General features: G+C 38.5%; 1 protein-coding gene across 3 annotated transcripts; it reads right to left on the reverse strand.

Annotated features, from left to right (window-relative positions):
* Nucleotides 1-10,716: 10,716 nt before the first annotated feature.
* On the reverse strand, nucleotides 10,717-19,276 carry LRATD1 (LRAT domain containing 1). 3 transcript variants are annotated; one of them, XR_012041954.1, is made up of 4 exons: nucleotides 19,151-19,276; nucleotides 17,707-18,490; nucleotides 11,680-11,765; nucleotides 10,717-10,856 (listed from the first exon to the last, which is right to left on the reverse strand). XR_012041954.1 is itself a non-coding variant. In XM_072858562.1 (3 exons), the coding sequence occupies exons 2-3, from the start codon at nucleotides 18,451-18,453 to the stop codon at nucleotides 16,098-16,100; spliced, it is 891 nt and encodes a 296-aa protein (XP_072714663.1). In that variant the 5' UTR covers nucleotides 18,454-18,490; nucleotides 19,151-19,276; the 3' UTR covers nucleotides 11,772-16,097. The 3 variants fall into 3 exon arrangements, 2 of the variants coding, with proteins under 2 accessions (XP_072714663.1, XP_072714664.1); XM_072858562.1 differs by lacking the exons at nucleotides 10,717-10,856; nucleotides 11,680-11,765 and adding an exon at nucleotides 11,772-16,241; XM_072858563.1 differs by lacking the exons at nucleotides 10,717-10,856; nucleotides 11,680-11,765 and having other exon boundaries at nucleotides 16,098-18,490.
* Nucleotides 19,277-72,089: the final 52,813 nt, after the last annotated feature.

Here is a 72,089-nt window from a genome sequence, read left to right on the forward strand (position 1 = left end):
ATTTTAAACTGCTGTGGAAGAAAAAAAATCCTTATCTGGAACTAATTTGAAATTTCATCTGTATTTTGCCAAGTTCTTCAGTACAATGTTTTATAACATGATCTGACAGTTGGACTCTGAGGATAAGAAACAATTTGCTTAGAGCAACTGTGTAAGTTACCTCTCCAAACCACTTCATCTGTCCTTTTCCTACTGGCCCTAAATTTGTGTCAGATAATGCGAAAGGTCTGCCGGTATACTTTATAATCTGTAGGAGAAAAATAAAACCAGGGAAGAATCTTAGGAATTATTTTAAGAATTTAAGAATTGCTTAAGAATTTACTTTAAGCAAGCAAATTTTCTTTTAAAGCAAGGAAGATGTTAAGATGTATTAAAAAAATCATAGTGTACACAGGGAGCTTTACAATGTCTTTATATAAAACCATGAGGCAAATTAGTAAAGAATATTTGGAGCTTTGTCTCAGGTATCCAGCAGTCTCAAGAAAAGCATTACTAAAGTGGAAGGACTCAGAAGACAGTCACAAAAATGAGGCCTAGAAAAACTCATAATAAAAATATAATATGTTTCCCTTTCTTAGCATGGTGAAAAAAATAAGGATAGAAAATCATTAGTAATATATCGAAAGTAGATTGGGAACTTCTTGCTGTATCATAGAACAAGAATTTATTTTACATAAGAAATAGAGGTAGGATATCAAAACACAGAAAATGCTGAGACAAGAACTTAATTGAAAACAAAGAGGGAGCAGACATTTGTAAGTTCTCCAGACTGTTCAGAATTATAATCAATTATAACGAATGTTGTGGAAAGGATATTGTGCCTTTTTTAAAATTAGAGAAGAAGAAGATAAATATCTACATATTCTCTTACAGCCTCTGGTGTTGGTCACTGTAAAAAGATGGGTTAGTGAGTTAGAAAAACACATGGATTGATCTAATATGACAAAAATGCTTTCAAAATTAAATGTAAATAATATAAAATTTGGCTGTTAAGGTTTGAAATTGTAAACTCAATTTAGAGACTCAACAGTTCATTGATCAAAGGGAGAGGAAGCCCAGTTTAGGGGATACAGTAGGACACAGCACAAAACCCAATAATCTAGGGAACTGCCTAGTGCCTTTTTATTGATTTGCTTTGTGTACCTATGAGGGGAAACTGAAAAGATAAATTCTTGAGACTTTTATTTCCCTGCCCTGAATAGTATCTACCTTTCAGTTACATGGATACACAAAATTTAGATTAAGCCATTGGTGTCACCAAATCATGCATATTCTCTACAGTCAAGCTAAGACTCTAACTCTCAGTCCTCTGAAGTGGCTGATATAGTCATGCTCAAATTTTCAGCTGTCATTAATAACAAAATGGCGATGGGTGAGTGCACTGTTTTATTTCTGCAGCAGAGGATAGATTTTATGTCCCTTCTTATTTTATCCTAATGACCATTTCACTCACTGCTGCCTGATTCCCATCTGCTGTCAGTGTCTGAGACAGCCCATGCGAGCTGATGGCAGGCGAGGCCTCCCAGTAGAAAATTTATTTAAAATTCCTTTCTTTGGCCACTAGATGACTCTCTGATCTATTGAAATTTAGCAGGAAAAGCAGTAGACCCTGGGAACACAAAAATGGATGCCAGGGGTTTTTTTTTGGTTTTGGGTTATTTTTTCATTTTTTGTTGATATCAGTAGTTCAGTACGCTAAGACAGCATGGGACGATCTACCCACAGGTCAAGAGAAAATTCAAGCTTATGTATTTTTACAGTCAAACCCCTTTTTTGTTTGTTCATTTGTTTGTTTGTTTTTTCTCTTCAAGCGTCTCCTAAGACTCCTAAGATAAGGAATCTTACACACACACAAAAGGAGAAAATAAGCAACCTTGACAAACCTAACAGGCAAAGGTGAGACTCCAGCATTGATATCATCACATGAAAAATAGGTGATGGTAGGAAACGGTGTCTGATGGTCATTCCACTGATGTTCTTTAGTCCCAACAGCTCCATATAGTTTCAATTCAATCCTTGAGCAAATTCGGTCTCTTCATGAGAATTGGTATTGTTATTCCTCCACTTCTACCGCAAAAGCTTCAGGAAGTTGGTGTAGCGTAAAAGTTGCAGTTACTCTGCTTCCCACTTCTCTGCCTCCTGCCTCCCTCTTCCCCTCAGTAGAGACATACTATTGTTTCTAATAATAGGGACTTGAATGCAGGTGTATGGAAGCAAAAAATTTAGCTCTAATTTGGCGTACCACAACTGAGCAATGTCTTGATTAAGGTCATTTTGGATCATGAATTGTAAGGCTGACATCTGCAGCATTTTAGAGCTTGAGAAGCCTAGTAAGGTGACCAGGTAGATTATGCAGCCCTCTGAAGAAAACTAGTGGACGAGGACTTACAATAAGTCCCCAGATGGTATGGCTGCTATTTGGTCTTCAGAATCTTCAGCAGACTGCTATGCTGTGAGTAGGAGGCTATTCACTGTTATCTATTAAACTGAATGGCAATAGGCAACTCAACAAACCAAGTTTTGGTAGGAGTACTTCTATTTGTTTATGAAAAGTCCAGGAACTAGCAATCCTACACCAGATGTTTATTCTTTTTTGGATGTTTACCATCCTTCCCAATGTATATTAAAAAATCCAACATGTCCTAAAATACAAAACCATTTAACTGTGTCATTGGTTGCTGCTTATGTCTGATGGAGTAAATGGGACAAATGTGAAGATCACATGAAGTGAATACTTACCTAGCTTAGTTTTTGATAGCATGACCAGAATTACCAATGAACCAAAACCATTATTTGTCCAGCTCTAGAGATTATCATATTTTCAGAAGACATTATGAAAAGAGAATTATTTGATCAGCAGAAGTTTAGTGCGATATCTGAAAGTAGGAGAAAAAAGATTTATTTTGGTTCTCTATTCAAATGTTCTAATCTTCAAATGCAAGCAGGAAATAAAACTAATTATATCTACTCCTTACAACTAAAAAAGTGTTTTCATCACAGTGATGAGGAATTCAGAAATGTTTAAATTCTCATATGCATTTTCAAAACTTATTCTAAAATACATTCATAATGAGTGAATGAATGAATAACTAGTTCAATTTAATAAAACAAATGTTAACTATTACATCTTTCCAAGGATAGATATTATCACGTTTTATTTCAAGATGGAATTATTTAAATGTATTTGTAGATTCTTCCAGTAATGAAAAAAAATGAGTAAAGGTCAAGTCTTAGAATAAAGGCCTGGTGCCAATTATATTACTGTAAACGATATTTCAGTTTCATTCCCTGCTTTATCTCTGATCTACTTTTTATGCTTCATGAGGAATGACTTAAGCATGGACCACAGAGTGGTGCTGGAATTTCTCAGGCAGCTATTTTCATTAGATAATTTTCAGTCAAGTGTGAAATTCACCGGGGGAGCATTTAAGATTTCTGCATCTCACTTTTTAATCTGGGTATCCTTTATTAATCTGTCTTTCTAGACAGGAAATGTCATTATTTGATGGCATTTGATAAAGTGACTTATGGAGTCTGATCAATCAGAACTTGTACCATCACAGCAAACTTGAAAAAGTATAGATGAGCAGTAAAATAAGGATATAGAAGTGCTTCCTGTCATTGTCTTGCATTGTAAAATTTGTCACCTAGGACCTAAAATTCAATACCGGAAAATCAACAGGTCAAGAAGAGAATCTGCAAAAAGGTAGTTAGATTTTTTTATTACATAAATTCACCTTTGATACTAGAGAATTGTGCAACATTAGCACTTCAATGTCTTCCTCATTTTAAGTAGTTTCTTTCATATTCTGTGCCATGGCAGCTACAGACAGACTATAGCCATGGACAAATTGAGTCTAGAGAGAGCTTCAGAAGCAAGTCTGGCTCTCATTCAAAACCCTTTGAAATGGATGAAAGGGTGTCTATTGACTTTGATGGACTTTGGCTTGAACTCTTTCAGCTTCTACAGGCAGTCTTGGGTTCTGATCTGATCATGGCTCCAGATGATGTTCATGTATTTTATTCAATTGCTGCTTATTTATATGTATTGAACAGCACTTGGAATAGGTCCAGGAATACAGGACTTTTGCCTGCCACGATGATGCTTTAAGAGTGAATGCAAGAAAATAATTCCTTTTTTTTTCAACACCTCTGAATTTTCTGTGATTTCCTGCACAGTGACACAAATTTTGCATTAGGGATATCTTCCATCACTCCAGAATTAGGCCAGAGGTGACTGGATAGGTGATGTAAGATGGAATGCTCATGGACAAAAGAGGACAGGAATTACTGTCCACATCAAAATTACTTCTGTAACCATTCAGGCCTGGGTCAACAATGCACATATCAAGTTGTAGCAGAAAACAGTTCTCATTGCATTTCACTGGATTCCAAAGCTGCCTGACTGTGGGAAAAGGCAGGACTGCAAGCATTATAAGGAACTGTCAGACCAAGAGCAAGGTACCTGGGAAATAACAGCTTTTCTGTTTTAGAAAAGCCGAAGAGATGTGACTAAGTGTTTCTGTGATTTTAGAAATTGAGACTAAGTCTTTGAAAGTTTGTGGCCTTTATCTCCACTTCTGTGAGTGGAATGTGCTGATCTAGGAACATGACAAGGGGGACAAATGGTCTACCACCTGCTGTCTGAATCGAGCACTCACCCGCAGGTCACCAGTCTTGTCAAAGAGATTTGCAGTGACGGAATATGAAATGGCATTACCATCAAAACATATAAGATTCTTTTTCCTTTGAAGAAAAGCAACAGCAACCCTAACTTTGAAGTATGAAGACAGGAAGGCAATTAGTTCAAAAGTACTAGACACAAATGGGGAAATGAATTCAATGTTCTCTCTAATAGAAACTGACAGTTTCAAACCCTGAAAGATGGGCTTCTTATAACACTTTTCAATGACAAGTCCCCAGCTTAGTGAACTGATTTTAGACCACAAGAATGGAATCACTTGAATAACCATGTCCAATCCTCAAAAAAAAGCAAGTCTGTCTGTTATACATAAATAGATTTCACTAAGCACCTACTCCATTTGCCACCATACCCTCATAAGCCACAGACTATGTTCCAATATCCACATGCCACAGGAATAAAGCAGAGGAGACTGTGGGAATTGCACAAATTCTGTTCAATAAAACTTTGGAGGTGGTGTTAGAAAGTGTACTACACTATATGCTACACAAGAGCAAACTCCCTCCTCTGCTTGCAAAAGACTAAACTAGAATCTGGTTAATGGAGAAGTCCTTGGACATATGAACAAAATACAGCAATTAACCACTTGAGACATTACAGTGCTATTAAGGGTATCAAACTTGGGTCTTCTGCCTGCCTTTAGCTCTGTCTTAACTTCAGCTTTCTTCAGCCTACATTAGCTTAACCTCAGAGCCTCCACTTTAGAATTTATTTTGAGATTTCTCAGAGCTCTGTTACAATCTCTTGAATCACTTTCAACTCTTTTTTTTCCATTGTTTTGAATAAAAGCTAAGCTGAGCCGTTAATCTTAAAATACATTAACTCAATCACAAATGGTTACATTCACTTCTTAAACTTCATTCTCCTGAAATGCAGTCTGCTGTCTTGCTGCTGTACTGACTATCACTAACACTAACTAAATGAGTTTTGATGAAGACACGTGAATATATTTCTGGCTGACAAGACATCCTCTCATCCACAGAAATACAGAGCATAATAAGTGTTAAAGCTTTTACTGGTACGGTTACCCAGCTGATATCCTAGAGGATCTATTACTGTATAAGAATTCATAATTTAATAATACTTATTTTTCTCACTAACACAAAGCATCCTTTCAAATGTAATCTATATTAGTTATCCATGTCTTTTCTGCCTGTCTGCAGGTATGCTACCTAAAACTATGGTAAGACTAACATCAACAATCACCTGAGAATTTTCAGCAAATACAGAATGTATCTGTTCTTTTTTTAACAGAATCTGCTATAACTCTCATAAAACATGAATTTATAAAGATGTGCTGATAATTTATTTTTGTTCAGACAAACTTGAAGATGTCATTAACAATATTTAAAACTGAGTGGTATGGAAATCAGCTTTACATTAGAACACCTCTCACACTATTTCCCCTCATAAAAGTTAAAATCAGTTGCAGATCTCCTAAAATGAGCCATCAGATTAACATTTTCTAAGATATCAGTGGTGGGTTCTCACACTGGAAATCTATTCCTCTGGCAGGCCACCAGAATTTAAATTTGGCAGGCTGTAGTGTAGTGTAAGGTTTACTTGTTCAATCAAGCATTCAATTAACTAACATGTCAGTATGTTGGTCCTTTGTGAGACAAATAAAAGGCAGCTAAAGTGCATTGAGCCATCTGAATGGATAGTTGTGTAATTAATATTTGTTTTTAATTTATTGTAAGATGTCCAGATGCTCTGGCAATCAGTTCCTGGGAAATCCTTAAAATAATTGACTGAGTTCTGTAAACTTACTAGAGGGCAGCAGGTTTTCCTCTCTGTGTAGTTAGAATTGGGCAAATGATTCAGGAGACCTTTTCAAAAAAATTTTTTTACCTTTTTTTTGACTAATACTTTGTTTACAGTTATGACTTAATTTCTGTGTAATTGCCTATTTGTTAAATATTAGGGTTTACCAATTACCTACAGTCTACCTAAGACTGTCATTGTTTTGGGATCACACAGCATTCTCCAACTCAGTAAACCAAGTTTTATTAGTCTGAGCTTTGACAAAGCAGTGGAGCTCTTCTTGGGAGAGAAGAAAGCATGCAATTTCAGGACATTTTTTTCTCAGTTAATCTCATCTTTGTAGCTACTCCAACAGTAGGTTAATCCTAGTTGTGTAAGCACTAAGCAGAGAGAGAGAAAGGCACTTGAAGTGTGTGATTCTATTACATGTTTGTTGAGACAGGATGAGTTGTCCTCTGAAAGCATGGCTCTCTTTCTACTGCTTAGATGAGTAATTTAGACTATATGTACAACTTTTAGATGAAAAAAATAGAGGGGGAGGAAATCAGAACCTTTCAGTCTGTTTTTGTCCCACTTAACTACAGTACGTAAATTAAGAGCATTACTACTCTAGACAACTCCTATAGCCAATGGAGATATAGGCATATTCAGAGAATGATGTAGCTTGGACACCCCATTCCTATTAAGTACTGAAAAAGCCTAAGTTTATATTGATAATTGAAATCAGATGAATCAGATCTTTATGTAACACAAGGCTGCATTTTGCCAAGGTCTCAGAGTAATTGTGATGCTTCTTAGCTAACCAAAAGAGATAAGAAGCTGGGCTGATTGGTTTTATTGCACATTTTATAGTTACATTCCCTGATGACACTGACATCATGGGAATTGCAAGGACATTTCTAAACATTTCATTGGCAACCGTTTGTCAGGCTCATATAATACTACAGGCCCTAGTGGGAGGTCCATTATGTGCTCCACTGTGCCATCTCCAATACACTATTTTGTATGTCTGGTTAAGTCCTAGAATTGATTTTTTAAATCTCCACTCCCTGTTGCATTTGCATAATTCAGTTATGCATTCCCCCCACTCATACATTGGATGAAATGCCATTTGCAGAAGGATCATTCCCACTACTATCACCCCAGTTTATTTTTCCTCTGACCAAAGTTGCATTGATTTTTCTAATGCCTTCTTCCTGGCTAACGGTTAATGATCACTGTCAACGTACAGATAATAGGGATGCCAGTACCCTTGTAGAGGTTATCTGTGATCACACAGAGCCATTGTCACACACAAATAGAATCACAGAATCGGACCCTTAAAGATTATCTAGTTCCAACCCCCCTGCCATGGGCAGGAACACCTTCCACTAGACCAGGTTGCTCAAAGCCCCATGCAACCTGGCCTTGAACGCTTCCAGGGATAGGGCATCCACAACTTCTCTGGGCAACCTGTTCCAGTGCCTCACCACAAACAAAAGTAATAACAGAGATCCCACAAGCATTCATGTACATAGACACGTTTATTTGAATGATAATGGAAACCGCACCAAGAAGAGGTAGATTAGCTCATAAATCAGATTTAAGGAATACCTTTTCAACTTCTATATCTTGCATTCAAGATATAGTGGGTTCATTTTTAAGATAAACTGCTTAGCAGCTACCTTTTTTACATGTAATACACTATTGCTAACCTGTATGTTTAAAAATCCTAATATATTTAATGTTTAGTAGGATACCATATTGAATTCTACGTTTTGTAAGATTTACGTTACAGCTATGAAAGCTTTTTAAAATATGTGAGTAATATTTTCCAAGCTCCACTTAAGCTGTCTTCAATGTTCAGTTTCTGACTAGAGTCTGCTTGGGGGCTTCATTTTCAGGTGGCAGAAGTTTGACATCGTTTGGAAAAAAATAGCCGGTTTGGGAGGTCTTCAGTGAAGTACTGAGAAGATGAGGCACCACAAATGACTAGTCGTATTTGTAAAACACTGACCATTATGAACAAAACTAACACAAAACTGAGTGTTTCATGTTTTTGAGCTATTCAGTCTGAAACTAGTTCATATAAGATTTGGAATGGTTAAAGAGTATGACTTGAGTTTTCCTGCCAATATGACAATTCTATTAAACTCAGAATGGTACATTTTTCTTTTCCTTACCATTGTTTGTTTCAGTAAAGCACACCTGAATTTTGAAAAAAGGTCTATGGATCTTGCAACCGAACTGCTCCCTAAATATCGATACAAATCTTATTCCTGCTTCAAGGAAATAAGAAATATCAGACAGTCGATAGCTGAACATGAAACAAATTCTTCCCCTGACATTTTATGTTCCTGCTTTATTTCCATTCATGCTATCTTAGGACTTTATTCTTAGGAAAGTCATTAAAAGCTCAAAGGTATGTATGAGATTAAGGATTTCAGGAGAATGAAATTGAAGATAGGTTTTCAGTACTGATATCACTTGCAGTATACAATCATTTGACATTTCTGTTGCTCTTGGGGTACATTATCAGCAGACAGTGAACTCAACTTTGGGTTCCTATGGATTAAGAAAAGTTGCTAGCATGCTGTGAAATGGAAAAGCAAAAGATTATCCTCTTTATTTAGCATATGTATGCAAGTTTCTCACATGCCAAAATTTAAAGGGTATCATTTCTATAATTGGTGCTCCTAACACAGTGAAAGTTTTATCTGCATGTTTCTGAGTTTATCTGTATACAAAGCATAAATATAAAAGAACAGCCCAAGATTTCTGCTGAGCATGACTTTTTTTAGAACCTTTTTCTTCTGCCAATCTTTTCCCCCTTATTCCTTCAACTTGAAAGAGAGATAAAGAAGTAGGAAACTCTTTTACAGTCCTTAGCTAGAGCTAATGAGACCCAGGCAATATTACTGCCAGGATGAATCTGCATATTAACTGACCCTTTGTGTAGGGGTCTAGCACTTGACACTCTTTTATATTGCCATAATTAAAATGAGTCGATGGGTCAATTAAAGTGAACTTTTCAATATTAATGACCTTTGATTACACCTAACAGAAGAATCAATGGTATAAAGTCAGCACAGGCTGGAAATACTAATCCAGAAAGCGCAGATCAGATAGGCAGACGTGCCATGTAGCGAGGTTTGAATTTAAAGCTAAAGTAGGGCTGTGCCATATTAGCAAATAAACAGAGCTGTATCATATAGTTCTATGATAAACATTAACAGGTCCTTGCATTCATCTAAGGTACCTCTGTTCAATGAAGTTTTAGCTGAACATGCCATCTAAGTTTCTTAAAAGTAACTGTTGCAGATGCTCAGTCAGATGTTTTAATTACCAGCATTGTTATGGTGGTCCATGGTTTGTTATACCGGATCTACTTTCAGTAGCAATACATTTATTTATTTATTTCAATAAAATTGTTTTATTAAAGGACTTTAGCAGGGTAGGTGAGTGAATTCTTTTTCTTCCGCAGCCTCTGGAAATGACAATATTCTCTGGGCAAGGATTCAGTTCTGACAGTCTCTGTAACAGTGATTTCTAGTGATGGGCTTGTTCATGGAAAAGGGCCTTATATCACTTAGAGGTGGCTTGATAAGGAGGAAGATTTTTGGATAAGTAAAAAGATCTGTAATCTTTTATCAGGTGAGACAAAAACTTCATGGGTGAGGATGTGGAATAACTGAGCTATTCTAGTTCTTGAAAAGTTCTAATTCTTTAAATTAATTCTAGTTCTTGAAATTAAATTTCATCTGTCAAGGACTCAGAAGTATAACTCTCAGCGATCCAGTCCATGAAGCACTCACAGGTCTTGACAGAGCTGATTTTCACCCTGCATCCATTAGGTAAGATTTCTAAAAGCAGTCAGTGTTAGCCCAACTGTGGCCCAAATAACTTTCACCAAAGTTCACCAATGAGTTCAGTGGGGAAAGAGTCAAGTCAATAATAAGTACTTTTCAAAGTCCCACCCTTTAGCTTTTGAAATAAACATATCAGTTTAATGAAAGGTAAGATGAGAAAAGTCAAGAAATATCAATGCCAGCCGCCCCTTTACTTAGGAACAACTATACAATAGTTGAGCATGTCTGAACAACAGAACACAGCTAATTTCAGTGTTATGCTTCCAAAATATTACAGTGAGGGGAAAAACATTCAAATTATGAAAAAACCTTTGTGGCACTATCCATTAAAATATGCCAAAGAGAAAGATGGATGGATACTTCACTGGAGCATTCTTTTATTTATAAATATACAAGTCAGTAGCAGCATAGTTCATTCTAAAAGGGTACTTCATTATTGCAAAGTGTAGTGCTCCTTGATATTTTTCCTCCAGTAAGTAGCAATATGTCAAACCCCACATATTTAACTCACTTCTCTTGATGTCAGAAGACCATGGCATACCCTAAAGAACAAATATTTAAATAGTGTTAAAATCCTGTCAGTGAAGTCTTGGGTATCCATCTGTTGCACAGATAATATACATACTGAAATGACTGCCATTTATTACCAATGCTAACAAAATAGTCAAGACTTCTTGTGTGTGCGTATGCATAATATATACACACACGGTATGCATATGTAGATTATATACAAGCATATCTATTAGTTATATATCAATATGCATATAAATTTCTGCTTAAATATTTACAAACAATTAGTATATTTTTCAGACTCAGTTTTTATATTGCTTTCAGCTGACTGAAAGGGCATATGGAAACAATAGGAACATATGGAAAAAGAGATCTGTTTTAAGACCAGATTGTGATATGTTTACTCATGTTGAATAACATACAAGGAATATTCCTTCTGTGGCATAAAGTACTCTGCTGTGAAGAAGTGTCACAATGCAGCACTTTGTATTTACTCACACTGTTAGATATTTACCGTTTATTTACCTGCAGCAGTGATAGTGTCATGTCAGAACTAAATCTGGGGTTCAATTGTTTCATTTATTTGCAAATTCTACCCCGTGATAATTTTCTTGAATCAGGGTTACTCTTTTATTTACACAAACTGGGAACAAGCTCTTACCTCTACTGTATAGGAATTACCAAGAAAGATTATTGAGGTCTCCCATTTATAAGCGTTATGCTGCTTAGTTTATGAGCTTAAAAATATGACTTTTCAAAATAGATTGCCAATGCCACTCTGTATTCAAATAGTGTTTAAACTGTGAAAAATTATTTGCTACTTAAGGCTGATGAGACACCACATATTTTACTCACCCTATTTTGCCTAGGCAGTAGCATGGATCTCCAAAGTGTGAATGGTTTTATGTATGAGGGGTGCACGGTTACTCACCCTCATGCACCTTGGAGAAGAGAAAGAAAGAATAGAATTTCAAGCTTAGCTCTGAACATCTTCTTTGAACAGCCTAAAGTTTAACTGCAAACTCTCCCACCCTTTTCTGTTGTACCCACATTGGTTCCAAATTCCACCTGAGTTCCTGTCAAAATAGCTGGAGATGTTGGCTCTACAGCACTTCAGAGGCTCAAGCCCATAAACTGAACTCCAGTTTTCTATTTGTGCCCAACACATATACCCACACAGCCACACAAGAAAAAGTCAAAGGGATGTTTGAAAAGCATTAACCCACTTTACCTAGGAAAATGCCAATTTGCATAGATGATTACTATATGTACAAGTAAGAATATGCAATTAAGGCCCTTCTGGTAGACCACACACGAGCCTTCCATTGAATTCTATAGGAGGTTGATGCTGAGGTCTTGATCCTGGCTGGTCCTACTTCTTGATTTTAGCCCAAAGTAAACGCCACATGAAGGGGATAGATCTTTTATTTTAAAGGTCCTGATCCTGCAAACACTTGAAGAGGCAAGCAGTTTTACATACATGAATCATCTGCAGAATCAGAAATGCCCCAAAGCCCCAAAATAAAAATATGAAAAAAAAAAAAGAGAAAAAGAGTCACCATATAAAAGCATAATCTCAATCTGAATGGCCTCTGCTAATGGAAGTTCTATGATTCCTCTAGACACATCCACCTGAATAAATTTGTGGTTGATGCAAAAATATTTAAAATTAAGAAATGAAAGTGCATATTACTAGCTTCTCAACTATAAATCCTATTTGACAAATTCTAGTTTATTTCTCAAAGGTAAATATGGTTAAAGTAACTTAATTTCAATTACATGGTGGCATTTCAATATACAAAAAAATAGAACTTCACAAGGAATTTGTATTATTTACACAAGATAACACTATTTTGCAAAAGAGATAATGCAGAGTGCCACAACCACTTTAAAAAAAAAAAATACAGCACTGGTAGTTTATATCTGTATAGATTATATCTATATAATCTGGAGTAAATCTCTGATACGCCCAGTAACAGAAGATTCTTAGTTCATTGCCTTTTCCCAACCTAACATCTACACTACCCTCTTTTTGATTTACAAGCAGTTCAGTAAAGTATCTGATCCCAGCAGTCATTAATTTTCTTTACAATAAAACTGTAAAAAAAATCTGACAGATTAAACTAACATTGTGTCAGAAGACCCATGAACATGGGGCAGTTTTACATGTCAAATTTCAACTCAAAGTACAGAGAAGTATTTCATAATAATAAAGTAAGCAAATAAATTCCAGACTTGCCATGGAAACACTGACACTCATGAACTAACAGCAGCACTTGATCACACTCTAGTCATATATTATTATCCTTTAGACCCTAATTCTGCAGTGAAACTGCCCTCAGCACGGTAGCCCAATCATACCTCCTTACATATTTCTGGATTAATTCTTTGGGACCAGGACTTTCATCTTTCTCCTGGGTTATAAAGCAGAAAACACGCTGTTTGCACAGCATAAGCAGCAACACATACAACTTTTTAGTCACAGCCAGGTATAATTATGGACAGAACACTGTTAGCTACTCTAGCAGAAATCTTTCACAGAAAATAACTAAATCTTAAAACTAGCAGTAGCTATCTCAGCCCACTACTTCCTCTGTAGCTGCAGACAGAGGGTTGGGAACCAGGAGGGCTGGGGTACCTGATCCCACAAGATGCTGCGTCTCAAGTGAGATCCAGCATTCTCTCAACTCCAGCCAATGTTGGAGTTACAGATGTTCAACACATTGCATAAACAGGTCTATAAACTCTGACAGATTTTTGCACATCACTTACCTGAATATGAAAGACACTAAAATGAAATGAGGCAGGATAATTAAGACTGTGCACACTCTAGCACAGACCGAAGGCCATTTCTTGTCACACCCTGAAGGCCGTATCTTGTTATGCCCTGTTTTCAATCTGAAATCCACATATGAATCAATACCATATTGCCCTAAAAAATACACTATGAGGGTTTGGGTTTTTTTTTCATTTTATACAACCAAAATGACTTGAGAGGGGAAAAAAAATCCTAACAAATGAAAACAATGAAAAGATGGAGATGGAGACAAAATTTGACAGTCACAAAACCTATTTTGCTACCCATCCTTACAGTCCTCTACCTATACGCACAGCCAATAACCAGTAAACATTTTGGTCATGGCAGTAAAACATTTCACAAAGGCTTTCTATGTTTCAAGAGGACATGAATTGAATTTTTAATAAAATGTTAGCCTCAAAGCAATTCAAAAGATTGCATTTTGAAAAGACAAAGAAAATTGTATCCAAGCAAAAGAGATTCTATAAAACTGCTACCCAAATAGCTAACAGAAAGCTTGAAACGTGACACAAAAGAAAGATGTGCAAAGTATCCTAACATTGCAGTCATATTACAAATCAGTACTTCAAGAGCAATGAATGAGATATAAATATTTACCCTAGGTAGCTAGACTGAAGAATGTAAACAGATTCCACAGATATAATATAATTTGCCAATATCTTTACTGCTGGAAATGGAAATGTTAACTCAGGCAGGTCACTGATCCTGAAAGATGAGTATAATCAATTACATTTTTTACCTGTCAGTCATTGCCTTTCTCGCAGCTGACTGCTCCCCTGCCTTCCATTTCTTGTTTCAAGGCACTGAACAACTTTTTATATCCACTTTTCACTCGGTCTTTTTCACCGTTTCCCTACTGCCATGTCAGATTAACACTGCTTGTTTCAGAACTAGCCTGTTTTCTTCACTTATTTTCACATTATTGCCTGTTTCCACTGTCTCCCATCTCAGAAAGGTGGCCCTTCTGGTCTCTGAAATGACATCTTAAATCTCACTTCTTCTCAAGGTCCACAAATTTTAATCACCTCCTAAACAATAAAACCTGATCCAAAGCTCACTGAAGTCAGTGAGAGCCTTTCGATTAACTGCAGCGGACTATGAATCAGGACCAGATTGCTGTCAGTAACTCTGGACTGAAATCTAGCAAAAGAAAAAACCAAAAGTACCTGTATGGGTATCTTTGTTGTTAGTAACAGACTGGTACTTGAACATAGTCATGGCAATACTAAATCCTAGGTTAATATAATCTGTGAATATTTCCAACACAATTTCTTCAGACCTTATGCAAAGGACTAAGGCCTTAATTTTGTTGTTACCTTTATCTGTACGAATTTGGAGCAATGCCAAAGACTTCCAGCAGAGCTTGAATAAATAAGCATAGGCTAGCTCCTATCACTTCCTTTATGTACTACAAAATACCATTATACATCTAGCTAGGTAAAACAAGGAAAATTGTCATGTTTATGAACCAAGTTAGTAAATCATTACAAAAAAAACCAGAGTTAAAATGGCTGTTTAGATAGAGTGATGGAGTATTTGGAAAGCACAGTGGAAAGTTCAAAGCCAGTATGTTTTAAATTCTCACTAGTGAGGACGTGCAATGCTGTTCTTGCAAGGATCCTCTCTCTAATCTTATATTATGCATCTAAGAGCAATTTGAAGAAAAAGCATTCCAGAAATCAAAAATAACAATGTGACTCTATTTCATTCTTCCTGTCTTCATAAACATTCTGTTATTTATTCCCTCCTCATGTAATTTGCGCTGCCTCTTCCAACCTCAGTTCTCTAACGCGTAATTTTTATGCGGGAAATTAAAATAAATTACTTTTGCCTACCCTTCCTTCTCCTACCACTTAAGTTTTAATTTTTTGTAAGTGCCTTGGGTGTAAAGCCAGTGCCTTTCTGCAGTCCCTCAGTGCTCCCACCAAGTGATATAGGGAAATCAGTTCCAAGAGACAACTGGGGAGATCTAATGCAGTATGATAATTAAGATACACAAATACTAGAGGACTCTGTTCACGTTATGGAAAAAGCTATCATTATCAGACAGCAACTACTCCCAATAAAAAGCTAAAATATTACACATTTCTTAAAAGGTATGTTGTGATTTGAGGCTATTTCAGCAGTAATTTGACAGTAATGACAATTCACATTTTTCACATCTTTACCCTATACTGTACTAACCAAGGTACTTTAGGAGAGGGGATAAAAGTAACACTGCCTATTACCATATAACTTTGCCAAGAGTATCAGCAAACACAAAGCCAGTTAGATGACCTTCACTGAAGGGGTGCAGTTTTGGGGGGGTTTTTTTGTGTGTTTTTTTTTTTTTTAAGATACTTATGCTGACACTTATTATAATGAAGTACACTCCACCCTCACAGCTTCAGCTATGGGAGGCAAACGCTTTGTAGAAATGAAATTACTGTTGCAACAAGGTTGCTTATGACATTGTTTAATACAAAAAGGAGCCAGGACACAGTACATTGATAGGGGGTGGAGTGTATTGTATATACAGAAGAGGGGTATTACTTCTGTTCTGCCATCTGACATCAATGTGGGAAGAGGGGATGAAAACAAATGCATTTTCTTTCCAGTACTGAAACATGCAAAGACAAAATGCTTATTACAAGTTGTATGCAGCTCAGAATAATAATAAAAAATAGACAGCTCTAGAAATGCCCCAGTATACTTAATTTGTTTAGATCTTTTTTAATATGTAGTTAATACTCTGATCTTTCACTTCAAAACTTAGAATTAAGCAATGAGTGAATAGGATCTGAAATACAGACAATGCATTGCTCACATCACATTAAAAGGCATCTTTTAAATGCAGCTGTGGATTTCTAAACTTAGACTGAACAGGACTTTTAGTTGCTTGGAATTTGAAATGCAAGATGAACTTGGCCACATTACATATTTTTTCTTTAAGTGGAATTGTAAATATAGAATAAATTGCTGTTTCAAAGAAGCAACATGCAGAATTCAAACCTATTTGTTTCTTACAGGATTCTGTTGACCTGTGCATGAAGAGGTACTGAAGCAGTGGTGCAGTGAGAATCACTACAGCGATACAAATCCACAGCTCAAGCATGAGATCCTAGAAGCTGGATCTCTGAGGAGCAACACTGAGTGTACGGTTCTCCAAAATACACCACTTCCTTTAACCAATTAATTACTTTCAGGAAAACAGCTGCTCACCAACTTTTTTCCAAAAGAAAAAAAAAGGCAGGGAGGGTGGGAGGAGGGAAGAGGTGGAAAGAGCTTGTGCATTATGATGACATTTAGCAGAGAGCTGCAAACATAAAGGAAAGTAGACAAATATTTTAAACGTGATAGATTTCAACCAGAAATGTGAAAGCATTTTCCCCTGTTAATATCTTGCCAGAGTTGGCTGGGACAAAATTTGGGTTGCAGCTATAGGCTGAAGCAACACTGTTGAGAAACAAAACAAACAGGCATTTACCCTCCCCCCTAACCCCCCTTCCCCTCCCAGTTAGCAAACTATGACTGATGCTTTTGGTTGGCTGCAAGGCAAATATTAGCTAGAAACTCATTTAGCTAGATCCACATCCATGGCCCCAGATGTTTAAAACTTATCATGGATTAAAGCCATGAAATAAAAATTAAAAAAATTTCAATTTGAAATTTTATTGGCGTGTTGCTAGAATGGTCAACATCGATCGACAGGAGAGACTTTGTCCGCATACTCTGAGAACAGCCTTCCTGCACCTCCCCCCTCTTTTCTTCCTCTCTCGCTCTTTCAGCATTAATGCTAGTAAAAGCCAAACAAAATACTGGCTATGGGTGTAAAGAATGCTGGTTTTTTGGAATGTTGCCATGGATCCTGCTTCCAGTCGTGTCCCACGGAAAGAGGGTGCAGCCTCCTGTCTCTGTGGCAGGCTGATCTCCCCGGGCAGGGCAGAAGGAAGACAGCCATGTACCCCTGCTACTCCCTATTCTTTCCCATCCACTATAGCCAGGTCTTTGATCACCCTCAGTTTGCCACTGGCATCGATCCTGCGCTTCTCCCGTATTAGATCCTCCAGGCTGTGGAACCTCACCGTGTGCACCTTGTTCTCCGCCAAGTGGATCTTGAGATAGTACTGCTGCTGGTGCTGGGTGCCGGCAGCAGCCTGCAGCTCCCCCCCGGCTTTGAACTCCCTTTTCCCGAAGCGGCACCAGGCGGCGAAGCTCTCGGAGTTAGTCCAGCAGATCTCGTCGCTTTTTAAGCCCAGGTGCCCGCAGGCGTTTTGCACCACCAGCTCAGCCACCAGCGGGCGAAAGCGGTACCAGCTATTCACCACCCGGCCCACGTTGCCCGCGGCCGCCTCGTACAAGCTGTCCTGCCGGATCTGGCCCTGGTGCAGGTGGATGATCTGCCCGCTGCCCACGTACACTGCCCAGTGCGGCGGCGGGTGCTCCGACGGCCCCAGGTAGAGCAGCTCCAGCAGGTCCCCCGGCTTGCAGAGGGCAGGCAGGGCTGACACCGAGTAGACGCTGAGGTCCCCAGCCTGGGGGCCGCTGCTGACCTTGGAGAAGATGCATTCCTGGCCGCGGAAAGCGGAGAACTGGGTCTCGTTCAGCACCAGCTGGTGGTGGAGGTGGTGGGTGGGCGTCTCCTGGCCAGGGCTGCCGGAGCCCTTCACGCTGTACTTGTCTGGCTGGCCTCGCTCGTCCAGGTCCTCCTCCTCATCCGAAAAGAAGTAAGCCACCCCGACGCGCAGCTCGTCTTTCTCGATCCCCGAGGGGTCCCCGGTCGGCAGCTCGCTGTAATTCAGGTGGGTGATGCGATCCAGTTGATTTCCCATCAATGACAGGGCGAGGCGAGGGCAGGAATCGCCGGATCTGAAGGAAGGGTGGGGTGGGCAGGGACAGAGAGAACAAGAGAAGGGAAGGAGAGTGCAAACGGAGGGAAGGAAAGAAAGAAAGAACAAAATCAAGGCACATACAAAAGATTTCAGCGATTCCGCCCTAAACCTCCATCCCTCCCCCACTCCTTCCCTCCCCTCCGTGCAAGGGAGAAACTCCCAGCGCGGATCCTTCCCCCTGCCCTCGGGGTGCAGGACAGGGCAGAGCAGAGCCCCGTCTCCCCGGCGCTCGCCGGGCCGCGCCGTGCGGGGCTGCCCGAGCCCCGCGGTCCCGGAGCGCCCGGCTCCCACCGCCGCGGGAGAAGGCGGCTCCCCGCCGCCTGCCAGCTCTGCGCGGGGGCACGGAGTTGCCCCGGGAGCCTCCGCTCCCCCCTCTGCAAGGGGAGAAGGCTCTCGGGGCGCGGGGAGGGGCTGGCCCGGAAGGTCCCGAGCCCTTCCCTCCGCCTGCGCGCAGCCGAGCCGAACCGCGCCGGGCAGCGCTGCATGCGGGAAGGCGGCCGGAGGAGCGCACGGCCTCGGAGATGGCACCCCTGCCTGCCCGATCGCCGCAGCCCGGCCGGGACCCCGCAAGGAACAGGCAAAGAGCAGGCGACCAGCACCCCCCCACCCACGGGGCCCCTCTCGCCCCCCTCCGTACCCGTGGTCGCCCAGCGCCAGAAACCCCCCCCCAAACTCCTTTAAAGTCGTCCTGTCCCCATGAGCGCTGCAGAGGAGGTGAGCTCCGTCCTCCCCGCTGCGCGCCTGGCTCCTCCGCCCGCGCCGCCCCGCTCCGCTGTGGGCTGCCCGGCCCCTCCGGCGAGCCTAAGTACCGGCGGCGCCGCTCCCGAGCCCGCCCCGGCCCCGCTCATTGGCCGCGCCGCGCTGCGCCCGGCGGCGGCGGCGGCAGCGGGGGCTCCGCGATCCGCGGCGTCACTGCCCGGCCGGGCCCCGCCGCGCCTCGCCGCCGCCGCGCAGGGCCCCGCCGACCCCGGGCGCCCCCCGGCCGGCCCCGGGGCTGTGGCACGCCGGCGGCTCGGTGTGCGGAGGAGGGGCTTCCCAGGAGGAAGGGGGGTTAGAGAGCGTGCCCACCGCGGCGTGCCGCTGCCGAGGGACGGCTGCACCGAAAAGAAAGAAAAAGGAAAAAAAACCCAAGTCATGTCCGTCAAAAGCACCCGCCCAGGCTTCCGCTGGGTTGCGCGTGTCCAAGAGTTGCTCCGTGCCTCGAGGCTGGAGGTGGGATGCCCCTCACCTAACTTCAGTAGCCTCCGGTTGTACCTGTGCAGTCTAAACTGATCCTCTGGGTTTCCCCATAGTCAGGAGAGACAGGCATTTCCCGAGGGCTGTTCCTCTCGCCTGGTGCACGACCTATTTTAGGAAGGGATGAAGTGCCCTAAGGAGGTGCCTGTCTCTTGCCATCGCCTAGATGGGACATTGAAATGTTAGATGGTTGGCGGTAGGTGAGATGACTCCTTGTGTTTGTCTTTCCACATCTGCTGAAGCAGCGGTCGTGGGCTGTCCTCAGATGTGACTGGAAGACATGCTATGACTTGTCTCAAGTAAAAAATGAGACTGCCTGAGAGTAGCAGTCCATTCCTTCCTAAAACGTATGAAATCTAAAATCTGTCATCTATAGTAGTTAGTACCAATACACACTTTTACACCTAATTTTGCACATTATGGAAATGAAACTCAGAAATGATTAATTCATTTGACCACCATTTCCCTGTGAGGCAGTGTCAATGATGGGATTGTAACCTAGTTCTTCTGAGATCCTAGTCTTGTGCTCTAATCATGCGAACTTCTGAGAAGTGAGAACTTAAATATTTTAAGACACTTCATGAAAAAATCTAATGACATTCTTTCGTTCACATGTGAATCATATTAAAGTACCATTTTTATCTAGAAGTAAATTTACTGCTTCACAGTGGAAATAGTTTTGTCATCTAGACATAAGTATTTCTGCTTTCAGTGTTCGTGGATAACATCTTTCTTCAGTGCTGGCCTTTTTCCAGTCTTCAGGTTTAATTAACTGAGAACAATAATGCCATCACTCTATTCTCATGATAGAGACACATACATCCTTAAATAAATATAGTGAATTTCAGTTTCTCGGGGTACAAGTTATATACCCATGTTGTTCATATGGGTCAGATACTGTGTATCTTAGAGAGATGTGTTTACTTTGAATGACCCTTTTCTTTTTCCATTCAAATATTTATATGGCTGTCTTTCTAGAACAACATTTTTTTGTTCTCATTATTTTTTTAACATATGCAAAGGCATCACATCATAAATGGAAGAGAAAAAAGGGTGCATTTAGTGATACGACACTGAAAGACTGACATCAGTTATTTTTCACTGTGGTAATTATACTAATCTGTTGATGGCTGCAGACGTCCCATGTCTCATAAACCCAGGGGCTACAGCCTGAGATTCACAGGAATTAAGCTGATTTACAGCAGTTAAGGATGTAGCATTCAGGGTCTGTAGAACTAGAAAGTGAATTTGAAAAAAAAATTATATATAAAAAGGATTCTATTCTAATATATGCATTTAAAAGTTTCACAGGACTAAGCATAACAGATGGATGTTATTAATCTCTGGAATTGTGTAAATGCTTTTCTAATGATTGTCAGAAATTATATGTTCTTTTATGGCATGACCTTCACCAACTGCAATATTTTAAATTAAATTATGAAAACACTCTAATAGGTTTAGAGTTAAGGCTGTAAAACAGTGTTTAAATATTTTGATTTTTTTAAATGACTGTTAATGTGCTTCATTGTTAAAGCTAGTCCAAGTTGAAGGCCATTTTCCGTAGGCCTTCATCAACAGTTTCTGTTTTCTAAACACTTTACATTTTTCCCATTTAAATTCTGCATCTTTTTAGGTTGCACTCACACAGTTCACACTTCCCACATTTGCCAATCATCAAGGCTACACGGAGTAATTTTTAGATAGTTCTAAACAAACAAAATATTATTTCATTTTTTCCATGCAAAGGAGTGGAGAACAGACTGCTTCAGTAAGCTGCAGGTGCAGAAGGAAAGAGTCTGGGTCTAAGGAAAGCTGTGCACTTCTAACTAGGTGGAATATTTCCTGCCAAATTTTAACCATTTTCTTTGTGTCTTCCATGCTTTTACAAGTCTCAAAGAGGGTATTCCATCTCTTGCTGAAGCACTTACAGTCCCTTACCATCCACACCTCTCCATGACCTCTATTCACCACACCTCCAGCACCTGTTTTCTCATTTCATTTCAGTTCTCTTGGCTGCACAGTCTGTCTCATCAGTGCTTCATGCTCTACCTCCATCCCTCAAGGAGGACTTTTCCCCTCAGTTTCTCTTCAATCCCAATTTTAAATTATGAAACATGTCAAGAATTTGCCTTGAAAAAAAACAACACACAAAACAAAACAAACCCCAAACTTATAAGCATAGTGACATAAAACTGTGATTAAAGGACACTGTAGAAAAATCATAGAAATTATGTAAACCAACTGCTTGAAATAAACGCCTCAGTTTAAAGGCTTCTGTTGATGCTAGAGCATGTTACAAAAACAGTACACCATGTCCACAGAAGTATATTGCTGTGGACTACTGGAGATGCTTGTTTTGTCTGAGCTTTTTTGATTAATATGTTTGTCATCTCCTTTAGATGTTTTACTTCTGGAAGCTCATGGAGGCTTGTTGAGCAAGGCAGTGAGTGCAGGCTTGGCTGCTCTCAGACCACAGCACTGGCAGCGCGGTGTCACTCTGTTCACACTCCCATTGACCAGCTTCAGCCTCATTAACCAGGGTCATAATCCCTCCCTGCACCAGGGCATGGGAATTTGCCATGTTACTAACCCCAGTCCATTGTTACTAACCCTAACAATTTTTCCTCATTCTGAGCATAGGAAAGAAACCTGGTAACATCATCGTCTCTGGTTGTGTCCTGGTCTGCTCCGAGGGAGTGAACTTACATTTTTCCATTGCTATTTTTTCCTTTTGTGCCTTTTTCCATCCTCGGCATTTTGTCACTATTGCATTTATGTTTAATTTAACACAGTGAAAACTCTTAAAATATGTAGCAAAATAGATACCCAGTAGCTTATTTTTTAAACCTTACTTTTTTAAATGTTCTTATCATCTTGCCTTGAGCTGAGCTTTGGAGCCTTGGACCCCCGTTGCTAAAAGTGGAGCTGAAACCTCTGTTGATTTGAATGAGTGGAGAACATTTGCACAGAAAAATTTAGGAACGCATGTTTCAATAAACAACCAGAGATTAAAAAAGTGATGATAAGGGTGGGAGCTTTCCTATGTATTGTAAACTTTCTCTAGATTGTAGAAATCTGTCCATCACAATTCTGTTAACATTGAATCTCAGATGCCCAGAGCCTCACCTCTATTTCATTATCTGGTCTGCCCAGAGGCTCCTAGACATAAAGGGTACCAGGATCTTCTTCAGCTGAAATCCTCTAAAGTGGCATACTCCACCTGTACTTCTTCTGTGCCTATATCTTCGTTATAATCCCAGTGTACCTAAGGCCTCAGAGACATAAAACGTTAGTCCTTTGAGAAGCCTGTGATCTGAACCACAACTGATGTAGATGGTAGAGTTGCTCACTTTTTGCAAACAGCTTTGCATACATATTGTCCACATACCAAAGCAAGGCCATAATGCCCAGACCTGGGATATTCTGGGTAAATGTGTGCCCTGCCAGCCCTATAGCAGCAGGCATACTGCATAACTAAGTGCAGTTTCTACATCTAACTAGTCTGGGAGAGTCCTGAGATTTTGATCCTTGAGCTTTGGACATCTTCTGTCATTTTTATCCAGTGATGGTGAAATATAAAACGTGAAAACTCACTCAAGAAGGTAATTGTGGCCACAGTTTTGCCCTTTCCCTCTTTTCTGGTCTTCTCCTGGCTTCTGGTGGCTTCATGATTCTTGCATTCACAGAGTCACTTGTAAGTAAAATTGGCCGGGGCCTGTTCTCTGGCCCTGAGGTATGGTATAACAATATAATTGTCCAGCTGAACTCTCTAAACTCCAAAACTGGGTGGCTGCATCCAAGCTGCCTATTAGGAATTATTCCTAACCCATTTTAATCCCTAGCCCGTATGGAAGAATAGTAGCTGGCCTGTGCCAAATCTTCTCAAAAGGCCATGCTACCAATTTAATATTGTGAGTAACACTGTGCCAGTCCTTGGACCTGTGACCTGGCCTTGTGTAGCCAACTATTTAGACTTAACTCGGCTCCTGAAGGAGAGGTGAAGCGTGACCAACCGGTTTTTTTTGTCAGATAACACTTGTAAAGACTCCAAACGTAATTTCTGCTTCCTGATCAAGGAATACAACCAAAAAGATATTGTAGTAACAAAGATTTTGAGGAGGCATGGGAAGAAACTACCTTCCTTTTAAACATATTTATCTTTGAAAGACTGTTATGTAGGCAGCTACTGTTATGTAGCTTCCCAAATGGGGAAGCTTCCTCACTTTTCAGCTGTCAGGGAGCAGCAGGGCAGGGTGCTGGGCAGGGGCAGGGTGTGGGGAGCTGCCCCCCCTGCCAAGTGCAGCCCCCCAGTGCCCCAGCGAAGGGAGCAGAGCAGGGGGGGGGGACTGGGGCCAGCTGAGGCCCAGCCAGGAGGTCACGGGAGCCATGTGAGGCCATCCCAATGTAGGCAAACCGGCAACCTAGCCTAGGCATGGGTCAGGGCTTCAATGCAGCTCCCAAGTCAGGGGCTGAAGCCCCATCAGAGCCTCCTCGAAGCTCTTAATCATTAACTTTGCTTTTCTCCCAGACATCTGATCCGAGGTTCATCTTATCAGAGATGATCTTGAACACAGGCAGCAAACACTGAGGAAGCGAGGGAAGAGCTTGTAGATCTTGCTAGTGCAGTCAGGGCCCTGACAGTAGCATCATAGTCATTCACTGGAGTATGAAAGAAAAATAGCTGAGGGACGAGATTTTAATTTAGATGTCTGTCTCTCTACACTAAATGGAAACTGAATGCATAGGCTTTTTTTTTGGGGGGGGGTGGGTTTAATCTTAAATTACCTACTATGATATGCAAAGAAGCCTTCCCCAGGATTACAACCATATGCTTTATGAATTTTTTAAGAAATGGATGTTGATGAGCATAAAATTAGATAAATTAACAGTGAATCTTATTTCTTGATCCTTGTATTTCCAGGATTATCTCCTTCTCAATGTTATTTTGAACATTCCAAAATGTTCTGACATGCTACCATTTTTGTATAGAGACAGAAGAAACAAAACAACAACAATAACAACAACACCCTCTAAGCAGACATGACCACAGTCAAATAGGGAAAATTAGCTTATTCATAGCAGAATATTTACACTTATGCAGGCTGTTGTTTGGGTCAGGAACATAGTCTAAAAGTTTATACTATTTACATAAATTTCATTTTACTTTTTATCTCTGTTAGGAAATAAAATAAAATATAGCCTAGCCTTGTGGTGAGCCTAACCAAGTGATTTTAGCTACAGAATCTGTTTTTCAGTGGCTATGTGTTTGAAAGCTTTTGGTAATGTAAGCCTGATCTAAAATTTGCTAATTTAATCATATATTGGTCCAAGTAGGTTCACTATAATAAGAGAATTTTAATTCAAGGTTTGTTGTTTGGGTTTTTTTGGTGTTTGTTGTTTTTTTTTTCCCCCCAGTAAAGCTGCAGTTTCACATTATATTTAATCATGAATAAGAGGGTTCCAATTGATAGTGAACTTTAACCCCAACTACCTACTCCTTCAACTTCTTTTACAGCTGATCTTGTGATCATGTAGTTACAGGGTGAGTTTAAATTTACAACACTGCCGCAACAAGAAGTTGAATAAGTGCCAGATGAAAAACATCTTGTTTAAAGGTGTTGGCACTCCGTAGCTGGTGCTCTGAAACAGTCACGAGTATTGGTCCCTTCTGAATATATGGTTTTGACATGGCTTTAATAAAGGTGGTTACATTGTTCCTTCTGTAAAAGGAGGATGATAATGGCCACCCAGTAGGAAAATTCCCATAGGCTCCTCTAGCTCTAGCTACAAATAAATCTAAAATAATAACGACAACATCATGTTTGTACAGGAAAAAAAATATCTCCAGAAACTAGTGCAGCTTCAGAAAATAAGCTCACAGAAAAAAAAAAAGAAAAAAAAGAAAAAAAAGGAAGGAAAAGTATTTGTAACTGTCTTCTAATGCAATTTTATTAGGTGGACTACTGTCACATGGCAAATCAACTTTTTGATGTCTTTCTTCAACTAACATTTTACAACTGCAGGCAATGCTTTCGTAATCAGTTTTGTAGATTGGAAACCTTTTTAGAAATATCTGACCATGAGGAGTAAAGTAGTGGTTCTTCACAAAAATGACATTTTCAGTGTACCACTCTCCACTAATGATGTGTTAACTCTGTCCCTAAATGACCTAATGAGAAATACATAATAAATATGTATCTAAGTGTACATTGGTTACTTAATTATTATTATCTTATTAAGCTGTTTTCCAAGCTCCTAAAAGAGAAAAGGCAAAATGGTTTCTTCAGTATGACATGAAGTTTTCTTGCATTTCCCCTTTAAAACTAGAGAGATTGTCCATTATACACTTTTTTTTTTTTAATTGAAAAGCTGTTGGCAACCTAAAATTTGCCTTTATGTATTATAACAGGGTTATTTGTTTGGCCCTTTCCTTTTTCATATGTGCTTTGGGATCTTTTATTAAGTCATTGTTCTGGAACTGCATTCTATTATAATTCTGCTCATTTTTAATAATGTGTATGATATTTCTGCTACCCTGAAGGACTCCCATGAAAATTATATGTTTAAATGAAATGAGCACCCAATGCTCCTTTCTATTAGGCTAGTTAATATTTTATAAAATATTTTTATCTGTGAGGCTTTCAATACCTCAACTCCAAAATGACTTTCTAAATATTATAAGCAATAACAAATACCCCTTGACTAAATAGCAAAGAAGAAATTCAATCTGTGTGGCAGCTGCTATTCATAAACTGTTCAAGCTTCACTCTCATGGTTTATGATGTTAGCTGAACCCTTTTGACTGAGTTACAGAACTAGATTCAGTAGGGGAATCATACCTTGCTATATATAAATACTTTTTGGAGTTAGCCTCTATTTTCCTTTTCCAAATACAGAGCCCAATCCTGGAGACCTGAGTCATTCAAAATTCATATCAATTTTACTGCCAGGCCAGCATCATCCTTCCTATAATACAGAAAAGGCTGTCACCAGATACATGCACACAATTTCCTTTGAAGCCAATGAGATCTCTGTGTGCATTCAAAGAAAGAATAGAGCCTTAGATGCTTAGAAATGACAAATGTATAGAATTAGAATTCATTCAGCTTGCTAAGGTATATTAGTATTGAATAAAATAATTGAGACTGCACTGTGATGCTTTTAAAAATAAGTTTCTGCTCAACAAAAATTGAGTAGACCAAGTTTGTAAATTCAATACTATTTCCAGTAAAAATTTCTAAATGACATTTTTCCAGCCTCTAAACTCAACCTTGGGTCTCAAATACAAGTAGTGTCTATTCATGTATATCATTCTTCCAGCTAAAAGTCTGGCTGACCTAATTAGACTCACAGGTTAACCCCATTATCTCCATACTTCTTTTTTGTGATCATGTCCATACAAACCTGTTGTTTACAAAAGTTTTTCTAGAGGTGTAGTGTACTAAACTTTAACCAACTGCTTTATGTATAATGCATAAATGAGTGTAGACTACAGCTCATTTTACTTAGCCGTGTTGTTCTTTCAATAATAATGGAAGTAAAAAGTCATGCAAAATTCATGTTTATCCTTAAGTTTAGAAGATGCGGCGTGACTTGAATATACTCAGGATAAGTTGCATAAGGTATGACAGTACTTTACCTTAACTTCCTCCTCCCCCTTAAAAAAGCGTAGAAATTAATGTGATTTTGGTAGAGAAAAAATTTTACTGAAAAGGAAAGAAAAAAAACCCCTGATTTGAGACAAGACTGGTTTTGTACCTGTTCATTTTATTCTCAGCTGTGCTAGAAAGTCTCATAGTGACCCTGATCACGACGCTGAGAGCTAGGCTGGTGCCATCAATTATTATTTAAAGTGAAAGAACTAGAAGCACTTTTCTGTTTTAAAACATGGGCATGTTACTCATCTTAGGTGAGAAAAATCTGGGTTCAGTTCCCCTATGTAGCCACAGTGGTTTAAATCTCTGTCATTCATTTTAAGAGTATCTGCTAGTTAGATAACACTACAGGCTATCCGGCTATTCTCCAGTCATGATGTTGTAACCTTGCCCTTGTTAAGAAAATAATTCAAGGAAACATGAACAAAACTTTTAACTAAGTGATTAGAGTACTCACCTGAAGACAAAGAAACCTGGGTTCCTATTTCTGTTCTTGTAGTTCAAAAACTATTTAATGTAAAAATGGAAATAGCCTTGAGATGAGAATGTTCCTGCAGAAATAGGTGCTTCATTCTTTCCTACAAAGCAGAAAAAATAATTGGATGCTACTTTCCTGATAACTGGTTTCTGATTTGACTGCTGATTACAAAATGGGTGGTCAAGTACATCACTATTTGTGGCTGCAATGTCTTAAAACCCCATGATTTTTCGGTGTTGCAGAGCACAGCACAGAGCCCCAGGGAGTACCCCCGGGGATTTAGCCCGGGTTCACAGCAGGCCACCGTTGATAGGTGCTGTGTTGCTAACGCTCAGGAAACTTCAGGCATGCCTATAATGAGAAACGCTAACCTCTTGTAAACTCAAATCTGCAGTCTCTCTTGGGTTTAAGTGCCTCCAAGTTTAGGCAGCAGCTGTTGCTTTGCTTTTCAGATTACAGTTTTCAACCTCAACATCTCCATTTTCTCCAAATCCTGCTTTAGATGTTTAAATCCGTTATTGGCTCTACCTCTTAATCTCTGTACTGCTTACCTTCCCCTATGTAAATGGGAATATTCATGCTTCTTTCACCTCCTTTTACCTTCTGCGTGGCCTGATAGCAATTATATAGGACAAGGGCTGTCTATTTGTTCACAGTAATTCTCACAAGTCCATTTCTTTAGGGGACTGTTTAGACCTTTACTGGGATACAAATTTGAACTAGAAGAGTTAGGTACAAGGTGCTAAATAATATAGTGAACATAGCTTTCCTTACTAGGAAAAAAAAAAAATCTGTGGAAATGTGAGATGGTAATTTAGGACATGGAAGTCAATAGTGCTACAATGTCAGTGCTGGTCTGGGGAGACAATGTAATGCTGTTAATGAAACATCATGTTAATACATCTCTGCAGGGGACATGTTAAGTGAAATGCAATAAACATGGGATATGGAAGTACTGTCAAACAGAAATGAATTTAAATAATATAACTGCATGCTCATTTCATTTCACTTTCCTGTTCCCTAGACCATCACTGATGTTTCACGTACAGTGCTGTAAGAATTATATTATTTCGGAGGTCATCAAGTTTGTGGGGTAATAATCCACAGCATGGATGAAATTCTGGGTGTGAAAGCATAGCCCATGCAGCCCCTGTGTTGTGTTTGCAGAGTATAAGAGAATTGCTAATGAAAAAAAGGCTATTGAAGACTCTGATCCCTGGGATAAGCTTGTAGATATTGTTGTTCTGTGACCATTTCATAGGGAGATATTCACTTGAGGCTGAGATGGTAACCCCATGTCCATAATATGATGAAATTCACAATTATAGAGCCCTGTTATGGCCAATGATTCTTCTAGCTCAGTTAAAAAAAGCTGCTTATGAGTTATGCTGCATTCAAAACTTTACCAGACATTGAAAAAAACCACCCCAAACAAAAATTTAACCTATGAAAAAAAGTAAATTTCTATTAAGTCAAATGCTTTTGACCTGAAGAGCGGGATTTTTTAAACATGCACTTTTTTATTAAAAAAAAAAAAAAAAGAGATAGATAATTAAATATGAAGCCTAAGTAGACAGAAAGTGAAATTTTCTTTTGAAAGATGAGGGTCTTTTTCTCCTTTAATTAGAAAGACTAAATGCTAATGTCAAAACAAAATATTCAGAATCTTCAAAAATGCTGAATCTTTTTGGGCTGAAAGGTTTTGATGAATTTACCTTGTACTTGAGCAATATTTTTGATGAATATATTCCTTGATACACAGAGTATTTGCCAAAAGAAAAAAAAATGTAGCTGTTCTAATAAACCATCCTGACAGAAGCATGTGAGCTGGGCTTATGACTACAGTCATGTGTGGCATGGACACACGAAAGGCTTTTCCAAGACCAGAAGCAGATAATTCCTTGCAACCCCAGAGACACCTGTACAGGAGAACTGGGCTTTGATAACCTCCCCTCACCAAATATGATTAAGCCTTATTATGTGGCTAGTTGAGGATTACAGAAATAAATGAAGCTAATAAAGAGGACAGAGTCTGCAAAGAACTAACTGTAGTAAATTAAACTGAAAATGGTGTAAGTCACATATGTTCATCTCAGCTTTAACAGGGCTCATGATTCTTAGTGAATCATTTATTTGGCACATTTCTTTTTCTTTTCCCTTTTTTCTTTTTTTTTTTCTTCTGTTCACAAATAGCTTATGAAAAAATAACTTTCATCAAATGTATTGATTGGACAAAATTATTTTGTTGAATAATTTCACAGAATCACAGAATCGTATAGGTTGGAAAAGACCTTTAAGATCACCAAGTCCAACCATAAACCTAACGCTACCAAGACCACCACTATACCATGTCCCTAAGCACCTCATCCAAAGGTCTTTTAAATACTTCCAGGAATGGCGACTCAACCACTTCCCTAGGCAGCCTGTTCCAATGCTTGACAACCCTTTCAGGGAAGTAAAATTTCCTAATATCCAGTCTAAACCTCCCCTGGTGCAACTTGAGGCCATTTCCTCTTGTCCTATCACTTGTTACCTGGGAGAAGAGACCAACCCCCACCTCTCTACAACCTCGTTTCAGGTAGTTGTAGAGAGCGATAAGGTCTCCCCTCAGCCTCCTTTTCTCCAGGCTAAACAACCCCGGTTCCCTCAGCCGCTCCTCATCAGACTTGTGCTCTAGACCCTTCACCAGCTTCGTTGCCCTTCTCTGGACATGCTCCAGCACCTCAATGTCTCTCTTGTAGTGGGGGGCCCAAAACTGAACACAGTATTCGAGGTGCGGCCTCACCAGTGCCGAGTACAGGGGCACGATCACTTCCCTACTCCTGCTGGCCACGCTATTTTTGATACAAGCCAGGATGCCATTGGCTTTCTTGGCCACCTGGGCACACTGCTGGCTCATATTCAGCCAGCTGTCGACCAACACCCCCAGGTCCTTCTCTGCCAGGCAGCTTTCCAGCCACTCTTCCCCAAGCCTGTAGTGTTGCTTGGGGTTGCTGTGGCCCAAGTGCAGGACCTTGCACTTGGCCTTGTTAAACCTCATACAATTGACCTCGGCCCATCGATCCAGCCTGTCCAGGTCCCTCTGCAGAGCCTTCCTACCCTCAAGCAGATCAACACTCCTGCACAACTTGGTGTCATCTGCAAACTTACTGAGGGTGCACTCGATCCCTTCATCCAGATCACTGATAAAGATATTAAACAGAACTGGCCCCAACACAGAGCCCTGGGGAACACCACTTGTGACCGGCCACCACCTGGATTTAACTCCATTCACCACCACTCTTTGGGCCCAGCCATCCAGCCAGTTCTTTACCCAGCGAGGAGTACACCCGTCCAAGCCATGGGCAGCCAGTTTCTCCAGGAGAATGCTGTGGGAAACCGTGTCAAAAGCTTTACTGAAGTCCAGATAGACAACATCCACAGCCTTTCCCTCATCCACTAGGCGGGTCACCTTGTCGTAGAAGGAGATCAGGTTGGTCAAGCAGGACCTGCCTTTCCTGAACCCATGCTGGCTGGGCTTGATCCCTTGGTTATCCTCTACATGCTGTGTGATGGCACTCAGGATGATCTGCTCCATCAGCTTCCCTGGTACCGAGGTCAGGCTGACAGGCCTGTAGTTCCCCGGGTCCTCCTTCTGGCCCTTCTTGAAGATGGGCGTCACATTAGCTAATCTCCAGTCAGCAGGGACCTCCCCAGTTAGCCAGGACTGCTGGTAAATGATGGAAAGGGGCTTGGTGAGCACATCTGCCAGTTCCTTCAGTACTCTCAGGTGGATCTCATCAGGCCTCATAGACTTGTGAGTGTCTAAGTGGTGCAGCAGGTCACTAACTATTTCCCCCTGGATTATTGGGGCTCCATTCTGCTCCCCGTCCCTATCTTCCAACTCCGGGGGCTGGGTACCCAGAGAACAATTGGCCCTGCTATTAAAGACTGAGGCAAAGAAGGCATTAAATACCTCAGCCTTTTCCTCATCCTTGGTCACTGTGTTCCCTCCCCGTCTACTAGGGGCTGGAGATTCTCCTTAGCTCTCCTTTTGCTGCTAATGTATTTGAAGAAGTATTTTTTGTTGTCTTTTACAGCAGCAGCCAGATTGAGCTCTAGCTCAGCTTTGGCCCTTCTAGTTTTCTCCCTGCACAGCCTCGCTACACCTTTGTAGTCCTCCTGAGTTGCCTGCCCCTTCTTCCAGAGGTCATAGACTCTCCTCTTTTTCCTGAGTTCGAGTTTTCTGAGTTCCATGAACAGAAATTGCTTCTTGTTTTCATATTAAATTTCTTGATTATTACTTTTGCTCATGAACAGAAGCTTGTAAAAATACTTACAGTATGGAAATGTTTGGGGCACACAATTCAAACTCCTCTCTTAAGTCCTCTGTGTAAATGAAATAGTGGGAATTTCCATGGTTTCAGGATAAAGTCCCACCAGTACAAGATAGCTGGAAGAAAGATAAACACAAACAAATCCAAAGGAGAAATAAACCACTATATTTTTTAAAAGAAAATTATTAATGCTTAGAAACAAATTACAGACAGTAATGCAATGCTTGTAATATCTAATGTTCAAAGCAGTGTATTTTATGGAACAGTCAAATAAAGTCATTGGTTTCTATATAGTCAAAGGAAAAATAAAAAGAAACACTTTCATAGATTCGTTATCTAATCTACCCCCTTCCTCAGCAATATCTCTGTGAGTACTGGTAGCTCACGTACATTGTTTTGAAGGTCTCTACAGTTTGAGAGTCCATAATCTCCCAGAAGATCTATTTCAACACTTCACTATTCTTACCATTGTATTACTAGTTTCTAATATTCTAATCCTAATTTCAACCTTCGTTGCAGTCTAAACCCATCAGTTCTTGTTCTATCTCTTATATCATGGAGAATAATTTATTCATTCTTTCCTACTTGCAGCTTTTTATACACTTGAAGAAATTCCCCTTTTATTCTTCTCTCTTCTTTTTAGGTTAAAGAATCATAATTCATTCAGTTTTTTTCTCTTCAGTTATGTTTTCTAGAATCCCAGTTGTTCTTATTATTCTACTGAGCTCTCTTCAATTTTACATCTTTCACAAACTGTGGTGCCCAAAATTGGTAAAAGAAACCCAGCTGAGGCTTTAACAGAGCAGAGTAGAACAGAAGAATTGTTTACAGTCTGTCTGTCTATTTATAATTTTTGGTATGGTCTATGCCTTTTTGCAACAGAGTGGCATCATTGATTCACATTTAGATTGTCATCCAACTACACCTTTTTCTGTGAAACCATTACATTGTCAGTTCATTTCCCACATCCCTGCTTCTGACCTTAAAATTTTGGAATCTGCGAGTCCTGTAAATCGCTACGACTTACTTACTGCCCTGGTGATTATATTCACAAATTCTTTCATCTTAGCAGAGCTCTGTATCAATAAATCTCTTGTTGACTGAGCAGTCCATCTGTACAAACTGAAAGATCCTGAAGAGAAGTCAAACTCTGCAGAGAGAGTTTGAATAAGATTTTAGTAGGTGGTCCTCTACAGAGGAAAAATTTACTTGTCATAGCTGATGTCCATTAGTTAGAATTCATTGAATCTTTCTCCAGATAAAATTCATTTGTGGAAATGGAGTGAAAAAGGAGTTGTGAACATAATTAGTGTAAAAGCTTTTAAGAATGGAATATGCATTAATGGAAATTACAAGTAATGGTTGCCCAGCTGTTTTCTTAGTCCTAGGCCATTCAGATTTCCTGAAGTACACTATTTGGAAGGACTAAGGTTTAGCAGCAGGGTTTTTTTCCTGTCCTAGACTCATAGAAGTAGTAGTTGGAAGGGATATCTGGTAGTCCATCTAATGCACCTCCTGCTCAAAGAGAGGCTAATATCAGTCCTGGATCTACATCAGCTGTGGATCCAGCATCAGATTGACCTTTCTAACTGTGTCTTAGAAAGGATAGAGATTTCACCACTTTGCAGACTTCTCCAGTGCTGTGCTATGTGTATAGTGAGAAAGTTTTTCGTAATGTCCAATGTGAATTTCTCAAGCTACAACTTGTCGCAGCTGCTTCTTGTTAAATTGTCTGCCACTAGAAAGAAGAGTTTGGCCATGTCATCTTTGTTACTGCCCTTCTTCTGGTAGTAGGCTGCTTTTGGATTGTCCCTTAGCCTCCTCTTTGTCAGACTAAAAACTTACAGATCCCTCCATTTCTTGTAGGCCATATGCTCTAGGCTCCTGAACAGCTTGTTTGCTTTCTGATGGACCCTTTCCAGTTTCCTGACACTCATTTTGAGCTGTGGATCCCAAAACTGGACATGGTACTCCAGTTGCAGCCTTGTCAATGCTGCGTAGAGTGACGTGCTAAGTGCTGGTGTCACTTCTACTAGTGTAACCCAATATGCACTTTATCTTACTCATGTTGATATGACTCATGTCATATCTTACTCATGTTATGCACTTCTGCTCATATTCAGCTCAATACCCACTGTAACCCCCAGTTCCTTTTAGGGAGGTGCCACTCAGCCAGTACTGCTGCATAAGGTTATTCCACCCCACATGCAGAACTTAGTACTTCTCCCTCTTGAGCTTCACAAAGCTTCTGTTTGGACCAGTCTTCAGTTTTCTCAAGGCCCCTAAAGCTGAATCTGTACCATCTGATGTGTCAAACACTTCTTCAGAAAATTTTATGAGGGAGCATTCTGCCTCATCATCCAGGAGAATATATTGAACTGCACTGTCACTGCTTTCAAACCCTAGAGTACTTGTTTCATTACCAGCCTTTAGACCTCAAGCTGTTGAGTACTGCCTTGGAGCCCAGTGGTGCAGCCAGTTTTCAATCCAGTTAAAATACTAGTGAAAGGCATTGCCAAATGCCTTAGTGGAGTGAAAGTTGCAGGAACTGTTACCCCTTACCTTCCCAGTCAGTCATTTTGTCATAGAAGGCAATCAGGTTGGTCAGGTATGATATGCTTTTGTAAATCTGTGCTGGCTGTTCTTGATTGCCTTCTTGTCCTTTACATGCTCATAAGTGGATGCTAGGAGGATACACATCCTCCATCCCACCAGGGACTGTGCTTAGTGTGTCCACCTGATAGCTCCCCAGGTTGTCCTTCTTACCTTTCTTAAATATGGGCCTGATCTGTTATTGTCATGATTTTTAATAGTTAGTAAACAGCTTTATAATTACATCGGCCAACTCTTCTACAGCCTTGGGTATCTTTTCAGGCTCTATAGATTGAATAATCCAGTTTTTCTAAGTAATCCCTTGCCTGTTGCTACCCAATCATTCTTCTTTCCAAACCATGCTGGTATGAGCAGAGGGCTGGGAGCAGACTTGCCTGGTAAGCGTGAAGTAAAAACAAAGTAAGTATTTCAGTTTTCCTTGTCATTCATTGCCAGGTTATCATCCTTATCCATCAGCATTCATTTATTTGGTTGCTGACTTAATTATTCTCCATTACGCTCTCACCAAAATAGAGACCTAGGTCATCAAGCACATTGAATGCTTACTTCTTACTTACCTTACTACCTTACTTAACTTAACTTACCTTACTACTTACTTTACTACTTACTTTACTTACTTACTTCCTACTTACCTTAATAATAATGTGGCATCTGCTTACCAGCAGTGGTCTCACAATCCCCTAAAAATGACCCTGCTATTGTGTTGTTCTGTGGGAGAGACCTAATATTAGTAAGTTTCCTGATACTCAGCATTCCAGAAATAAAGAAGGGGGTTGGTATTTCAGATTAGGTGACTAAGTTTATACTTGTGGCGCTGATCTCTCTGAGCCTCTTTTTGCCAGTAGGATATTCATTAACCACACAGGAGATTCTGGTTTCTTGCCTTCTAGTTTGGTGTCTGGTTAACATCATCCTGGTCCAGCCTTTCCCCCTTAGCCATGGGCAAGCTACAGCAAATGTCGTGCAGAGCTGTGATGAGCAGGAACCATGAGGGATAAAGTGTGCTCATTCATTCAGTTGGGATGACACATACGTGGTCGAGCAATGTGCAGCATCCTCAGTCACTCTGAGGCCTAGAACATGCACAGCTCTGTGCACAGCACTGAGAACTGCGTTAGGCCAAAACAAGCTCTAGCAAGCTTTTTTCTGGAGTATGCAGACATGAGCTTATAATTTTCTTTTCAAGTGTATAGAACTGGTCAAATTTCTATATATTTTTTAAAAGGTGGTAAAAAGCACTCTGACTGCAATTGTGATGTCTGGGCTTCAAAGCATGGTTCGGCTTTATAAAATGAGGTAGCTAACAGTTTTTTAATGCTAATTTTCCCCTAATTCAATTCCTCCAAATGGTTGAGTTGTTTGATTGAATGTTGCCCACCAAAGAAACAGCCTCAGGCAGGCATCTGTCATAGAAAATTTCAGCCCAAATCATTAATATTTTGCAAAATTATAAGCTATGAAAACAGGGATTTGTAATATGAAGTGTCAGGGAGCCTCAGTAGTACATTATGCTACTACCTTCCTGTACCAGTAAGTTACTGGTGTGTGACTGGGTATTTGATAAACTTCTTGAACTATATATTTCTTTTTTTTTTTTCATAAATGGGTGCAAGAAGTTGGTTCAAAAGTGCTTTGAATTTCTGTAGTTCTTTGTTACAACACCTAGGCACCAAAGATCTGTAATAAAAGTGAAATGGCAATCTGAATTCAGAATGCCCATGCTTTTGTGTTTTGATGTCTCAGCTTTCATGCTATTTTTATGTTGTTTCTTTCATCTTTAATTTTACCAAGAGATTCATATTAAATGCATTATTAATCCCTGTAACACTGCCTTCCCTTTTTCTGCATAGTATGAGAGATTTCTGGCTTCAATAGAAATAATAAAGTGTGAGATTATTTTCTACATTTAATATGTGAATAAACACATAAACAATGTGGATTTTCTAAAATCTCCATGCATTGTAATTTTGTTCCAAAGATTTCACTGATGCATTAGGAATGAGAGGCATGAGCAATCACCAAAAGCTTTTAAGCAATGATTTTGGTTGTGTACTTTATAACCTGAGAATTCTCAGCATGCAGCACATTATAACACATACTGCACTGGAAAATAAACAGAAAAGTGAAGTATAGTAACTGGACTTTCCGTAGGGGTTTGACACAGATTAAATGAAACACAATTCCAACATGTTGATGAACTGCAAAAGAGGCAATTAAATGTCTCACTGATGATGGTTAATGGGACCAATTAGAAAATGTGTTTTGAAATGTGACTGGTACAGTTATGAAGCCTGCGACTGAGAGGGAGAGGCAGGAGGAAGGGGAATAAGGGATTGTGAATGGCTGGTGGAAAGACTGCTAGTTTGGGAGCTGGGGTTTTTTTGGTTGTTGTGTAAAGGGGAAGCTGATTACAAATACTATTCCACTTTGAATTAAAATGTGTATCATATTCTTTTGATGGTTTTATTTTTTCTGTAGACAGTATCACAGCTGTGCAACCTGGTCAGAGAAAAAAGAGCAGCATGTAGTAGTGAAAGTCTGGCCACAGTATTTCTGTGTAACTACAATAAAAAGGGCACTCATAGGGCTTCTACAGTGTTGATCATAGTTAGCAAAATCATGTGATAAACATCAGGCTTCCATTCAAGCAGGGGATCAACAATAATCCACTTAAACAGAAAGTTAATACTGAAGGAGTATTTGAGGCCCCAGCCATCAGCTGGCAAAAGGTAGTGTGTTTCTACGTAAGGTAATGTAACGCCTTTGTAGCTGACCTCTTTTCTTCTATTAGAAACAGTGATCACTGCAAGGGTAATATTTCCTAAAATCTGTAAGCAATTTGAAATCGAAGTCTCATTTGCAACGGTGCTGCAGGACTTCTCCCAGTGGCCTTCCACGGAGAGAGAGATGTGATGCTGCTGTAGATGTAAAGACAATACAGTTGCTCCTGTGTGAGTCAGCCCCAAAGCTGGAAGTACTGGGAGGTATGGTGGAGCCCTGTGAACAACCCCTTTCCACACAACCCGGTTAGGATCTGGAAGCAGAATTGCCATGACCTCAAAGCACTCTGCCCACACCAACAATAACAGCCCCTCTAAGGTTCTGGGTCCATTTTTCTGGTTACTAACATTCAGTTCAGATCTGTCTCCTATTTGTGTTCATAGCTAGAAATGAGAAAGGCCTATGTTAGCAGTGTAGTTCCTCTCTTCTCAGCGTGGCTCATGTCCTAAGGTCTGTGAAATCAGCTGGGGTGGGCCCATGTGCCCAGATTGCCCTCCAGAGAAGACCAGTCACTGTTGCTTCAGAGCACACCACAGAACTCTAAAGTGTATTCCATGTTCCAAAAATACCATGAAAACTAACTTAAATTATACTCTTAGTGAACACGTGTGTTCATCTAAAGCCACAAGAATTGCTGGGTTTTCTTTAGCAGTGCTAAGGCATACAGAAATTAAAGTGTGCAATATGTTTCTTTTTCTGTATACATATAATATATCATCATAATATATCATAATATATCAGATATTTGACTGGTTATTTTTCCAGAAAAAGTGCTAGGATGATTTGGAACACTCATCGAAGTGGTAATTCTTCCACAGTTTGATTAGAAACTGGCTAATAGTAATTTAAACTGAGAAGAGAGAATAAATGATAATTATTTTTAAATAACATAGTTTAAGCAACACAGTTTCAAACAACACGAAGGTAAGCATTGAAGTTTGCAAACTAGATTCTTATTTCAGTCACCAGGTATTATAATTCCAGTTTAAATTCAATGAAATCAGAAGAATTATTCCAATTTATAATAAGGCAGTTGGGTAGGGTCTGGGTAGGATAGAGTTAATTTTCTTCGTAGGAGCTAATATAGTGCTATGTTTTAGATTTGTGGCCAAACCAGTACTGGTAACACACTAACCTTCTAGCTTTTGCTGAACAGTGTTTGCACAGCATCAAGGCCTTCTCTGGTTCTCGCTCTGCCCCACCCCAGAGAGTAGACTGGGGGATGCACAATAGGTTGGGAGAGCACACAACCGGGCAGATGACCCCGACTAACCAAAGAGATATTCCTTACCATATAACATCATGCTCAGGATTAAAAGGGAAAAGGGGGTTTTAGGGAGGTTACCCACCTTTTGCTGCAGAACTGGCTAGGCATTGGTCTATGGGAGGTGGTGAGTGATTGCCTTTGCGACACGGGGGTTTTTTTTGTTTTCTTCTCTCTTCTTCCACTTATCCTTCATTTATTATTATTATTATTTTTTTTAAATTTTTTATCATGACCCCCAAGTTTTCTTTTTTTTTATTGTTCCTGTCCTCATTCCCCATCCCACTGGGAGCTGAGGAAGTGAGCAAGCGGCTCTGTGGTGCTTAGCTGCCCACCAGGGTTAACTCACAACAGGCAGTACAGAAAGACTGTGGTAGACCGGCCTTGTTATGAACTTGTTTCATGGAACAGTACTAAACGAGTATAAAATGTCCATGTTCTGCTTTCGAAAGATATAACTTATATTACAAGGCAATGGAGATCAGTGCTGTTGGTTTCAGTGAAGCTACTTCTGACTCAAGCTGTTCTACCTCAGATGAGATTATTGTCTATTAAAGTTTCATTTAGACTTACTCTCATTGTAATCCTCAGTGAAAAGTATTTCACAACAGAAAACAAATGTAATTGGGTATAATTCATGATTCATGGAACAACACCTGCTGTTCCAAGTCAGGACTGAAAAATAGTAGGAGACATGTTAACATAATGTGAGACAAATCCTGAAATGGTGTAAATTACTGTAGCTCCATTCTTTTCAATGTGTGTACATGCATTCAGCCTTGTTTATGTGTATTTATACTGGAATTCAGCAGAGTTATTATGAGAGTTTTAGTAAGAAATATAAGTACAAGGCAGCTGGAGCTGGTGCATTCTGCTGTTCTTGGTTTTGTTGTTGTGGCTAGTATTTCTCATACAATAAACAAGCACTGTTAGAAATATCCTCTTCTTAAAATTTTAATAGAATTTAATCCATAAATACTTCTCTAAATACCTCTGTTTTACAAATCATAACGGAATATATTCACTGCAAGAGTCATAAAATAGATGAGGCAGTGAAAATGTTTAGGGAATGTTAGAGCTAATAATGATAATGATGCTACTAGAACAGTTGGAGCACAGCACACAAAGACACAGCAAGATGTTATAGTAAGCTCCGTGCACTCTATGCAGAATCAGTGGTAATCCAGGATTGTATAACTGGTATTACAGGCTGCACCGGAGTTGGTGTCTACATCTGGGATTGGTTTGTGTTAGCAGAGCCAAAAATAACATAAATGTTCGTTTGATGTTTAGAGTACCTCCTCTCTCTCAGCATTCATTCTCTTTTCTGTCTCTTTACAGTGCTTAGACTGAAGCTTTTTATTTTATCTTCTTCTTTGGTCTTTAGCTTCAGTTTGTGAAAGAAAGAAGGTTCATTTTTTCTATTCCATTTGGAGGTGCAATACTCAGTAGACCAGCAGTGTTATACCACATCAGGTCTGAGTATATCACCCAGAGCTGCAGAGCTCTGCTGCTGACTCACCTGGCTGTTAGGTGTTAGGTGCTTTTACAGAAAAGCACGCTTAATATGCTGACCTTTTTTGGCAGGCAACCCAGAAATATAAACAAATCTAAGTTTCTGAGTTTGAGAGAACTGAAGAATACAAAAAAATCCACATGGAATAAACTCTTGGCATGAAAGAAACAAAACTGGCATTCAAGAGTATATGTTTTTTAATTTATAGTGGGTCATTTTGGATGACTGATTGTGTGTATGTTGCATGCATGAGTGTGTGTGTTCATGTGCATGTGTGTTAGGAGCCCAGTGGAATTGCCACCAATTTAGGACACATTTTAGCTTGGAATACCTCCAGAAGAAGAATTTACAGGCTGAGCTTTGCTGGAATTTATCGATAATAACAACATTAATAAAATTAGCAGGAAGATCAGTTATGCTGCAATATGGAAGATGGTTGAAGAACCTAAATAGAGTAAATAATAAATAGAATAACTTCCTTAAAAACACAGAACTAAGAAGGAGGTGTTTGCTGTGAATTAGGTGTGTCCCTAGCCCAGGGTGGATATCTTCCAAAATCACCATACCTAATCTGCCCCAGATATCCATATTTACTTTAAGCTCAAAGACGTCTGTGCATCTGCTGTGAAAGCTTTGTTTCTCTATGTAGAAATTAATCCTAGATTTGATAATGCATAATTAACTAATGGTGACCTATACATCAGAAGATTATCAATGCTGATATTGTCATAAGTAACTGATAACCTGACAAATAATACAGTAAGAAGTTAATTAGTGCACAGTACTATATGCCTCATGAAGAAAATAGTGTGTTTCAAAGACCCTGTTTTCCAATCCCTGATTGATGATTCCCTTTGAGCTTAATAACAGTTCAAAACTGGGATCAAAAATTGTATCCTTGCTAATGTCTTGAAGTTATTGAGTTATTGTGTAGAGTATTGTAACTACTCTAAAGTAATGATTGGCTATGGGTTTTCTGCTTTTTGGGGGATTTATTTGGTCTCGCTGGTATTTTTCATCCATGCCACGTGACAAAATGCTTTGGAGAACTAGACTAATCAATTACAGTGTTTAATGTAATAGTGATTCAAAGAAATTGAGAGATTCTGGCAAGGTAGACAATGTACATGTTCAGAAGAGAACTGGAAATAAATGAAAAGTCAGTGAAGATGAGGGATACAGGGAAATGCAAATCTAAGTAATAACGCAAAATAAAGCGAAACATGAAAACACAGACAGACAAGCAAAACCTAACTACAGAATACCCAATTTTCCAGACTGCAGTGGTAGTATTTTGTATTTCCTTGTCTTCCACTCTCAGAAGTGACTATATTTAATGCAAGTTTCTGTTCTAACTATTTAAAATATGTAAAACTACCAGGTTTTATTTTGAGTTGAATGGATGTATCTATTCTTTTGCTGCCTAGGGCCCTCTTCTGCTCCTATTGCAATCATGGATAACATTCTCAAATAGCAAATCTTGGTATGGGATTGGGGCTTGGAAAAAGAGTACTAAATAAAGGTAAAATGAATATAATTTGAGAGTTAATATTTTTAGCACTTATTCATCTATAATGGGAAAGGGGAGAAAGGCTTCAGTTTAAGAAGAGAAAAAAAATGAACCAAACCAAAAATAATTTATCTTGTGTTTCTCACAAAACATTTTCCCCTTCCTCCTTAAAAACACTCCAAAGACTGGGACTTACATTGGCTTTGACCGTGAATGAGTCTAAAAGCACATTCGTTTTTGTGGGATAGAAAGTACTTAAGCTCTCAGGCTGTGTTATTTAACAGACTAGAGCCTGTGCTGGTCTCAGAGGGCAAGTAGGATAGCACAGGTGTGTATGCATATGTGTGTATATATAGTTATGTATGTATTTGTGTATATACACATACCTATGTATATAGGTATTTGTATATGCTTATGTATATATATGGGTGTGCATTTATATATCTATGATGACAACATCTCCCTGTCCAAGCAGGATGGCTCTCGCCTGCTGGGAGAAGTCCCTTGCCTGTGCTACTGTCCCTCTTAAATGTGTCCGGGGTTGCCTAGGGGCATGCTAGGTTGCAGGGACCGAAGCTGTACTAGCGAGAGTGCTGACAATTAATACGGATTACGAGAATCCAGTACCCGTCTCTGTCCTCCCTCTGTTTTATCCAGTCATATAAGCGTAGTCCTTGAGGTCACCTTTCTGCTGCACAAGAAAGTGGTGAATCAGAGGGACTTTCCCAGTTGCTAACCAGCATGCTGGAAGACTACACTGCGGAGAAAAGGCAGTAACTGCCTCAGAAAAGGGGACTGAACAGCAGAGGAAGATCTGAGAGACAATGTTCAAGACATCCCTCAGTCAGCTTTCTGTCTGGTGGCTTATCAGGGGGCAGTGAAGCATATCGTAGAGTAATTTCCCTTGAAGATGTTCTGGAAGGCCATGATCCAGCATGTTATCACATATGCCAGCTAGACTTTCACCAAGTGAAAGATAATGGCAGCTATGGGTACAGCCTCTCCTCTGCAGCACCGGTACCACAGCTTGTGCAGGTCGTGGAGGCTACATATGCCCTTATGATGGCGTGAAGAGAGGACAAAGGGAGGAAGAGGGGAGAGTTGGTAATCAGACACTTTGGGAGGCACAGATGTAATTCCAGCGGGAAAAAATATATAGCTTTGCTGTACACAATGCTATTGTACATTCCGCTTATATCTGTGAATAGATTTTTTTTTCTGGCTTAGTAGTTGAACTGAAAAATTGGTGAGAGAAATAGTTTAGTGTTGACCTGTCATTTAAGGGTTATTAAGATGGTTTTTGCTATTCATTAATTGTGTCAGAATCAACATGATTTTGAAATGAAAAAATAAAGCATTCAGCATAACAAGCTTTTTAGCAAAACTCTTTCATTAAAGAGTAACTTTTCATTCTGAAGTTTTAAATTTCTCAGGTGAAATTATTTGCTATAATTTAACTAAATTGATAAATACTTTCCTTTCTCTTAAAATTACAATTTCTGACAAATTTCTTAAGAACAAAAATCATGCATTTGGACTCAAGGAAGATTATGACATGCCAGCAAAGCCTAACAGAGTTACATGGCCTGTAGGCACTCAAAGTAACAGATATAAAGTAAAAGCTATTACCAAAGTTAATTTGATTCTGGTACATTACAAATAGACTGTTGTACAGATTTCAAATATCATTCCACTTCCTACCCTGTGGAGTGTGTGGCTGCTGAACCCTTCTACATGCAGATGCAGAAGAATGGCTGCTTGCAGTTTTACTTCTGCTGTGTCTGGAAGTAAGGAATGAGTTTGAGCTCAGGCTTATAAGGGCTAAAATTTGTTCTTTCAGCAACTTGTGAATGCGGTGTATTATTCCTGGCAGGCAATCCAAACAGGTCAACACGGCCAGACTATCCTGTAATCAATTTTGTATTTTATATTTTCATGCAACTTTAGCGTGAGGACCTCCTCGCATGGCATGGTTAGATCTGTAACACGTAACTAGTATTTGCATAATAGCCTGTAACTATTATTTGAATAATATGTAACTAGTATTTGAATAATATGAATATTGGCTATTTTTATAAAGAACAAAAAAGTGTTTTCTGGTAGATCAAGAGAAATTTTATTTAAAATATTTTGTTCATGATAACAGAAGATTTGTAAGATTATTTCCCCCCCCAGTATCCAGCTTGAAAAACAGTTTCTGTCCCAGAGAAAGTATAGTATATGATTTTGTCCAATGAGTGGAAAGCTTAAATTTGTTTCTTTTCCTTAGGCATGTGATAAAAGAGGTTGAAAATTCTGAAAAGCCCAAGGGGAAAATGAATATTTTTTCTTAACTTGCATTCCATTCTATATTCTAAAAGGCTTCTGGGTCCATTTATATTAATTTACTTACAGTAAATTTTTCCTCTTCTCAGTCTTTGATACCTCATGTGTAAGCAGAACATATGCATGCAAAAGTTGACAGTAGTGGTTTATTAATTCTTTCATGCAGGCAGAATGTTCATGGCAATTAAAGATAATTCAGCACTCAAATATGAACAAAGGAAATGTTAATACGTCTGTCAAAAACTCATCTCAAAGACATAAAAAAGAAAAAAATGAAATATTGAAGTAATTTCCAACAACTTTTAAAATATACTACAAAATTTGTAATAGCAGTGCCAGACAGTGCATGTCAACTTTCCTTTTTAAACTTTTCTCTCATGGTTTTTACTTGGTTGTGAAAATTCACTGGAGCCGGATGCTTGGTTTTGAAGAGCTTAATTGGGAAAAGATATTGCTTGTTGCTGGATAAATTTTCAGAAAAAAACCCTCATACTACTGAGATCAACATTTCTTTTTACAGCCACAAAGATTTGAACAATATTGAATTTTTGAGTTTTATATGACTCAGATACATGGAGAAGTGCAGGTTTTTTTCCTATTTTCTTTCAGTAATAATGCAACTATTGATGCATTTTAAAGGTCATAATTTTTCACTTTTTAATACATGTGTAAATCAGACAGGAGGGTTGCACAGCTCAAAACAGTATAATAGCCATGCCTTGCACTGTGAACACCAAGCAGTCATGAAAGTGTAATCTCTACCTGAAGTAATGCAAGATGGCTAAAATGAGTGTAATAGCTCTTCTGTTTCACTGTTTTTCCAGAATAAGACATGGAGCTCTGAAACATTTTGTATTTTAACATGCCATCAAAAAAATTGAAATGAACAACCCTCAAGTAATGCAGAAGGACTACATAACAAAGAAAATGGACAGCAAGGTCAGCAAACTAAGCCTTGTTCACTGGAGATGGGTCTCATTATCACCTAATGTCAGATGTTTACAGAAACACCTACATTTTAGGAAGTAGCCTTAGCCTCATAGTGAGGTCTATGGGGAGAAACAGACACTGAAAATACACAGTTTCTCACGTCTGTTTTATAAATCTGCATTAGGAATAATGAATGACACCTAGAAATACCTATTTCTCTTCACTATTAGGGGAGTCTAGACCACTAGTTCAGATGTCAACTCCTACTCTAAATGCCTGCGGTTAGTCAAGTGTATTTGACTTAGATTCACTTCTAGGTGGGATTTTCATTTTCCTGGATAACTTTCTGTGGTTGTCTTAAGTTATAAGGATCTGAACCAAAGAATATTAAGGTAGCTTCCAAGCTTTATGGAGGCTCATTTAAGGTTACAAGCTAAGTTAGATCAGGAACTGTGGATGGTCATTGTATATTATATTAGCTATATTTCCTACCCTCAAATCAAGAAGTTTGCTGAGAAGTATGAAAAGTGTGTATTTTCTTATTATCTCAGTGAGATATACACCTTGTTTGAAAATTTCCCTAATCCTGAGCCTACTGTCCACAGCCTTGCCGGGCAAAGTTGAGCTGACCACCAAAAAGTCGGCTCCAATGGCAGCTCCTTCTCAGCTTTCAGTGTGAAGGAAATGCCCGGGATGTTCCTAACCCTACAGTTTCTGACTGCAGAGGGCCTGAGGTGATAGATAGCAAGGAGACAGAGGCACTCCTCAGCTGATCTGTATAAGCCTGCCACCAGTTTAGTCCTTCCAGCTTGGGAAGTTCAAGGTACCTGCAGAGTTCACCTTCTCTGAAACGCATCAAGCTCCTCTGGGGTCAGTCACATTTGGACACAGTGGTCTATAGTATGTATGTGTTCCCCAGTGTTATTTATGTCACTAAGTGAAGAATTACATACAGGTAGGCTTCTAAGTTTTTTGTTTTGTTTTGTTTTGTTTTGTTTTGTTTCGACATAATGTTTTTCCTCCATCTCCCTCTTCCCAGCAAGAGAACAGAGTTTCAGAGATTTCCTCTGATGAGTACAAATCACTATGCTTTCCAAATTTGTATTTATGTGATGATTAGCAGAAGCTAATTTGCTCATTGGGTTTTCATTTCTTGCTTGGGCGTGCCTTCTGCTCTTGTGTTTTCCCAGGCGCAGTTATGCAACAATGCAAAGGCAGATTAGTGATGGAGAAGGGCACGGTTACTCTATGTTAAGCAACAGCTAACTGTATGTTATGTGTCAAGATTCCTGTTAAGACATGTAGCTCAGCTTTCATTTTGGAAAGATATGGACACATTTGGTAGTGATAGTGTAGGTTACCGTCAATCAACAACTTTAAATGAAAAAAATGTATTATTCAAAACCCCACTTCAATCAATAGGTTTGATTTTTATTGTTTTCACTGGACTGAATGGAGTCCAAGTTCCCTACAACTTAATTTTACTGTATTTCTAGTCATTTTAAATAACAAAATAAAACTGCGAATGAAAACTACTCCATATTTTCCCTACTCCTAAGTGACCTGAGACATTCTTACTATCTCCAAACTTATTGTCTTCCCATTTTTGTTAATTTTAAATCTTATTTTAAAAACACACAGGGGATTTAGAAAAAAACACCACCACCCCCAAAACCCCCACACTAGGATTTTATCCTGCCAAATGAGTCCCAAAGTAAACTCACTTAAATCACAGATTTCTCCTGAGGTTAACAAGAACTGAAGGTGTTTTGAGTATTAGATGCACAATAGCATTAATGAGAAAAATAGTAGCTGCTATGATAACTACCTGTCTTGGGTTAAGACCAAGAAATTAGCATAGAAAATTTACCTGACTGTCATGTTAACCAAAGATTTTAAATCAACTTTTCACTTTTATGGTTTTTGTTGGCATTTGTTTTGACAGAGTATATTTTAGAATGGAGCCTTCTAAGATTTCTTATGGTCCCTGCAATCTGGAAACTTCACTTGACCGTTGAATGAGGATGATAGGTCAAAATGATACGGTTGCAGCAATTACAGATGCCCAAACAACTGAGTAGATACACTGGCACAGACAACATCTCTGTAGTGCAAGCCCCAACAGGAATGTGCTTCTGACTCAGAAGAAAGGTAACGTGTTCACTGCAATGTTTGGAGCACTGTGGAGGCAATGCACCTTAGCAGATAAACATAGTTCACAGGCAAAAAGCCATGAATCCCTGGAAGCTCCACTGGCTGTGGAAGCCCCGTAAGGGATCTGTCAGGTCCCCCCAAACTCTCCAAGCTGGGTATGCGGGAAGAGTAAATTATTATCTTGTACCACATGTAATTAGTGGGTTTAAAGCATAAAACCTCTGAGTGATCAGTGTTACACAGACTTTTCCACTGGGTAAGCAGCCTTCTCTATGTTTAGTGGGGAAGGAGGCCTTTTTGCTCCCCTGCAAGACTGGATCAGCTCTGCAGTGACTACAAAATGAGCATGATGTGCAAAGAAGAGGGACTTCAGAAAGGTGAGAACTAGAAATGGACATACTTTTGTTCAGGAAGACCACCAGCTGGTTCTCAAAAGTACTTTGTCCACTGATGGACCACTGGAAAGCAGCTGCCGGGAGCCCACTACAGGGTTGCTGGTGAGAGGGAGGTGAGTGGAACCACTTCAATTGGTTTTTTTTACTTTGTTGGGTCTTGGGTATTTCCTGTCACTCCTCCTGTGGAAATGAACTTTAAGGGCACCTTTATGCTGTCAGAAACCGTGTTTGGAGGAGAAGGGAGAACAGGTGCTCTAACTCACACATGTGCTTCTCCTTGAGCAGCTCTAAGTAGATGGCAGTTCCCAGAGGCCTTTTTTTCCCTGTTTTTATTTCCCTGTGTTTGGCAACACAGACTCTATCTGATCATCTTATGCTGACATCAGTGACAGTCTCATATCGCATTAGAATATGTTTTTACTGTCTGTTCAGGAACAGAAGGGAAATCTGACATGATGAGTTTGATCACATGGTCAATTTGTGTCATAATTTACATATAGAAATGCAATATTATTGCCATACTATCATGTCAATAAAGTTGTGTACTTTAATTAAGACTCTACAAGTTCCAATGTGCCACAGAGAACAAAATCAGAAATGTAATTTGTTCCTGAAATGAGCTAAAGACTGTACAGAGGCTATATGTCTTTTCATCCATGTGTGTGCATGTCTTCTGTCCCTGCTTACTCATTAATTCACACAGGTCAATAACCTGGACTGGAAGCTGAGCTGTAACATTCAGGAATAACCTATGCAAGCATAGAGACAACATTGTAGTTTAGGAAGGATGCATACAAAATGGATATGCTGTGCTTCCTGGGCACACCCGACACTCTGAAATGCCCCTACAGTCTACTCTGCACATCATGTAAGACCTCAGAAAAAGTATCTAATCCTTTCACTTCACTGTCTACCGTAAGCTTTCAGCCTGTACCAGATCATGGTTTTTTTCTGCTACATAGACAAGACTTTAGATTATAAATTTTACTGGTTAAAAAAAAAAAAAGAAAGCAAACCAAAAACTGCAAATTACATTATGCTAGGATTATAAAGTAGTTGCCTCAACTGATCCATTCTGAACTAGTGACAGCATCAAACTGTGGGCTTATATAAATGACATTATTTGTTGTCATATGCATATACCTTACAAAGTATAATGGTAGATAAATAATCTTTTTTTATAGCTTCCAAAATTTATATTCATATATGAAAAAAAACACCTTACAATGTCTAAAGAGGTAAATAGTTCAGACAGAGCAAAACCATAGTAAGTATACACCTTAATACACCACAGTTCAAAATTCTTAATTCTTTGAGAATTAAGAGGTCTCAGAGGCCTTTCCATTTGTCCTTGACTTTGGGCAGGTATTTCAGTCACAGCTGTAGGGTTGGTTGATTACTCCATCAAATCCAGGCTGCTGTCAGAGGAGTTGCTTAGTGGAAAAGCTGACAGAAGCCCAATTCACACCATCCTCCAGGTCTGCACCAGTGTAGCTAACTCAAACCACTGGAATTCAGATGGAACGATTCATAGATAAATGAGTTTCAAATGATTATGAGAAAAAGGAGAAATCTATAGCATGGAAAGATTTCTGCAGCTGTGAAAAATGTACCATCTGATAAATTTATTTTTTTTTAAATATAAGCCCATATCTGCTGAGAGAACTAATGCATTTCCATGTTTGACGCCCCATGAAAATGTTCTATTATGCTTCAAATTAAGACCAGGAAATTGTACATTTAGATGTTCCTAACAGCCACTGAAAACCTTTGGACAGTTAATTTTTTCATCAGGAAATATGGACAGTAGGAAGCTTAGCTCCTCATTAAATTCTGCTAGCTAATTCATGATACATCATTAAAAATTTAAAATCCACCCTTTTTGTCAAGTACTTTTCCTTGTATTAATGATCTAATCACAACAGACTCAATTGATTAATAGTCCTTGTAAAATGTGGTTCCAGCCTGTTGGAAAGGTCCATCTGGTTAGAAAATTTGTCATTATGGGAATTGTTGTGAGAAGGTCTATTTCTATTAAATACTAGTAGAGTATTTAAAACAGGGGGTATATAGAGTTGTGGTGGAGAATGACAAGAAAACCATGAAGAAAATGAGATCTTTCCACTTTATTTGCATGCACTGCATCTCTGAGGCTCCATGTACAGTATATATCACGGAATAAACGTTTTGAATGAAAAAAACTTGAATTCTCTGTCGGAATGATCACATTTTAAAAACTAGCTGTGCCAGATGTTCCTACATGATTTTTTGATTATTCTGGTAGTCTGATGGTATGCTTTGCAAAATGTCCACAGCTAGAAACATGTGGTTAATTTAATTTAATTAAAAGACATGATAATAATGTTGTATGGTGGATCGTGAGAAATTCTGAGTTTAACTCTGGCTCACAGGACCATCGTATTCAGTAATCATTAAATTAAATAACTGTTTCAGAAACTAAACAAACAAACATTTTTAATAATACTGATATTCCTGAGCATGAGATTGATTTTTTTCACCCATGTTCTAATATGTATCATGCATTTGATAAGACATGACGTTGATAAGATGTGAGTGTATGTTTCCATAGTTATCGAGGTAGCTAGATATAGGTTATACATGTATAAACCTTTATATATTTATTCACATATTTATAATCTATAATTTGACAGTGATATATCTGTATCATGTATTAGGATATGTGCAATCGTGTATCCATAGATATGATTCATGTAGCACCATTATAATCTGTTTCTTATAAGACGGTGATGGAGCCACAAGACTTAAAGCAGTATGAAGACTTCAAGTTTCATGATTTTTGAGAAACTGAATTCAGAATAGAAGTCTTTCTCTTTGAACCAACGTAAAATAGAATCAAGTGACATTCATGAAGATTTCCAAAACCATGGTTAATACAATAAAACAAAAACAAAAGCAAAAAGTATCTATAAATATCACTTCCGTGCAGATGTTAGACAAATACTACCAACCCAAATGTACCATGACAAGTGTCTCCTTTTCTAAAAAAAACCCCATATGGGATTGATTTTAAAAGTATGAAAACAATAACTCTCCTGCCTCCCCAGTTGGTAATCCCTGTTCCCTGTTGGCAAACTCTTGTTTGCCAACATGAGGGACAGAAATTTACTTTAACAAGTAAAAGCTGATGTGATTCCAGAGGCTGTGACACTATATTTAAGACACTATACATTGTGAGAGTCACAGTAAAATCACTGGAGCTAGCAATACTGTAGACACACGTACAGGCAATGCCAAACTGTATCAGAAGTGAAGGTTCATTAAATTAACAGTGTAACTTCAGTGCTTATTCTCAAAAAGCACTTTGTTTTCCATACATACACAAAACACAATGAACAAACAGAAATTGGTGCAGTATCCCTCCAATTTACAGAACAATTCATTATCATCCTAAATTCATAAGACTTTGTCAGTTTAAAATTAATTTTAAAATATCTGATTCTTTCATAAAATGAGAATAAAATACTAGAAAAATATTAGAAAAATCTATCCTGACCAACACAGAGAGGACTTTGACGTGATTTCTGACACGCCCAGATGAGACACTCTCGATGCTGAACACAGCTTAATGGAAAAAAGCCTATACAGTAGCCTAGAAAATCAATTGTTCATCTCATTTATTTCTTCCTATTGGGTATATGTGGAGTGGTATCCTAATTGAGTGTTAATGAGGAATTAATTAGAATTAAGTGCTTCAATAGCAGTTGGTGATTATTAGCTTTTTTATGATGGGGCAATTTAATTCTGAAGCAGTTCCCACAAATTTTCAAGATGGGTATAAAACAAATAGAAAGGCCATAAGTTCTCCCTTCTCCCCTCAAGCCTTGAATTTGCATTCTTTCATACAGTGACATTTTTAGGGTGATTTTTAATGACAGCACTAGAAACCTGCCTCTCCTGCCTATCCAAAGGAAAAGGACTGCCCGAGTTTTCAGTAAGCTTCTTACACATAGCTTCCATCACCATGTTTCATCTCTGCTGTGAAGAAGCCATTTCTAACAGAGCAAAGGTATTGTTCAGTGTCTATGCTCACTCAATTCTCAACCTGTCTGCTTAGCTGACAAGCCTTGCATCCAGCCTGTAGATACATAGGAAATCTAGCATCTTGTAGGAGATGGAGTTTGAAAACAAACTGATTTCCCATAGGTCAGAAGACACCTGCCAGGTGATAATGACTTAAGGTCACTGTGGAACTAAGCTAGATATGACCCAGAGGCCACAGCTGAGAGATTTTCTATTCCTTCAGCCTAACAAAGATCAGACTTTCTGTCAGTAGCATCTCTATGTATGTTCAGACTTCAGTGAGACTGGCTATTTTAATTTATTCTATATGATCTGATATGAGAAAATAAGCAGGAACACCTTCTTAAAGAATTAATTTCTTCATGTTCTGGCAAATACAAGAAAAAGTAACAGTGTATAACTCAAAAGTAGCAGAAATTACAAAACAGGGAAACTTCCACATTCTCCCTTTTTTTTTTGTTTTAATGGCTAACATTTATCTTGGAAAGTTTGCAGCTGGATACAAGGTTTGATATTTTTCTTTCTTCAAAGTATTTTATGGATATTACTGTTAAGGAAAGGGGAACATGATGACTCTCTGACATGAAAACAAGATGAGGTAAAATTAAGATACCGTGGTTCTATATTACTTTTCTAGTTCCTCAGTTTCTGTAGTGATGATGCTGCCTGAGCTTTCCTAGGCAAGCTAGAGCTATAGAATTGTGTCACAGGATTTAAAACCTGCACGCTGCTCTGGATGGTACTGGTGGGGAGACCACAGCCCTGTTTAGAATTCCTGCTAAATCTGCATTTGCAAATGAAAATGGCAACTTAAAAAATCAGCATTTTTAAGTCAGTCGAGTTGAAAACTTAACCCTAAAACGTAATTTGAATTTCACTAATTTCATATCACTAAGAAGTGAAAAAAAAATCAACAGTATTTAAAATAGTAAAATGGAGTATGCATGTAAGTATAAGTTGGTTTGCTTGACCTCACTCCCAAACAAAATAAAATGAACATGTAATGCACATACAATGAAAGGAAGATAGGCCAACATGGCCTTATGAAAGATGAGATGACAAGCATGATTAATAAAAACAACAGGATTTAAATAATGTACTTACTTACAATTTTGTGAGGGGTTCACCTTGGTCAGATACTGCACTTTAGCACAAAATTAACATGGTCTTCATAATGTTAAAATCTGGGTAATTAACAACTCCAGCTTGAGCTGGACTAGACGATCTCCAGAGCTCTCCTCCAACCTCAGCTATTCTTTGTGATTTTGTGATTCTGTAGTAGAAGGAAAAATTTAATCCTTGTTTTGGACACAAGAATGACTAGCTAGCATGGAGCTGAGTATCAATTTACTCATTCTGAAGTCTTGAAGACACAGAGACCAATCCAGCAAGGTTCTTATAAAAGTATATCCTCCTATTTTTAACCTAGGCATTGCTACCTGTACCTGTGCAACATGCTATTCAAGCTTAACATAGAAGACCCTGTGATGTCATGTTATTTCTTGTATCCACAGAGAGTTCAAGATTATTGCTAACAAAATCATTTCTGCTTTTTTATGATTAGTGTGTATCAGCAGGAGTAGGAGACCAAAGTCTCCTACTAATGTCTGTAAATCTACATGGTAATTACCGCTCATTTTGCTAGCTTTTAAGAATATGCAAGTTACTTAAATTTTAAAAGGTCTCTTTATGAAATAAGAAATGTTTGCAGCACTGAATAAAGACAGCATGGCCATGTTGACTCAGGCTTAAAAAGAAAGGAACAAAGTATATTGCATACTAATAAGTATATACAGTTTCTAACACAGAGCTTGAATTTAGTCAAAGAGGATGAAAAATCTTGTGTATACAGTTTTTTAAGTTCTACTCTAAATCTTATTCATCTTAGTGAATCAGAATGTTTGTGAATCATTGAAAAAATTACTGTTGCAAAGTCTATAACTTCATAACAGTTTCATGCACACAAAAAGTATACATTTATTTGTATATATATAAATATATATATACATATATGTACACTTTTAACTGATGGATAATCTAAATAGACAACTGGAAAACATTTAGTTCTAACTAATCATCTTGCTGAAATACAAAAGATCTGTGTGTGTGTGTATAAAAGATCCTCCAGCTCAGAATGGCTCAGCTGGAGGAGTACCATCTTTATAAGGTTATCTTCACTAATCAGATTAACAGTGACATTACTATTGAGTTAAGAGAATTTTTGGAAATTCTTAACCCAAGCAGGAATTGAACTCAGAGAACACTACAGTAGTTTTAATTAATGGAGGAAGAAAAAAAAAAAAAAGAAAAGTAGAAGGCAATCTGTAAAGATGGTGCTCAATTACACTGAATAGTCTCAGAGATACAGCATTAACTATTTTAAATAATGAACAATGTCAAACTGAAGCCAACAAGTATCTCGTAAGCAGCCAAAATAACAAACAAATGATGAGTCTTTTATGGACAAACTATCAAAGCAATATTCATCTGAAGCCAGGGAAAATGAAAGAAGTCTTGCTGAAAGCCTATTTTGTAAGAAAGAATAATAGCATGTCGTGATCATGTGGGAATATGTTCCTGTGGCAAGGACATCAGTGGGAAAGAAAGGGCAAGTCCCATAGTTGCATGAAACAACTTTCAACTACACCTGATACATGGCTGAATCAATATCACATAGTGATTAAAGCCACGAAGGAAGAGAGATCATTCTTGTTTGAAGACCTACATAAGCAAGAGTCTGGTTTTCAAGAACTGAAATGTAAGGCACCACTATGAAACATTTGTCCCATGTTGAGACAGCCCTTGGAGAGCCCAGGCACTGAGTAATACATATTTATTACTATAAGACAGGATCTTGCTTTGAGATATTAAAAGTAAAAATTATTTACATGAGAACATAAGAACAGCAGTGCGGGGTTGGACTCAGTATCTGCCAATATCCTGTCTTTGAGAGCAACCAGAAGCAGATGCTTAGTAAAAGATTATAAGAATGGAGTGAGCACACAGTAATGCTTTCCTGTAATACCCTCTCACCTTCCAGAATTCTGTACTTCAGCCACTTTGTGAGCCCTAGACTGCAACTTTATGGTTATAGCAATGTGAAATATTCATAAACCCACATAAAGTTTACTGTATACTGATGTATACAGATATACATCCATATTTAGGGTCTAGAGCACAAGTCTTATGAGGAGTGGCTGAGGGAACTGGGGTTGTTTAGCCTGGAGAAAAGGAGGCTCAGGGGAGACCTTATTGCTCTCTACAACTACCTGAAAGGAGGTTGTAGAGAGGTGGGTGTCAGTCTCTTCCCCCAGCTAACAAACAATAGGACAAGAGGAAATGGCCTTAAGTCATGCCAGGGGAGGTTTAGATTGGATATGAGGAAAAATTTCTTCACTGCAAGGGTTGTCAGGCATTGGAACAGGCTGCCCAGGGAAGTCATTGAGTCACCATCCCCGGGGGTATTTAAACAACATGTAGATGTGGTGCTTAGGGACGTGGTTTAGTGGTGGACTTGGTAGTGCTAGGTTAACGATTGGACTTGATGATCTGAAAGGTCCTTTTCCAGCCTAAACGATGCTATGATTCTGTGATTCTATAAGTACATGAACCATTATGTATACATGTAAGTATATATACATGCATATACAGGCAGTTTTATATTACTACCTGTACATATATGTCTAGCATAGATCCATTTACATTTTTCTCCCTTTTTTCACAAATTTGATGTTACTTTAATAAGTATCAGGAGTGTTCTGTTGTGCAAAATGCATATCATATAGTGGATCATCAGGCCAATTTACTTCAATATATTCACTTGTTCTTGCCTTCCCCCCCTCCTTTTGTGTTCATGAGGACACCTTTGACTTAAGAATGTTATAATGTTCTCAATTTGCAATAAGCTGTCTGCTAGGGGGATTTTACAGCTGGTTAAAGCCCAGTAAGTGGGATGTAAATATGACTGGACTTAGCTCTTCCTGTTTTCAATGGTTGGTTTTGTAAATTTTATCTTTTGCGTTCATTTTATATTTCATTTTTTTGATGGGAGAAAAAAAAGACAAATTTTAAAGTTATTAATTTTAATTCTCTGGAGAATAAAAACAAATATGTTAAATTTTTCTATTAGAAGTTTATCTAAAATGAACTTTCTAGTTTATAAAAAATGAATCATGCAGTCATAAAACAGATCCATGCCAAATATTCATAGCTACAAGGGTCAGCCTTGGCTATGCATGTGGGTATGTGTGGGAGTGCATACAAAAGCAGTACTTTATAAATCTACAAAACCAGAGCAAGTATAAAACCATTCACAATACTAATGGCTATACAGTCAGAAAAAAGGATTTTCACTGAAATCCATTCTTTAATCTTATAACCCCCATGTCAACAAAGCTAAGCATTTCACATTTAGGAGAATACAGTCTGACATACTAAAATCAGTACATAATGTGCTTGACAAAATACTATTCAAAATCAACTATATATGCCTTTCTTTCAAGTGGTTTCTATTAGTTTATCAATAGATGTTCCATTGACTTCACGGCTCAATGTCTGATACAGTTCAATCTGAGTAGATAAGCCTCCTACAGCAAGATTTTCCAACAACATTTGGAGAACAATGCATGGAAAACAAAATAGTTACTGAATGTTTCTCATTTATAATGAAAGGTATTTGTCCTAATCCAGCCAGTATCTAAGGGATGGCAAATGATGACATCAACACCAAAGCAGATGCCAGGCTCTCCTAGCAGACCTCAGAAGAGCTCCATATATCTATGAGACTTCATTGACAATGCTTTGCTGGGATGGACTTAATAATATCTGCAGCTAAAGGAAGCAAAAATATAAACAAAAAAATGATACCTGCTACCTAGCCACATAAGAGGGCTTCTGAGCTCATTCTTTAGTAGAACCAGCATGTGAACAATTCTTTTAAAAACTCATTTCTCACTTCCATTTCAGAGAAGGATGGTTTTCTGAGTCCATCCTGACACTAGAAGAGTTGTTGGCCTATGTAGCTGGCCAAACACACACAAAGAATTTGATACATGCTGTGTTTCACTTCTAAGAAAGATAGCCCCTGTAAGAAGAGGAGGGGAGAAAAAAAATTAAAGGAAATATTTTTTAGAGATTTTCAAGTTTCAAAAAATTTCAGTTCATGTCTTGGACTCTTTTTGTAGGAAAGCTGCGCAGCTCAATAAATAACTGTCTACTCAAACTATCACATGCAAGAACATACTGCTTTTTTTAACTACAGCACAGATTGTGTGAGGGAAAACTCCTACAGATTAAAGAAATAAAAGAAAGGTGGAGCATAACTTCATCCCCTGACACTGTTGACACCTGTAATGACCATCCTGCTGGAATTCCACTACACAACTTCTAAATAATTTCAGAGTAGAAATGCATTTATTCTAATATACTTCTATTTTGTGTTTTAACTTACAATGCAGTCTTGTTTATGTCAGCTGCAGATGACTAGGGCCTTTTTTCATTAGCACATGAACTACACAAAGGAGTTGAAATGTCCCAAGGAGTTCAGGATTAATGTTTACTTACACTGATTTGTATTACATAAATCGTATGGCTGGTATCTACAAAACACAAAAAATCCTTCAGGAATAGGAAAGAGCTCAATTCTAATTGTTGATTTTTTTTTCCTTCACTGTGATAAAAATTCTATTTATTTGAATGTAAACATGTGCACAGACACACTGGAGTAGAATTTCCAAAAGGGCATGAACAACTTGGGAGTACATAACTTTCAATTTTGCCCAGATTAGTGGTGCTAAGTGTGGTGTTTTCTGAAACCTTAATTTACGTTTTCTTCCCTCTTACAGTGTTGGGCAAGCCTTGTACCACCTCTCTAAACATCTCTCCTTTTAATTGTGTCTCTTCCATCTGATTAATACGGCATACAGTGCACCTCATATATTCCTTATCTCAGTATATTTAATATCTATGAATGAATTTGTTTCAGCACAGCAGCACGCCAAATATGAGCTCACAGACATATCAGTTTTAAATGAGCACTTCCTCAGCATTTTCACAGTGTCATAAACAGTGGGTGGAAGGCAGGTTTCCAGAAGATTCTCGACGTCTGAGAGTCATTTTCTACAGCATGGAGCCGGGAGGGTTTAATTCATGAAGAAACTCTGCTCTATGGAGCTATCACTCCCAGGGGCTGAATTTGCAGTTAGCAGTTTCCCTTTTTAAGGTTTTTTGTTGCCACAGGGGAACACCAGCAACAGTGCACACACAGGAGCGTAAGGAGAGGAAGAGTGTACCTTCTCTTCTCTGACACCTAGCCTGCTCCTCCAGGTACACCAGCCTTTCTAAAATTCAGATTATAACTGCTCTTATAATATGCTTTAATTCCTTCTTTCTAACTTTTCTCACAGAATACCTCCAATTTACCAATTTCCTGTCCAGCTAATAAAAATTCCCCCATGACTTTTCTCTGTCTCCCCTCCTGACCCAGGCAGTCAGTCGAGGCCCACTCGTAACCATAGCTGAGTTTCTGGCTGTTAACTTCCTTAACTCCCAGGTGCAAGAAATAAGAAATTGAATACTAGCTATTTTACCCTACTTCCCCATGAGCTGGATCAAAGTCAAAACAGAACTACTGAGAAGGCTGACAGAAAGCACTAGGGAGTTGTAAATATCAAAATACCTCTTTATGTATGTTGTTTGGACATTTTTTTGGTTGAGTCATTTGTTATTTTCACTATATTTCATAATCTTGCTCATTATTTAGCAAACTCCATTTTGGCTGTTAATAAGCATTTCTAACTGCAAATAAATGTGGTGTCTCCTGAACGTTGACCAAATTGTTAAAGTTGCAAAATCCACTCAAGGTCCAGACAATAATGTGGTCTGCCTGTTGCACTTCAGGGCTATACCCTGTAGGCACCTTCATTAATTGGGTGGCTTTTACTTAGCTTAAAAATCCTTTTCACTTAGTATTTCCTTTTGGTTCCCATTATTCTCAACAAGGAGTGGCTGTATATTTAAATATGTACAGCTATGTCTGTATAGAGAGGAAAGAACACAAAATGGGATGGGAGTTCTCCCTCCTGAACATATTCAGCAGTTTCTTTCTCCGTCTATTATGTATATGGTAGGGAAACTGGATAATCAAACACAATTCACCTTCAAGACAGACACTTAGGAGTTTGGTAAGACTGCATGTTGGGTGAGGTGTCTGAATTACCTGGGCTGAATTCTACCCAAAGTCACATCTGCTTTTTAGTGCAGTAGATTTTGATATAAATAGATTTCTATTACATGTGGTATTTCCTTTTACTTCTTTCATCCTTAAAAATGTGTTTATTTGCTGTTGTTTTCATTTGCTGTGACAATCAACAGTATTTTAACATGTATTTGAAATATTTCTCCTTAATGGTCCCAAACTCTGAAGCTACCAGTGCTGTTAAGTGCTGAAAATTCCTCTGTTTTATTAATGTTCTCTAGAGTTAGATAATCCCTATGATCCTCCTGCCTAAAACTGCTCTGGAACAGATACCTGATGAATTTCAAACAAAGAAAAGGCCAACACCTTAGCTAAGCTCCTGGTCTCTCTCATGTTTAAAATTCATGAATTTGCTTTGCACATTTGCCAGCTTCTTGATTTAAGATCGGGGGAAAAAAAGAAGCAGGATTGAAAACTCCATGTTCATATGTCATAAGACTGTAAGATAAATGAAAATGAAAAATAAAGCACAGAAGAATGTCTTTTCTACTGATTTCTGTAATTTTGTAATCCAAATTCTAGGTGAAAAAAAAATCATTTAATTTATTTCATTATGAAAATATGCACTACTTGCATCCAAACATGCTTAAGAAGGTACAATATTTAATTACACTTATCATTTAGATCACCATTAACCAAGCAATTAGACGTGTTTGTTTTAACTAGAGGCAAAGGAACTGTTGTTCATATCCTTAGTTTGTAATGATGATTGCTCTGTCTCAATAAGTATCACTCCATACCAAATGGCTACATCTAATATGCCAAAATACAAAATGCAGTTCTAAGACTTAAAAATTAAATTAAATTGAATTTTGAGATTGCTAAATGTGGGACTCCATTTCAGTTGCTGATAATTTTGGCAAGCTTGAATCATTTGGGCTTAAAATCATCCACAGGTGTTTCTAGCAGCCTGGTTTTGTTTCGCTAGGAAAAGAAAGGGAATTTTTCTTTTATTTTTATTTTTTCTTCTTTTTTTCTTTATTTTTTTCTTCCCCTGTTTTTTTTTTTAAACCAGATTAGTTTGCTCAGGAGAGCTGCCCATAAACCACTCAAAGAAATGGTAGTGCTATCTTAATTCGTCTTCCTAGTGCCTAGGCTTTTTTATATAGTTACATAATTACATACTATTTTTTTCCACTGAGCATTGCTTTAGAGGAAGGATGCACCTCAGGGAATAGATTGGGACTATGCAATGACAAAAAGCCCTCCTTGTCATTGTCATAGGCCCTCCAGAGTAATTTGTTGCAGAAGACATCAGGTGTATGGAGAGTGAGGCAGGAGGCCACGAGATGGGGTGAGAAGGTCTTGGGAGGAAAGCAGCAAAATGATGCAGCAGGTTTGTAATATCCTGCTTCTCAGTGCTAAATAGTTAAGGCAGAATGTCGTATTAGCACAACTATGCTGCTTCTTGTATCCAAATCATTCATTCCTGGCCCAGATATCTCTCTCAGATCTGCAACGTACCATGTAGACACACGTAATTGTGTGATCCTTATTTTCTAACTGCCTGCATTGAGGCTCTAGGGTCTGATTTACAGAAATTGTGTACACTCACAGCTGCCACTGCTGTCTGTGGGACGCTGCTTTGAACATCTAATCTGCTGTGTAATTCTTAGTACTCCACAAAATCAGGTTCTGTGTATCTCTGATTGAATGAGAAAATTAGTGGGCACTTTGGGTGTTTGTATCTGTGTGCCTCAGTTCTCAATCTGTAAAATAGGGATGATAATTTCATCAGATGGTTGTGGAAGTAAAGTCATTAGTCTAAGTAGAGCACTCAGATACTACACTGATGAGTACCAGAAGAAAAGCCACGGGAAATGAATAACTGCATTCAGAGCAGGGTTTAAATAAAATGCAGTTAGTAATGCGTTGAACCACTCATTGAGCATAAGCGAGAAAACAGCTATTGAATAGTTGCTCATTACATGGACAGTTGCCATTCTCTGCACTGACAGCAACAGTATAGAAGAAAATACTATGTGAACCTGTAATTAAAGACTGCGTCAAATTCTGAATACAAAAAAGGCGTCTCAGTATATTTGCTTTGAAAACTGTACTATTGACATTCCCTCACTACTGAGTGCTTCACTCTGTGCTCTTCCTCTTTCTGTTTCTTTTTCTATGTTAAAAATTTGGGCTACAACAACTGCTATGGCTTTTTGGCTGAATTTTATTTCTCCATAAGCAGCTGGAAAATAACATTTGAAATTACTTATGTAATGTTTACCTGGTCTCTGGACTGCTTTGTTTAACTTGGAAGAGTTATATCAGCAAAATGTGGACAAAATCTGTTTCTGATTCATCAAGTCCTATGCCCATTTTTTCATAATCTATTTAACATGAGAGATGGATTTCATTTCCTGTGATCTTGATTTTGCTTGTACAATCCAGTGTAGGCTTTCTGTTCATCTCTTTCCTGAGTCTAAAACAGAATTTGAGGAAGAAGACTGCGACTGTCAATATACAGTATAGGCATCTTAGTGAACATACCTATGCATACCAAATATTATTCTGTTTTTCACTCTGAAGTTTATTTAAGTGCTGTTGATATAACATTCAGGAATATAATCAACAAATCTCTATAGAAACATTTTGTTGGTATAGTTACAGCAGTTATAGTCTGCAGAACTGTTCTCACAGAAATGAGAGGTGAGACCATAAACTACCCTTTTGACAGTGACATGCCACTGCAAATGTGGCATACCTCAGTTAATAGAAGGGATGCACCTTACAAATCACTGACAAACACCTCTTAAAATACAGAAATGCTTTTTCCTAAGTTGTTGCCATTTTCTTTCATTCCATCACATGTGATAGAATAAAATGATACTTTCATATTGATTTATTCCCAACAGACAGTTTATCTAAATTCAGCAAGGCATTAAACAATGTAAATAAGCAAAGCTTTTGCCTCAAACTTCCCAGAATTAGCAACAAATGTTCATGATCTCATGCAATTTCTTTCCAGCTCTGAATAAGCTGAAAAGTGTGTGATATCACCTATAAGTAGCCAGAATGGCATTACTTTTATTGAAGTTTAGAAATCTGGTGTGTATACATTGACATCTCTGACAACCAACTTCATCTCCCTTTGTAGTCAATGAAAGCAATTTTAGAACCCAATCTATCTAGCACATTAGGATGTCTATTTCCAAATGAGATAGACAACACCCAGAAATGCTTATTTCTTGGTTCACTATGAGAAACTCAGAGAATCTAGACAACTAATTCAGACAGAAAAATGCATATTTGGTCATAATGTCCCAATTTGTTGTTAAATTGATAGCTATGGATACTCTAATATAATCTGTATACTAGAGCTATTAGTAAATTGAACTGGTGATCTGCATGGGCAGTGATATACCCACGTCCAGACTGCCAAATTGTTCAAACAGGCTCTAGCATGTGTAGGGCTGGGGCCACCTGGCATTTACCCAAGCAGCCCTTTGGTACAAAGTGAGAGTGAGCACGTGGCCTGGCCTAAGGGTGAGAGAGCAAGTCCAACATTATTTAGTTTACAAGTATGGATGTGGTTTATATATACTGTATTCCAGTAAGTGAAAGGCATCCATTTTGCTCTTGAAAGGGACTTTGTTAGCTGGAGCCAAATAGAAACATGGCAATAACAAATGCACAGTACTAAATCTCTGGAGTTATAAACAAATTTTAGTATTTGCCTCTGTCTTCTAGTAGGAGTCATACTACCTTTCTTTTTGTTAAATAGGATTTGAGTCTTTAAACATATTTTTAATGAGCTCTGCTCTTGCGAGTAAATGTTTATGGTTAGGCATACTAAGTAAATTTCTATGAGGTCAGGATGTCATCTATTATATCAATAAGACTGATATATGGCTTCCTGTGTGGCAGATATTACTCAGATAGGTACATGTCCTAATTTCTCTTTCGTTTATTTCTATGCGTGTGATAATCTGAGATTAGCAGTAAATCTAGCAGATTAGAAAGTAAATCTCCCTCTAATGCGATTAAGTCTCAAGTGGAGATAAATCCAGGGGATGTATTTGGTACATTTCAACTACCAAAACAAAAAGAGATCAAGGCAAAGAAAATGAGTGTAGTGCATGCTAGAATTTGTAATTTTTCAGCTATTCGAACAGTAACATCCTAAATCTCATCTCATATATATTCTGTGAATATCATTAAGGATCCAGACAGTACTGATAATGGTGTCTTAGATATTTCAGACTTTGAAATATGCATAGTAAATTTAGAATGGGCAGGTAATGGTAAAACCCAGTAGCTATATATACTTTCTTATATTTATATACTAATTTACAATATACTGACATATTTGATCCATAGGAAAAGATGAAAAAGAAGGTAGAGGGTTACATTAAGTGAGACAAAGACAGATCAGCCAAAGACCAAGTTTTTGAATGAAAGGGTAATAAAATAGGCAGGTAGAGAGTGGATTAAAGAAGAGTGATGATAATAGAGACAGTAGGGAAATGTACTGTATTTCTGAGTTCTGCAGCTACAAAGATTAGAATGCAAAGGTGATAACAGTAAGCAGTTTCCATTCAATGCTTTATATTCTTCTTTTCTAGCTGGGCACTATTATTTATCATCTATTTGCAGTTTCATATTCCTTTCCCTTTCTGTCTGTTAAGTCCCCCCCCCCCCCCCTTTTTTTTTAACATCTTCAACTTACATCTTCACTTCTTATCATATTGTCCCCTTTCTTCTGGATCATTCCCCTTATTTCATTTCTTGCAAACTGACTCTCTGAGTCCTCTGTTTGGTGCTTGTCAGTTTGGTGTACATTATGGATATGACTCTAACTGAGGACAGTTATGTTGAAAATAAGGACATTTCATCAGGAATTTTTGGCTGTTCACGTCTACAGGCTTCATTTCCAAAGGAACTTTTGGGCCCTGCCTTCCTGTGTCATTAGCTTAGCCCTTAGCACTGCTGATGTGAGTTTCTCCAAAGGAATCAGAATGGAATTGCTCCTGGAAGCATGAGATGTGACAAAGACTGATCCAAACCCTTGCTCCAAGCAGGACTGACTTTAAAGTTAGAATAGGTTGCTTAGGGCCTTGTTTTAAATGTCTCCAAGGATGGATGTTCTTCTGCCTTTCTGGGCAGCCTATTTCAGTGTTTGACTGCTTCAACCTGGCAAGGCTGAGAGCAGACTTTGCCAGTAAAGACCAAGGCAAAGAAGGCATCGGGTACCTGGATCTCTTCCTTTTCTTTTGGATAGAAATTATACAAGATTATTATGATATATAAGTAAGATTTCATCTTTTAACTCATTATGTAACCAAGTGAGAAAAGTCCAGTTGCTTTGTTCATTTGACCTCAAAATCTTGGTGATCGCATAGGGCCAAATGTAAGTAATTCAGGAAGCTGATACCAACTAGTGTTCACCGTCATCTGGACTAGCTCATCACTTAGGAGAATTGGATTGTAACAGATTGTGAAACTGATTACATTTTCTAAATTCATGCTGTGATAGGTTTCCCAGAAACTATCTTGCCACCTGCGAAGATATGACAGAATTTGTATTCAATTTACACATGGTAAAACTGACACATATTGAGGTTAGCATAATATAATTATCAGTGGCCTAAGCCTGAGGAGATAAAATATGGGAAGTCGAAAGACTATTCAACATTCTCTTTATTGAAATGTCTTAGGTCTTCAGAAAGGGGCAACATTTGATAAAGCAACATTCTTTTCCTTTATTTTGTTTTGAATTTTACTTAACTTACCCCAAAAAAAGACTTTAGTTTTAAGATTTAGATCAGATATTACAAATGAAAATTTGAGCTCTGGAAAGTCACCAAAGAAAAATGTGTCTAAGTTTTCACGTGGCATATGCAGCACATACTTCAGTATTTTTAGTACATTTTAAGTAGGGGTGCAAAGCATTTTGCCAACAGACTGCCAATACTTATAGCAAGTTAGGTCTTTCACTAAGAAAATATTCCAAAAATAGGCAGAGAGAGAAACGTAAGTATTAATAAGTATTATTCTACCTATTAGAGGCAGCATTTGTTTTCACTTAAAGCTTATGATTGCGAGTTAATTGATCCATAATTTTGTTTCTGACACGAAAATTGAACTCTGTACAAGAAATTATGTAGTATGGTCCTCACTCTTAGATTAAAAAAAGACAAAACCCTTCCAGAAAATGAAATGAGACAGAAATAAACAGAAAAATGGGCAAAATACCAATCAATTGGTAGAACTATTAAGGGTAAAACAGACAAATTAAATTCTACCTATTAGATACCTGCCGTACTTTATACTAAGTACTCATAAGTTGAGGTCTATGAAAGCAAAGGTCATTTCTGTAATTTTAACAGCAAAAAGCTTTCAGTTAACCTACATCTTAAAAGTACTGACTATATAAATTTTCAAACTTAGAACGTTTGTGAAATATATTAAATCAATACCATTTATTCAGAAAAAAGCTTAAATGTACAGTCTTACAAAGGTGAAACATGTTGATGTCACCATTATTCTGTGATAACTCAGTTCTTAATGTATTCAGCTGTGAACTGCCTACTGAATAGAAACAATGGCTCATAATGGCAAAATCCATTTTCAGATCAAGTGAAGAAAAGATAATTCCCACGTCACCTCTACCCCATTGCCTGGCATTGTCATTAAAGAAACACTCCCAATCAATACTTCTCATTTGCAAATTAAGTATTTGAATATATAAAAAACATTAACATTTGTCAAACTCTACCCCTTTCAGTATATTTGAGCGTCTGACATTGTTCTCATGTATTCAAAAACCTTGTGAAAGCTTACTGATTAAAAGCACTTCTCTGCTTTCTCAAACTTTCAATTCCAAGTCATAGTCATACAAAGACCTTGGATGCTCCAGGAGGCTTTGCTTCATGGATTGAAGCTAGTCACAGATTAATTGCAGATTCAACGTATTTATTGAGTGACTCATACACAAAATTCACAACAGCTAGATTGTGCTGTGTAGCCATGGGAGGGATGATCTTGGTGCTATTTAGGTGAAGCCTCAAGGAAGTCTAAAGGCCTCTTGGACTCCTGGATGCAGTGCTGAAAACCCATGGGGAGAATTTATTTGAAATATGTGCTATTTGCAAGGCTGGTAATTCAGCAGCTTAAAATATAATAAAACTGATGAGGGACTACTGTAAGTCCAGGGTTTTCATGGGAACAAAACAGTCAGTCCTTCTAATTGTGACAGTGCAGATGGTGTAATTCTGACTTTATCCTATTCTACCTCTGTTAAACCTTTCCAGCATGCATTTATGTGAGGGTAGGTCTGCAATTTAGCTCATATATTTAACTACAGCTATCCATCATCATTATTTAGACAAGGAAGAGAAGTACCGTACACTATCTATAAATAACTAGGAGGGGTTTTTCTTTGTTTGTTTGTTTGTTTTTGTTTTGCTGTATAGTTTTGGTTTGCTGGTTTTTTTTCCCCACCTAGCTGACTACAAACAAGGCTAAATTTGTAGGTATTAATTTGTTGGCTGCAAGACCAATACTTGTTGAATCAATACTACTAAACTCTCTTAAGATCAAAAATACAGGATGGTTGCATTCAATCTAGGTGTTGGCTGGTAGACAAACCAATTGGAAAATGTTCCTGACACAAGATAAATTTCAAATTACTTGAAGGACTTTTTTGGGAAAGTGCTAGATGGCCCAGGCCAAAAACTTATCAGGAAACATGCTAACATTTTAACAGTAGACAACTAAGTTACAGTGACCTGGGATTTGCTAGCATAAACCCAAGGCTGCAGAGTGGGAAAGGATGCAAAGGTACAACCATTCCCAATACAGCTCTGTGACTTCAAATACATGTGTTAAAAGATGAAGCACATTAATAATATTTTTAGTAATGAAGAATAATCTTAGACCCACTTTCCCAGCCAACAAACCCTACCGAAGGTCGAGAACATCTAACATCTGAAAACACAAGTTGGGCAAATGAAATCCATATGTTACAATAGAAGCATTCCATAATACTAGGGATATGGTGAGAAATTTTAGGTGTTGCTTTTTCTTTTTTAAAGAAATTACATAGTTCAGCCAGAAATTATTGATATAAGACCTAGTAGCTGAAATTCTATGACCCGTGTTATAAAGGAGGGTACAATAATCACAGCAATTCCTTCTTTTATTGCCAATTAAAACTTTTCTCAAAGAAAGATACAAAAAATAAGGAATAATATAAAATTTATTTCTAATTTTATTTAACTTAATTTTAATGGAATTCTGGCATTTCTTTTTAAAAAAGCAATCCTGAAGACTCCTGCTTGAGCAGCTGCAAAACCTATTAGGGGTAATATTAGATAAAAACTATATAATAATCCAAGGCATATTCTTCCTGAGAGAGTACTATACTCCTCTGCAACACTTAAGTATTTCATAAGAAGTTGCCAACATCACCCTTAGAAGTTCTTTCCTTTACTATGTTTTCAACAAATGAGCCATGCCATGTGAGATATCTTCTGTCGGAAGGGAACTCCAGCTATGGACCTCCTGTCTGTATCTAGCATATACACCTAACTCATGTAGTCTGCGTGCCAGTGGACTGTTTTGTGCAGTTTGCAGAATGTCTCTTTCATCATGTACGTTTTAGAGAGCCTGGATGTCTGACTATTCACTGAACCACCCATAAGGCTAATTTTAGATATCATGAAATCTAAATTGGAAGAACCTAAGGGGCCTATTTTGGTCTTGTTTCCATTCTCTAAAATAAATATTTAAATCTTCCAAACATCTCTATAAGAATACAAAGAATTAGAAACACAGCTTAATTCCAGTACATAAATACTATCATAATTCTACCTCAAACATTATTTTCTCTTCTCTACAAGCCTTTATAGTCTGAGTTTGAATCATGACTTTAATAGGGACATTTTGCAAAACAGTTTATCATATTTACTCTGGAAGAAAATACAAGCTAATATACAGATTTTAAAAAGCTCTAATTTCCTCCTCGTGTCACCTTCACTGATGACTGCAAAGGCTCAGCAATTCTCACATTTTTCACTTGCCGTCTCAGTTCGGGTTGTGTGATCTCCATCACTCTTTCCCTCACCAGCCCCGCAGACTGTCTTGTCTCCCTGGTAATCCCACACAGAGTCTTAAGACTACTTTGTTACTGGAAGATGCTTTCACTCTCAAGATCAATTCATGCATGCCAGATCTGTTCTGGAGTAGTTTACATTTATACTGCTAAAGTTGATTGCCTGGTGCAGTGGATCACTGTGTATGGATCACTGTGTAGCATTTAGATTCATAGAATAGTTTAGGCTGGAAGTCACCTCCAGAGATTGTTTGGTCTTATCCCTCCTCAACGTAGTGCCAACCTAGATCAGATTACACAAGGCCTTGCCCACTCAGCTTTCAATGGTACCCATGGGTGGAGAGTTCACAGCCTTGCTGGGCAACCTGTTGCAGTGGTGAAAAATAAATACCCTTGTGGTGAAAAATAAATCCTAATGCATAATTGGAATTTCTCTTGTTGCACTTTTGACAGATGCCACTCATTCTTTCTCTGTCCTCCTCCAAGAAGAGTCTGGCTCCATCTTCTCCATATCTTCCCATTAGGTAGCTTCCAACAGCTATGATATCTCCCCTCAGCTATCTCTTCTTAAGGCTGAGCAAACCTACTGTCGCAGAGGCACACAAAGTCAAATTAGGCAGGTGATAAACTCAAAATAAACTTTATTTAAACCAAATTTGTTTAACAGAAAACCAACTAGAAATGAGATTTATCAAAATCATTCAACACTCCGACAACTTCAGTACACCACAGGTTCAGGATGATGTATGAGGAATTAATAGCACAGCCGGCTTTAGAAATGAGGATTCAAAATGTGCACAATCACTCACCTATAATATGAGGGCTCTATGTTTTTCTTTATTGTACTGGGATATAACTGGATACAGTATCCAAATGCTGTCCCACAAGTGTGAATAGAAGGGAAGAACAACCTCAACCTGCTGGTTGCACATCTACTAACATGGTCCTGTGTGTATGCCGCCTTTGTTGCAAGGGAACACTGTTGATTCTAGTTCACCTTCTTCAGCAAGACTCCCAGGTCCTTTTCTGCAAAGCTGAACTAGCTTTTTGGCCTGTTGACCAGCAGCCCCTACTGTTCCATAGGTTTATTTCATCATAAGTGCAGGACTCTGCATTTGCCCTTGCTGAGCTTCATGAGGTTACTGGCAGTCCATTTTTGCAGTCTGTCAAGGTCTCTGAATGGCAGTCCACCCACCAGTGTATTGATCATTTTCCACATCAGCTTTGTGTCCTCTGCAAACTGGGTCATTCATGAAGTTATTAAACAGTATTTGCCCTAGCATTGCCCTTAAGGAATCCCATTGGTAATCAGATGCAAGTTAGACTTTTTCCTGATGATCACAAAACTTCGAGCCCTGTGATCAGCCAGTTTTCCGCCCACCTTGTAGGTCACCCATCCAGTCCAGCTCTCTTCAGTTTGGCTACAAGGATACTATAATCAAAATCATGGATGCTATGACTGTGTCAAAAGCATTGCTAAAGTCAAAGTAAACAACATCCACTGGACTTCCCTCATGGATGGAGGCAATCGTCTTAACACAGAAGGCCAAGGACTCCTTTGGGCATATGCTGTATCTCTTGTAGTTTGAGGAATATTAGCTTATGTATTTTCTTCATTTCAAAATGTCTGAAATCCTGTGAACGCTGTTTTTATAGTTTGAAACTAAGATCAGCGGATGCATGCTCTGGGGAGGCACAAAGGCGTACATGATCATTTGAAGGTGCAAAAGTCACTGAAATAGTAAGAGAGGTAATCAAATTGCCAATTTGGAATGGTCCTGGGGTGAATTATCCTCTGAAGCCCACGTAAGTTTCATCTCAGGAAGGACTAGTTGGTTCACTCCAGAATAGAGTCTGAGAGTGAACAGACAATTAAATGAATGGGTTTTTGAGAAGAAACCAGGGTACTAAGTTCTTTGACAGTGTAAGTGTACTTTTAGCTTAAAAACTGAACTCCTTATCACTGTTACCTGAGATTTTCTCTGCCAGGATTACTAGCAGAGGAGAGCAGAGGGGAAAGCACAAGGGTGCCTAGCACAGCTCTCTAAACTTTTCAGCATAAAACGAGAGTCTAGAACAGGTATTTTCAGGCATGTTACATGTCCCCTGGTGGGTACAAGGTGGTGTCAGAACCAAAGTTCCTGTCTTTACGGCTAAACAAGAAGGGTTCCAACCTTCTTTAAGCTATAACATGGAAAAAGCTGGAAACCAGTGATCTAGAGGAAGACAAACTCAAAAGCATTAGAATCTGCCTTAAGGATTATACTGTTTACATCAAGGGATATTTTAAATAATGTGATTATTAATGGTTTGGTCCAAAATAATTCTGCAAAAAGTGTAAAAATGGACAAGAAGCATGAAATCTACAGACTAGAGCAGGTTGAAAATCAACTGTGAAATTGGCAATTTTTTGAGTTACTTGGGGAGTCCAGGGCTTTATTGTTTAGACATCATGTGACTGGAACTGAGTTGCTGAGGTTATGCTATCTAAACAACGACAGTTTATCATTTTGGAGTAATGGGATCTTTAACCCAGATTTGAAAAATGTGCAAAATTATGATTTAATTGAACTGAACTAGACAAGGCATGACCAAGAAATGGCTTAGACCTGTGTAGTGGGAATTTTACTAGGAGTGGAGATAAAATGGAACATCTCATTTCCTAAGCAGCCCATGGATTTCTCTCCTGCCATGTCTGCCCAGAAAAAAAAGCACAGGGCTGCAGAATGATGCAAGGACAGTTAGGAAGACAGGTTTATTCATGTTGCTCAGGTTTACTCTGTCATGTTGTGACAGTATTAACTTATAAGCAGCAAGACTGGATGATATCATATCTGAATGGAAGGTGTTGAATTAAGAAGTGGTTGTTGTTAATATATATCATCACTGAACTAGGAGATATTTATAATTTGTGGTAAATTTATTCTATTTATTGTGCCTTCAGATTGTATTTTGTGTAGACACATTTCCAGCTGAGGAGAGACTACTACCTGAATTACTGGAAAAACACAAAAAGTACGGAAGGAAAAAATTATCTTTAATTGATTACTGTTAAATAACATTATCTGCCTTTTCAAGGTTTTTTTTTTTTGTCATTGCTGTTGTCATGCTGTACAGTGGGAAGATCATATTCAGAGAGATTGTGACATTGGTTTGCTCATTTCAGAGGCATACACCGAACAATCTTAACTCTTTTCTTGTTTTGCTATAAATCCAGAAGCTAATGTATCAGAACAACTCGCATTACACCTTTATTAATGGTACGAACCTGATTAAGTTTAAAAGCAAACATGTAGTGATAAGAAGCAACTACAGATCCTCAAGTCTACAATATGTAGACTCCACAGAGTCTCCACAAAAGACTCCAGTTGTGTCAGAGTTGTAACCATACAGTTGGTATAAACTAATTATCAAATAAAGAAAAGTAACAGCTGAAGTATAGAAGAAACAGTGTTTTGTGTGGCACTGCAATTTTTGTCTCCTAATTGTTCTTTTGTTGAATGTGCAAAGTGCTTATTCACCTAGGGTGGGAGTCGTGGGATTGCACCTTCTATACTGTACTTTGTATAGTTAGTTTATAGGACCAGAGAACAGCTAACAACTAAACAATAACACCACATAGCAAGAGCACCTGAAAATATAGTTGTACACTTTTTAAGCAGAAGGATCAATACAGGCTTCTGAGAGCATATCATGCCAGTGTGCAGCACCCATCATTCTCTCCCTTTAGATTTTGAGGTTATCAATGTAGTCACAATGTCAGTCACAACAGCACAGTTAATTATCAAGAGCCAAAGCTGCATCACCAAACTGTCCACAAATCTGGGAAACTGCCAGGGGAGAAAGGAAAATGACTGTGACTCTAAATGCCACCAGGCTAAAGTAGGAGACCTTGATCCACACTCATGGGTGTCTCTGCCGGACTTCCTATGTTCCCCAGAGAAAGCATTTTTTGCTCAGATTCCCTTCAATAAAAAACGGATATAATAGTGTTGCTGAAGACAGGAGATTTTAGCAGATTATTAAGT

The sequence above is a fragment of the Ciconia boyciana genome, chromosome 3 (genome assembly GCF_034638445.1).
Source record: "Ciconia boyciana chromosome 3, ASM3463844v1, whole genome shotgun sequence".
Classification (NCBI taxonomy): domain Eukaryota; kingdom Metazoa; phylum Chordata; class Aves; order Ciconiiformes; family Ciconiidae; genus Ciconia; species Ciconia boyciana.

Coding starts and splice junctions, on each gene's coding strand:
- LRATD1 (XM_072858562.1), bottom strand. CDS start 18,453: ATGGGAAATCAACTGGATCGCATCACCCACCTGAATTACAGCGAGCTG. Junction 16,242..17,706: donor CGGAGAACAAGGTGCACACG/GTGAGGTTCCAC, acceptor TGCATGTTTCAG/TACTGGAAAGAAAATGCATT.